Raw genomic sequence first — 69,916 nt, 5'->3', positions numbered from 1 at the left:
CCATGGGTAGGTGCCATGGCAACGGCCATCACAGAGGGGTCCGTGATCTCGGGAACTCATGTCTGATGCTTTTAGAAAGGGTAGGCTGGGGGAGGAGACCCAGAAGGTGAGAAGGTGAGTTGCCCCACATGACCTCTAAGGCTCCTTCTGAGCTAAGACTCTGTGATCCTATGATCCTAAGATTCTAAAATCCTGAGCTGATGTGGTCCTGAGATATTGGGATTGGGATAATTGCCATCATAGTAATAGCGCCAAGCACTGTTACAAAACTTTTCATGCATGGTCTCATTTACTGCTCCACAGTGAGGGAACTGAGGCACAGAGGGGGGAAGTTTGTTCATCCCCGAGAGCCTTGGGACAGGCAGCCCAGCCCAGGTCTGTCCGACTTCAGAGGCCTGCTCGTTTACCTGCTTCACTGCAGCTTTTGTGACTCTAAACCCTGCTTTCACAGGGTCCATAATTCAGCCAATCACCAAGTCCGACATCACTGAGTCCAACATCAAGTCATGACTCAGCATCCTTGATGGGGAAGCAGCAGGTGGGAGGGGTGGATCCTAGCCGGGAGCTGTGAAAACAGGTCTTCTGTCCTCTTCTGGGTCCTGGAAAGCTTCCTGGAGGAGGAGGATGGGTAAGAGAAGGCAGAAGAGGGGGAGGAGGAGAAGAGATGTTTAGGAGGCATGGCCATTCCAGACAGCCAGTGGGCACTTGGAGGGAGATGATCTTGTTTGAGAATAGAGGATTGGAGGGACCCAGAGGGGCAGGACAGAGGAAAGGAGTCTGGTCTGGCAGCATTCCCTTCCTCTGCCAGCCCATGGACTCAGACCCCAAGGGGCAGAGAAGGCTGTGCCCCATGGCCCTCTGAGAAAGCCTCCTGTTTCTCATCCCCTCTCTCAGCTACTTAGCCCTCTTCTCCAGGCTGGAGGCCACTTTCAGCCACTCGCAGGCTGAACCCCTAGGGGAAGGGCCTTTGCTGCTCTCCCCCAGGGCTGATTAACAGCAGAGAGCTGGAGTTAAACACTTGCTTTTCTCCTAGGAGCGCCTGTCCTTGTTCCCCCAAAGGTATGGAGCCTACAGACCTCTTCCCTCCCCACTAAGGAGACAGTGCTGCCTTCGCGGGCATCCGAGGAGGCTGGATAGAGGAGAAAAAATCAACACCCAGTGCTAGCCTCCGGGCAAGTGGGAATACCCTCACTTTGCGGAGGGAGACACACCGGCAGGTGCAGACACTTGCCCAAAGTGCCATCGAGGTAAAAGCCTGCGTGCCGGTTGGTCTGGCTCTCTTCTGGCTTCAAGGTGCTAGGGGTCTGTGCCCAACTGGTGTATTTTGCACCCCCTCCAACTCCCACTCCCTCCCTGGCCCATGGGTTTGCCCACAAAGGAACTGCAGTGTTGACTGGGTCCCTCCCCGGGAGGCAGGGCAGAGAGCACCCCCAGTACAGGCCACTTCCCACTTCTTGTGAAAATTGCAGCTTTTCTGCTGGCTGGCAGTAGTCCTGACTGACCCTGACTGAGGGCCTCCTACGTTTTAGGCACTGGGCTAAGCATTTTAGCAGACGACATGTTTAATCCTCGTAAGAGCCGGATGAGATAGGTCTTGTTACTTTCTCCATTTTACAGATGAGGAAACTAAGCCTCAGGAAGGTGAAGGAATGTATTAAGATCACACAGCTGTAAGCAGTGGAGGTGAGATTTATATCCAGAATCCTCTCTCTTAGGCTCTCTACCACTCCCTTCGGTGATAAAATTGCTGCGTGTGTGACTCTCGTCTCCCCTAATTGGGGTCCAGGAGGATGGAAGGGCAAAGCTTCTCTTGCCTGCCCTCTGGCCTCCTCTCAACTGCCTGAGAAGGAGGAGCCTGGGGCTCTGCCTCTAAGAAATGAGGCCATCTCTCCCAGCCCAGGGTGCGGGGCTGCAGGAGGAATCAGAGAAGTTGTGAATCCAGTTTCCTCTCTGCTCACCCTTGTCATCAGCTGGGGTTTCAGCTCCCTCCAGGGTCAGAAGGAAATGACTCATGGTGTTTGGAAAGTGGATAAGGGTGCGGGCTCACATCCTGCTACTTGCTTGCTGCGGGACCTTGGGCAAATTACTTAACTCCTCTGTGCCTCAGTGCTGAGGAAATCCAAATACCAGGCTCATAGGGCTAATGAGAGAATTGAGTTGGGAAGAGTTTGCAGAGTTTGGAACAGTGCCTGGCACACAGTAAGTGCTATTGCTATTATTATTAGCTGGGGAATCAAGAGAGGACTATTTTAAAAGAGGGGCCATCAAATATGTGGAAGTCTATAAAAAGGACATGGTTGATTTTTAGGGAGGGGTGCCTAGATTTCCTAATTTTTCAAGGCCGAGGATTCCTGAGAGGGGAGGAAAGGGTGGATGGTTTCCAGGTGACATTCCTCCCTTCCCACCCCCCTCCCCAGGAGGATAAAAATTCCTCACAGGTTTCTGTGCCCTTTCATGTAGAACCTGCAGAGCCCTGGCCAGCATTCCTCTGCCCCTCCTGTCAGCTGGGGGCCAGTGGAGGGGGTCATTAGCCCCTTTTACAGCTTTGTAAAGTGTGAGGGCAGACACCTCTACCTGAGGTCCTAGCTGGGACCTGCTTAAAGCAGGTGCCCCACCCTCCAGAGGAGGGGCTTTGAGACTGAGGACAAGGGGAGGAAGCCCGTGAGGTGGGTGCTCAGGGCTGCCTGCAACGTGCGCTGATGCCTGCGGTGGGGGCCAGAGGACCAAGTCTGGTTACTTCCCTGCCACCATTCCTATCCTGAGGTCCCCTGGAGACGGGTTCCCTGTGGACACCAGGGGATGTGCAGTGTTGCCGCAGGGGACAGGAACCCCAGCTCTATCCCTGCCCCCGCAGCTCCCAGGCTACAGACCTAGAGTGACATCTAACCCAACTAGTCTGAGCTGGGGAAACAGGGGAGATGGAGGGGAAAGCTGCAAGGATGGGGAAGTAAGGGCAGGCTTCCTGCAGGAGAGGGTAGGAAAGATCAGGGCTGGAGCTGCAAGGGTGGGCACAGAGGATAATGGAGACCTGCTCTTTTAACCCTCTGCCTCAATGTGTGTGTGTTCTTCTGCATCCATCCACCCATCCATCCATTGACCCACTTTCTATTTAAACAGGACCCACAGAAACCCTTCCCACAGCTGCTGGAACTGTACTACCATAGGACAGGCTAATGACAGGGAGGGAGCTTCCCTTCACTGAAGTTCTGTGAGCAGTTATTGCAAGAAGAAGTCTTGCACAGGATGGGGGCTCTCTTAACTCTCCTCCAAGATGTCCTTCTTGCTTGGAATGCTGTGAGGTCCTCCACCTCAGTTCTGCCCTCTGAGGGCCTGGAGCTCATGGCTTTTCCCCTCAAGCCAGTTGCGTCACCCCTTTTTCCGTTCTCCTTCCCTGCCACCTCCAACTCACCCCTCCTCCTTGCTCAGACTGGCCGCACCACAGCTAAGGTAGACTTTTATGTCCCTGCCCTCCCTTGTCTCCCTACCTCTAGCCTGGCCTCTTTGCAGCAGCTGGGGCTATTTCCAAAGGACCTTGCTGAAAATGTGGACTTCCCTTGCTCAAAAGCCTTCCATGGCTCCCCATTACCTACAGAAAAACAACCGTCTGCCAGTTGGCCCCAGGCTCTCCCACTTTTACACATGGCGTGTGCTCGTCGCACCTTACTCACGAACTCACTCTTAGTCTAGGCTGAGAAACTGCCTCCTTGATGAAGACTCTGGCTGGCGCCCCCACCAAGGCAGTGGTCGAATTGCTGTGATGGTTTCCTGAGGGCAGGGCCACCCCTTTTCATGTTTGTATCCCCAGTGCCCAGTACGGGCTCAACAAAAGTTAACCAACAGTCTGAATGAGTCAGTGAGTGAATGACTCCTTACCCTTCCGCTTTGAGGACCTCCCATCTTCCCATCCCTGCTTGTCAGAACATTTCCCATCCTTCGGGAGCATCTCAGTGCCTCCCCGTCCTTAACGCCGTCCCTGGGGCCCTCACCTGGGAAGTTCCGCTCTTCCCTGAGCCGCCTTCTCATCATCTATGTGCTCACGGAACAGCAGGCTTCTCGAGGGCAGGACCCGAGTCTTCCTTCCTGTTGTTGGATTGGTAATCATGTTGATATAACCTCTAATTTAAAAAACTTTCACCCACACCCTGTTCAAAATTAATTCAGCAGACAGTTCCTGAACTCCTAAGGCTAGCACGTGCCAGGCACTGTTCCAGGCTGGGGAGCCACGTATTCCTGTGAGGGAGGCAGATGTGAACCAAACCACTGAGGTCAGGCCACTGTGTCTTCTGGCCCCACTTCAGAGCTAAGTTACTGAGCCCAGAGAAGGTGATTCTCCTGCTGGGTCACCCAGCCAGAGGGTGGGGCTGGGCTGGCCCCAGGCTGCCCCTTTCCCCCTGTGGCTCAGCAGGAGTCCTTTGACCCAGCCCAGGACAGCCCAGCTCCGATGGGTGCTCCATAGAGGGATGAGTCTACCGCATTGAATTTCTTCTTCTTCTTTTTTTTATTGAATGTAGTTGATTTACAATATTGTGTTAGCTTCAGGTATACAGCAAAGTGATTCAGTTATATATTGATATATATAGAGAGATATAGATATAAATATGTTTTTTCTGATTCTTTTCCATTTTAGGTTATTATAAGATATCGAATACAGTTCCCTCTGCTATACAGTAAATCCTTGTTGTTTGTCTATTTCAGATAAAGTGGTGTGTATCTGTTAATCCCATACTCCTAATTTATCCCTCCCACCTCTTTCCCCTTTGGTAACCACAAGTTTGTTTTCTATGTCTGTGAATCTATTTCTATTTTATATATAGATTCATTTGTATCATTTTAAAAAATATTTATTTATTTGGTTGAGCCGGGTCTTAGTTGCGGCAAGCAGGCTCCTTAGTTGCGGCAGGCAAACTCTTAGTTGCGGCATGCCCGTGGGATCTAGTTCCCTGACCAGGGATCGAACCCTGGCCCCCTGCATTGGGAGTGCGGAGTCTTATCCACTGCACCACCACAGAAGTCCCTGTATCATTTTTTTAGATTCCACATATAAGTGATATCATATGATATTTGTCTTTCTCTGTCTGATTTACTTCAATTAGTGTAATAGTCTCTAGGTCCAGCTGCAAATGGCAATATTTCATTCTTTTAATGGCCAAGTAATATTCCATTGTGTGTGTGTGTGTGTGTGTGTGTGTGTGTGTGTGACATCTTCCTTATCCATTCATCTGTTGATGGACACTTAGGTTGCTTTCATGTCTTGGCTATTGTAAGTAGTGCTTCTATGAATATTGGGATGCATGTATCTTTTTTTTAATAAATTTATTTATTTTATTTATTTTTATTTTTGGCTGCGTTGGGTCTTTGTTGCTACATGCGGGCTTTTCTGTAGTTGCGGCGAGCGGGGGCTACTCTTCGTTGCAGTGCGCGGGCTTCTCATTGGGTGGCTTCTCTTGTTGCAGAACACGGGCTCTAGGTGCACGGGCTTCAATAGTTGTGGCACTCGGGCTCAGTAGTTGTGGCTCACAGGTTCTAGAGCGCAGGCTCAGTAGTTGTGGTGCACGGGCTTAGTTCCTCCGCGGCACGTGGGATCTTCCCAGACCAGGGCTCGAACCCGTGTCCCCTGCACTGGCAGGTGGACTCCCAACCACTGCGCCACCAGGGAAGCCCGTGGGATGCATGTATCTTTTCAAATTAGAGTTTTCGTCTTTTCCAGGTATATGCCCAGGAGTGGGATTGATGGATCATATGGTAACTCTATTTTTAGTTTTTTAAGGAACCTCCATCCTGTTTTCCATAGTGGCTGAACCAATTTACATTCCCACCAACAGTGTAGGAGGGCTCCCTTTTCTCCACACCCTCTCCAGCTGAATTTCTTCTTAATATGATAGCAAATGCAGCTTCTTATTTTATTTGAGGTCTTATTGATTGGAAATCCTGTAGATGCCCCAACTAGGTAATGAGCCATTTCTGTTTCTGACATGGAAAGACATTTCAAGGTTGACTTGTTACTTTCTGGATGAAACCAAGGTCAGGGTCACTCTTGTCCTCCACCCACTTCCTCTGTTGCTTGTCTCCTAAAGGAGAGGGTTAGTCCTCATCTCTTGGGTCTTTTTTCCCACACCATCAGCTCCTGTGATCAGGGGCTGGGTCCTTGGTACTCCTGTGCTCCCTCTCAGAGCAGAGAAGGGCTCCAACCAGACTGGGAAGTGAGTCCCCTGCCCCACCCAGAAGTCTGACCCCAGTCCCTCCTGCTGTGGCCACCACCATCTCTGTGCTGTGGTCTCCAAAGGAGACCTCTGCCCTCTGGACCCCTCGCTCCATCCCTCAGGTCCTGCCTCTCTTGCTGTAGAGCAGGCTCCCAGCCCCCACCAAGCTCACCTGCTTGGCTCCTGTCCCAGGGGACACAGAGATGTTATCCCTGGGGGTATGGACGTCAATGGGGGCATTGTTCCCACCTGGTCCTAGCAGAATCAGGGAGGGACAGGACAGAGACTGGGAATGTCCCAGGTGCCACACAGGCTGGCTTTGTCCTCCTCCTCCTCCCCCTCCCACCCTGCCCCCACCCAGACCACAGACCTTTCCCTGCCCCCTTCAGAGGCCCCTCCATATCCTGAGGCAGTGCAGCTGTTGCAGGGGTGAGGTCAGGGTGGCTTTGGGCAGTTCTACAGGAGCAAGGTGTCCCTCTACCTGATGGTGCTCTTTGGAGCTGGGCCTCTGCTCAGGGAAGCCCAGCCCTGCCTGCCCAACTCGTCTGCCTGTGGCACTCCCGTCTGGGGAGCCATGCTGTCTGGTCCTTGCCCTAGGCCTGCCCCCTCCATGTGCCATCCAGACCCAGCCCAAACTTAGCTGCCCTGTGGAGACTTCCCGGCCCCAATCACACGATAGGCCCCCAGGAGACAGAACAGGTTGTATATAAGAATCAGTTCCTAAGAGCTGACCCCACCGTGGGGACTCCTGGATTCAGGTCCCAGCTCTGCAAGTAGCTGTGTGACCGCGGTGAGTCACTGCACCTGGAGCCTTCACTGGTCCCATCTATAAAATGACAATGTTTCGGCCCATCTTCCCTAAGCTCCCACTGGCCTCATGCAGCTGCCTCCTGGGAAGTGGAGAAGCAACTGCCCCGGGGAGAAAGGAGCCCCCACCCCCAGACTCTTTCGTCTCCTTAACCTCCAGCTGTAGCTTTGTCCCCAAAGCATGAGTGACAGCCACAGAAAGCTAATGGAAACCTGCAGTGCTGCGAGTGAAACTGATCTCCAGATCCAGGTCCAGTTTCTCCTCTTAGCCGGCCCCAGGCCTCCCTCACACCTGCTCTGGTCCCCTTTGTACGTTAGGCCAGGAGCGCTGGCTGTCTTTCATCCGCCTCCCGCTCCATTCATGCCTTAAGCCCAGGGCACCTCCTCCTGCCGCCTGGCTGGGGCTCGAGTGCTGTAGGCTGGCTGGGCGGGCACCCCAGAGCCCGGCCCTCTTCCCCCTTCCTCTCACCTGGAATGATCACAGGGAGGGGCGAGCAGGGTGGGAAGCCAGAGGGCAGGAGGGAGGCACTATGTCCCATCGGATGCAGCAAGGAGAGCTCAACACTGGGGGTTTTGTTTTTTTGCTGAAAAAGGTATAAATTCAGGAGGGTTTTTGGTGGAGGGACAATTTCTCACATGGATTTAGCACATGTTTAAGCCCAGCAGTGACCATGAGCAAGTCCTGCCCTTCTTGTCAGGACTGATCAGAGCCAGTCATTTATTTATTTAGCAAATATTTCTTGATGTTGACTGTACGAGGTACCATTTTAGGTGTTGCGGATACAGGTGTAAACAAAACAAAGCCCCCGTTTTCACAGAGTTCATACTCCTGACTGTGGGTGAGGGAGACAGACACAAACATATAGATAAGATGGTAGTTGGTTAGGAGAACTCTCCTGTTTAGGAGAAAAATTAAAATGGATAAGGGAATAGGGAGTGACCAGGTGACAGTTTAGATTTGGAGCTCAGCAGGCCTCTCTGAGGAGGTGACACCTGAGCAGAGAGCCAAGTGGACAGCTGGGGAAGATATCTCAGGCAGGGCGAACATTAAGTGCAAAAGCCCTGAGGTGGGGAGAGCTTGGCATGTTGAGAGAATAGCAAGGAGCCCACTGAGGCTGGAGCGGAGTGAGGGGAAGGGAGGATGGTAAGAGATGAGGCTGGAATCGGATCACACAGGGCCTTGTGGCAATGACTCTGGATTTTATTCAGAGTGAGATAGGGTAAGGAAAACAGCCAGGGTGCCTCTCCTTTGGGGCCCCGGAAAGGCTCTAGCAACCCCCTCTTCCTTACTGCCTCCCAGGATTAGGGAGAAGTTAAGAGATAAATTTGGGGATCAGACAGACCTAGGTTTACTCATCCATCCATCCACCCACCTAATCATCTATTCATCTGTCCATCCATCCATCCATCCATCCATCCATCCATCCATCCATCCATCCACCCACCTAACCACCCACCCACCCATCCATCCATCTATCCATCCAACCACCCACCCATTTATCCATCTGTCCATCCATCCATCCCACCATTCATCCATTGATTTGACAAATATTTATTGCACACCTACTCTGTACTACCACTTACTTTGGGCAAGTGGCTTATTTATCTGTAAAGTGGGGCCAGTGATAATTCTTTCCTACTTCAGAGACTTGGGAGGACTAAGCAAGACAAAGTGCTTAAATTGCTTAGCACAGTGTTGGGCACGTAGTGAGCACCTCACAGGCACATGGTCGCTATGTGACTAGGCACTGGTATTTACAACCTCCCTCCACCAGCCTTCTCCGACCTGCTCCAGGGTATCTAACCTGTGCCCACCTTACCCTGGGGAGCTCTCCCAGAGAGGACATCCTGCTCTGTTCTCAGAGTTTCCCTGTGCTCCTCTCCCTTCCCAAACTGCCCCACCCCTGCGGCCCACCCTCTGCCCTCTGCCACCTGTCCCATGTGTGGAGTCAGAGCTCAATAGAATGTTCTCTCTGAGCCTCATGTTCTAATGTGCCCTCTTTACTTCTCAGCCGGCCTCTGTCTGCCCCAGCCCGTGGGCCACCCACTCGCCACCCCCTCCAGAAAGTATTGTTCTATCTTGTGTTGGGGTTCAAAAGCCAGAGACAGAAACTTAATTTCCAGGGAACAAAACCTGGAGAAAGCCCAGACCTTGAAGCCCTTTGGAGTCAGAGATGCTGAACAAATCCTGGCTCCAGCACATCCTCGCTGTTGATCCCTGCAAGTCTCTTTATGTCTCTGGGCCTCAGTTTCTTTATCTGTAAAAGGGAACAATAACACTTGCATAAAGCTCCTACATGAAGAACATGCTTCGCAAGTCACTGTTAACAGTGAAGGAGTCAGGATGCACACCCCCCCAACTGAAGCCAGAGCCTGGGGTGTGAATCCTGGAAATTATATTCAAGTGTGCATATACTTTTGTCTGGGGTGAGGGTCCATTGCTTTCATCAGGTTCCCCAAGGGGTCCTGAGCCAAAAAGATGAGAACATGGCCAAAAGCTTTAAGTAGCTGAAGAAATCAAGTCTGGAATGTGTTCATTCATTTTGCAAAAATTCAATTATTCAGACATGTTTTTGGTGCCTATTCTGTGCCAGGCCCTGTGGGGGAGCTGAAGACACACAGGGACTCCCCCACCCTCATCAAGGTGTCCCCCTTTTTAGCAGTGGAAGCAAGCCGAATGGGGGCACTGCACTTTAGAGTTTATAGAGTGCCTCCTTTGGGTCATCTTCAATGATCCTTTCTGCTCCCCTGTGGGAGAGGCTGTTTTACAGGTGATAAAACTGAGACTCAGAGATGCTAAGTGACCTACCCAAAGTCACACAGCTGACATGCATGCCTTCCTCCCGGCATGTCCCCTGGCCACCGGGGATGGACAGCTGCTTCCCTGGCCTGAGGTGCAGGGGCTCCCTCTCCTTTTAGCCCTTAGCACGATATAGGCTACTTCATTCTCCCTCTCCTTTTAGCCCTTAGCACGATATAGGCTACTTCATTCTCCCTCTCCTTTTAGCCCTTAGCACGATATAGGCTACTTCATTCTCCCTCTCCTTTTAGCCCTTAGCACGATATAGGCTACTTCATTCTCCCTCTCCTTTTAGCCCTTAGCACGATATAGGCTACTTCATTCTCCCTCTCCTTTTAGCCCTTAGCACGATATAGGCTACTTCATTCTCCCTCTCCTTTTAGCCCTTAGCACGATATAGGCTACTTCATTCTCCCTCTCCTTTTAGCCCTTAGCACGATATAGGCTACTTCATTCTCCCTCTCCTTTTAGCCTTTAGCACGATATAGGCTACTTCATTCTCCCTCTCCTTTTAGCCCTTAGCACGATATAGGCTACTTCATTCTCCCTCTCCTTTTAGCCCTTAGCACGATATAGGCTACTTCATTCTCCCTCTCCTTTTAGCCCTTAGCACGATATAGGCTACTTCATTCTCCCTCTCCTTTTAGCCTTTAGCACGATATAGGCTACTTCATTCTCCCTCTCCTTTTAGCCTTTAGCACGATATAGGCTACTTCATTCTCGCTCTCCTCCTCTTCCTGACCTCAGATGCTCGATGCAGCCCATCCACGGCCCTCTGCTATAGGAATCGGCAGGGTCCTGGCCTGTCAAGTGTTCCCTTCCAATGACGCTTATCACCACCTGTGTTTTCTTCTTTCCCCCGTTGAAGGATGCAATCTGGACTTGTTGGAAGAGGCAGGCTGGCTTTGGAGTCAAAGATGTTGAAGGAAGAGTGGCTTGTGCATGAGGTAGAACAGGTGGGGTTGTGAGAGATGGAGGGCACCTGCTGAGGGACCTTCCCTCCCTACACAGCTTCCCTGGCCCCCCCCCCCAATATGCAGTCTTTTTTTTTAAATTTTTTTTTTATGATGATGAAAGCTTGATGGTATTCACATTGCTTAATTTGTGTCATGCTTTATTTATTTATTTATTTATTTATTTATTTATTTATGGCTGTGTTGGGTCTTCGTTTCTGTGCGAGGGCTTTCTCTAGTTGCGGCAAGCGGGGGCCTCTCTTCATCGCGGTGCGCGGGCCTCTCACTATCGCGGCCTCTCTCGTTGAGGAGCACAGGCTCCAGACGCGCAGGCTCAGTAATTGTGGCTCATGGGCTTAGTTACTCCGCGGCATGTGGGATCTTCCCAGACCAGGGCTCGAACCCATGTCCCCTGCATTGGCAGGCAGATTCTCAACCACTGCACCACCAGGGAAGCCCATGCAGTCTTTTTGATGCTACTGAGGATAAGCCGGGCCTCAGCCCACGTGAGACTCTTCAGATACACCTCGGGCTCCAGGTGGTCCCCAAGACCTTGTCAGGGGCTGGCCTTGTGCCTAGGTCCCAGCCCAGGGCACCGGGCAGCAGTACAGGAGGCCCAGCGTGTTCCAGTATTTATTTATTTATTTGCAAGGTGCAGCATTTACATACGCGGGCTCTTATTACCCCCCGGGGCCGGGAGGAGGGGGACGCTGCTGCCTGGGCCTTTGATGTTCCAGAGGAGAGATGGCGAGATGGTGAGATGGTGCTGGGAGTCGCTGCTGCCGTGGGGTGTGTGCGCGGGGGGAGCCCTGGTGATGTCACCTCAGGAGACCAAGGGTGGCGGGTGCGGTGGCCAGGCCCAGGCATGACTAGAAGGGGTCGGAAAGTGGGAAAGAGGAGGCTGGACCCTCAGGGCCACAGCCATTGCCTTGGGTTTGGGAGCACATATACCCTCCAAGGGAGGAGAGGAGAAGGGCAGCAGGTGGACGGAGGCAGGGAGGAAGGAGTCGCCAAAGCCCTGTGGGCAGGGCCCAGCCTCTAAAAACTCCACTCAGTACCTCCCATCCCCCATCCCACAGAGAGGCCCGAGGATGGTGACACCCCAAGGAGGTCAACGTCCGGTGGGAACATCGAGATACAGGCCCGAGACTCACTCAGAACCACAAAGACCCACCAAGGTGGGCTCTGTAAGTGGGTCTTCCTGTCTCCCACATATGTCTAGGGAAAGCAAGAGGCTGTGTGCTGAGTGATGCAGAGTGTTTACTCGTAAGTGAATAAATGAATGGAGATGTTGGGACAAATGCAGAGACAGAAAGACAGGAGCGCATCTAGCGTATCAGCCATATTTACTTCTGAGTGTCTCTATGCGCCGGGTCCTGTTCTAGGAATGAGTGAATGAGACATGGGGAGCCCCCATCCCAGGTCTATATGGGAGGAGTGCAGGGATAAGGGAGAGCTAGAGCTGTTCTTTTTAGCTCTGTCACTGGAAACAATTTCTTTCTTTTTTCAAAAAAAATTTATTATTTATTTCTTTGGCTGCATCAGGTCTTAGTTGCGGCACGTGGGATCTTCGTTGTGGCCCGTGGGCTTCTCTGTAGTTGTGGTGCGCGGGCTCCAGAGTGTGTGGGCTCAGTTGTTGTGGCACGCAGGCTCTCTAGTTGCAGCGCACGGGCTTAGTTGCCCTGAGGCATGTGGGATCTTAGTTCCCCGACCAGGGTTGGAATCTGCGTCCCTTGCTTTGGAAGGCAGATTCTCAACCACTGCACCACCAGGGAAGTCCCTGGAAATAATTTCAAACTTAGAAAAAATTTCACAGATAAAAATAGTACAGAGAATTCCCCGGTGGTCCAGTGGTTTAGACTTGGCACTTTCACTGCTGTGGGCCCAGGTTCGATCCCTGGTCAGGGAACTAAGGTCCCACAAGCTATGCGGTGGGGCCAAAAAAGAAAAAAAAAAAAAAAAGTACAAAGAGTACACCCTTATACATTTCACTCAGATTAACCTATTGTTAATATTTAATATTTAATCCCATTTAATCTCTCTTTCTCTCTCTCTCTCTCTCTCTCTCTCTCTATGTATATGTTTTTCCCTGAACAATTTGAGGGTAAGTTACACATATCATGGCCATTTACCCCTAAGTAGTTCAGCATGTATTTCCTAAGAATAGGGATATTCTCTTCCTTAACCACAGTACAGTTACCAATTTTATAATTTTGCATCAATTCAATATTTTATCTAATCTACCATCCATATATCCATGTTCCAATTTTGATTAGACTGAATTCAGTTGAGCTAATAACATCCTTTCCAGGATTTTTTCCCCCTACAGGCCACAGGAACCCAGGAGGTCACTGAGCTACATACAGAGGAGACAAACAGTGACAGAGCTGAGTGACAGCAGGCCAAGAGGGCAAGCTCCTGAGTGGGATGGAGGTGAGCATTGGCAGGAGTGGTGGGGGGTGGTCCCCAGGTCTCAGCTTCTGGGTGGGCTCCTGAGTACCTGAGGAAGCTTCCTCTCGCCGTGGACATCTGGGGACTGTTGACCCAGGAAACAGAAAAACCCTGCATTTCAAGGAGGTTTACCAAGCTGCACAGCCTGCGTCCCATAAATCTCACCTGCCACCCTCCCCAACATGCACTCGGTGGGTGGAGATGAGTGGGTGAAACACTACATCAGTTCTTCCAGATGTTCCAGCCGGCGAGTCCCAGGCTCAGACAGGACCACAGAAGGCCAGTGGGAAGGTGGTGGCCCCGGCTGAGGGAGCCTCTGGGATTTATGGGTCTCCAGGATTTATGGTGGGTGGAGTCTCTACCCAGAGTTTCCCTTGACAGCCTAAATCCTCCTCTCCCTCTGAGGCCTCTTCTAGAAGCAACCCCCGAATCCCTGCTGTATCCCCACGCCTAGAACAGTGCTCGGTACCTAGTAGGTATCAATAAATATTTGTGGAAGGAATGAACTAGTTTTCTTTCTATTCAGGAGACCAAATTAACCCTTGAATTTTATGGCTCTGAGGCTCCACCAAACAAATCATTGGGTGGTTAATCCTGGGGTCTGAGGCTTTGCACATATGCTCCATCCATTGGCTAAGTCCAACTGTCTCCATGCACCCCCTATTGGAAACATAAAAGGAGCTAGAGGGAGAAAGCATGGTGGGGCAGAGAGGAGTCCCAGGAAGACCAGTGACCACCTGGACTTTACCCCTGCTGAAGGCCCAATGGATGTAGCTTGTAGCAAGAAGTCTCATGGTTTGATATCAAGAAGGCCTTCCCAATATATTTTGGTGAATCTTGGATGTTTCCGTTGTTGACCTGTCCAGAGGCAGGGGGATGCCAGAGATGACTTCTTGATCCTCCCAGATGGCCTTTTGGGGCCTCCCAGGCCCAGCCAAGGCTCTGCCCACCAGGCGTGGGTGGCAGGACTGTGGATGGTTGGCTCTAGCCTGCATCCTTGGTGTGCGCCAACCGGCTCAAAGGTGCCCCACGCATTGCCTGGCCTGGGATAGTGTCCAGACTTGGTCCCCAGGGTCCTCCCACCCCTGCTGGACAGCGGCCTCTCCCAGTGACTCAGCCCTGACGTCATGGGGCGAGCGGAAAGGCCGAGGGCGTGGGAGGTGGCGGCTCCCTCCCTCCTGTCCTCACCTCCCTGGGCTCAGTCCGCATAGCCTCCTTCCCTCCCACCATCCCTACCCTCTCTCACCTCCTCGTGAGTTTCTCAAGAGCCCATGTGCCCAGGGCTGTTGCCTTTCCCTGTGGACACATGCCTTGTGTGTCTGGGTATGTGCTGGGCCACTGTGGCTCATGAAATAAAAGAAGCACAGCTTGAGAGCTCCTGGTCTGGATCCCAGGCCCCCTCTCCTACCTATTAGGGGGTGATGGGGCACCTTTCTTAGGTGACTGGGGCATTCTTTTTCACACTGGGGCCTCTCTGTGCCCCCAGGCCTTGGATCTGCTTGTCTACCCCACGCCCTCCAGGGCCTCCCTTAGGTGTATGATCTCAGCTTTTTGAGTTCCTTCAGATGGGAGAGGGTCCCTGGGATTCGTACCTTCCCCCTCTGCAGGCCAGTGCACTCAGGCCTCCAACTCTGTCCTGCCTGCACCGGGCCAACAGGCTCCCTCCTCCACCCCACTTCAAAGCCCAGAGCCAGCAGGGGCCAATTACATGCCCCCCACCCCCCTCGCTTGTTAAGTGTCATTAGCCCCAGTTTACAGATGAGGAAACCGAGACTGGGGAGGTGGAGGACGTCACCCCCTCCATCCCCACCCTGGCCCTTGTGTCAGGACTGGCACAAGGTCTGGGGACCTTGCCAAGACTCCCCTTCCTTGGAGAAGCCGGTGGCCCAGTGCCCATTCTAGCTCCCACTTCCTGCCTTTCCCCCAGCCCTGCTCTCCTTCCCCTGAAGCCAGCTGTGGGTTTGAGCAGACAGCTGTGGAGCCCCTGGGATGGGGTGGGCAGGAAGCCTCTTTGAAATCTCACAAAGGCAAAATGCAAATGAGTCCCCCAATTAGTATAGAGTCAGGGCGGGGGTACTTTAGGTAATAGGACTTAGGGAGCAGAGGGACCCCCCCCCCTCCTGCTCATCAGCTTGCCAGAAGCCCCCGCTATGGGAAGAGGCTGGTGATGCTGTCAGCCTGAGTGGAGCTGGCTGGGTGGGGCTGGGTGGGATGAGGTGGGGTGGGCAGGGGGAGAGTGCTGACACTGGCAGGACTTCAGAGGGCACCGAGCTGATGCTGTCAGCGAGGATGGCGCTGCCCTCAGGGATGAGAGAGAAAGCCTGCATCTCAGCCCTCCTGGGGAAGGCAGAGGCTCCCTCTGCGGTCTGGGAGCACAGCCAGCTCCTGGACCCCATTTGACTCAGCCAACCGGGGCTGAGTGGGCTGTGAGATCTTTGAGACACCCCCAACTAAAGGGGGAAAAGGCCCTCCTTTTTATAGACAGGGAGACTGAGGTCCAGAGAGCGGAGTGATTTGTCCAACTGGGATCACACAGCACAGAGGGAAGAGCAGAGACTGTGGAGAATGCCATTCACGAAATCAGGGCTCCTGAGGGAAAAGCGAAGGCCGGGAGTGGGGAGCGGGTGAGGAGCGTGGAGGCTGTATGGGGGGAGCGTGTTGCTCACGAAGCTGTAAGCTTCTCAAGCGCTGGGATTTATGGTAAATTCCTTCCATGGCTCCTATGGACAGACGGCATGCTGGGCCTATGGCACAAGATAAATACTTACCTACTCACTAGCTGAGTTTTTCAGTGCTGATGACTCCAGGAATGCACAGGGGTTTACATTGCAGCAAGAGAGATGGAGGGCAGACTTCAGGAAGAACTTTGTGCTTTTGTGGATGAGGGCCTCTGAGATAAGTGCCTAACTAACACAGGAGCTGGCATTCGGCCCTGTCTGGTACCCTGGATCCCTCTGTGGGGTGGGGTGGGGGGCTGCCTTTGGTATCTACTCCCTAGGCGCCCCCCTCCACACTGTCCTCACCATGGAATGAAAGGCCTGTGGACTTTGTCTGTCATCATGGAAAGTCCCACGTCCAGCAAAACTAGAGGTGATGTCACCACAGCTTTGGACCAGGTGTGTGGCTGGCCCTGGCTGAGCCTTCGCCCCTGCAGCTGCGAGGGTCTCAGCTGAGGTCTCGTGGGGGGAGCTGTGGGGAGAGGCAGAGTCAGAAAGCAGAAGGAGCCAGAATCGAAGAGCCTGGCTCCCCACTCCTCCCGTCTGTCCCCACCCTGTCTTCCTAACAGGCCTTCCCAGCATAAGATGTGTCTCCTCAGGGTCCTTTTGGCCTGGTGACTCCTTGTCAGTGGCGAGGGCCAGAGAATGTGACTTGGAGAGGAGAGAGAGCAGGGCATCTGGCTCTGTGAGCCTCAGTGGGCATGTCACAGCCCTTTACTGAGCTCAGTCTCCTCTGTTTTCAAATGAAGGGCTTGGACCTGGACAGTGGTTTTGACAGGGGTAAGGGATTCCACCTTGTCCAAACCTGCATAGAAGGACAACTCGGGAGACAGAGATAAACAGACTAGCTGCAGGTAAATCAAGGGTGGTGTCCACAGTGGGCCTGCTTCCAGCCTCTGTGTCCCCTCCCCTGGGGAAAGCCTCTCCCTCCTCGGCCCTCATCAGCAGAAGCTCAAGCTTTCCCTGGGACAGAGCTTATTACTGTCAGTGGGCTACTGCCCACCTCCCTTCCTAGAATATAAGGCCTTTAAGGCAGGGACCAGCTTCTCTGGCACTGATTGGTGTAGATGTGTCAGAGGCTGAGTCTCATGCAGCCTGAGCTGCCACAACTCTCTTAGCTGTCCCCACCACGGGGGAATTCAGAGACTTCCCCCCTGAAGGCCCAGCTTCTTCCACTTGGGCTGGTGCACAGAGCTCTGGCCCTGGTCCCGATGCCAACCTATGTGCCACAGGCCTTCAGTTGAGGCATTTCCCCTCCCTGGGCCTCCCTTTCACCATATCATCTCCAATGTCCCGTCCAGTTAGAACATTGCATCAAAATCTATGCTCAGACACTCATTTGGTCCCACCAACTACCCCATCCTTCTTTCATTCATTTGCATGCTTGTTTGCATAAAGCTGCATGGAGCGTCTCACAGTGTCTATGTTTTTCTGTTGACCTGCTTTTGCTTCAGTCTCTGGTTTCATCTTTCTCCTAAATGACATGAACAAGGGGTGGGTACAATGGACAGAGACCATGTCTTGTCTCTGTGACCGCATCACCTGGCACAGGGCCTGTGACATAGTATGTGCCCTATAAATGCTTGTTGAAGTGAAAGGGCTGAGAAGAGGAGCTGGGTGGGTACCTTGTGGGAAGGGGGAGGCAGGAGGGGACCGTATGGGGAGGGGCTGACTGAGGTGGGGGAGTGATAGGCAGCATCAGGGAAGGACGTGAGGCAATGTCTACATCCCTAGATTCATCAAGAGGCTGAAATGGGGTTGGGGTCGGTGGCAGGGGGAGTGACGACTGCCCAAGGTCGTACAGCTGGTTGGTGGCAGAGCTCGGACTTGAACCCTTGACTCCTAGGCTGATGCTGAGAAGTTTAGAGGTAGGACTTGGAGGGAGGGGGCTGGGTGGGGGGCTCTCCCTTTCCTGTGTTACCTCCTCTCAGACTGGAAGAGGAGCTGAGTTCACAAGGAGCCAGAGACCTGCCTGTGAAAGACTCAGAATTCAGTTGGAAAGGTCAAAGGGCCACATGCTCTGGTCCTGCCATTCCTTTGGGATCCAAAGGGGGTTCTGAAAGGAGTGAAATCCTCTGCCCTAGAGGTCTTGGAGAATCAGGGGAAGCCTGGTGAGAGCAGCCTAGTGTGGTGGCAGGGGACCACTCAGAACGTCTCCAGACCTGTGATCCAGGAGGGAGTCCAGGAAACACGGGGCACACAGGGCCCACCTCCAACAGCTGGCATTCCAGGCTGCCTGCCTCTTCTCAAGGTCATCCAGGGCTGGCACCTGGGGGAGGGCTGGGAGATCGGGTTACTTCAGGCTCCCACCCCCTCTGAGGGGCTTAGAGCATTCACTCCCACTGGTGGCCCAAGGGGGAAAGCTACGGGCAGGCTCTGCAACTAGAGGTGTGGGTCTGGAAAGGTGCTGGGATGCATTCTTCAGGGGAGGAGGCTGGGCCCAGCCAGGTTCTCTGTTCCATACCCCCACCCCCATTTCATTGGCCCTGCTTATGGACCTCTTCTCTAGGCCGCTCAGAAGGGATGGGTGGGGAGCCCCGAGGTCCGAGCCCCTCCCCTCTTGCTCAGGACTCTGTTGCTTTGACTGGACACCACGGCTCTCTGGATGGAGCCCCTCCTGAAGGGAGAACAACCAATCCCTGAGCGTATCAGACTCACAGGGTTTGCATTCTGCTTGCAGGGAGCCCTCCCGAGTGATGGGAGAGACAGTAATCAGTCTGATGGGGGAGGTAAGACACCAATGTACTCAGGATGTAGAGGCAGGGAAAGATAGCAGAGTGTAGATGAAATGAATATTGAAGGGCTGGGGCACAGAGAAAAGGGTAAATAGAACTTGGGTCGGGAATCCCGGCAGACTGCATGGAAAAAAGGAGCCTGGAACAGGAGGATAGGAGAAAGGGATGTTGCCTCAGACAGGCGATCAGCTTAGGAGGGGAGAGCGCCGGGGGATGAGAGCCCTGAGCTGAGAAGGGTGGAGCTGAGGGAGGACCGCTCCATGGAGCTACCCGGAGAAACGCAGAGAGCCTAGGAATGAAGAGGAGGAGGGAGGATGGGGAGCCAGGAAGATGTTCCCTTGGTCCCAGGCAGAGGGGCTGAGGGGGTGGAGGGAGGGCGCTGAGTCCTCACAGGGCAGAGTGAAGGATGGCGGAGGTGCAGGGGCCCAGAGGCAGGCCTGGCCCAGAGCCCTGACCGCACTCCCCCTCCCCTGTGCCCATCCTGGCCCACCCTGGCTCTGCCCAAGGCCAGCCGTATCCTGGCCCTCAGCTCTCCCCAAGCGGAGCCAGCCGCAGCCGGTGCCCAGAGAGCAGGGTGCTGCAGCTGCCGTGAGGGTTCAGCGTGGAGCCTCCGTGGGGGCTGATGGGAGACTGCCAGGCGCCGCTTAATAGGATTTTAATTATACAGCTCCAGCAAGAATTTTTCCCCCCCTGGGCTTGGGCCCTCACAGATACCTCCATCCCCACCTCAGCGTCCTCCTAGCCCCGGCGGCCCGCTTGCCCAGGCCCCCGCCGCCCGCCCCCGCCCACCGTGGGGGACTCTGGCTATTCCCTCAGGGCCCCCCGGAGGGCTGGCATCTGCCCCCAACAAGCATGGGGAGGACACCCGCTCTTGGGGAGGGTCCTGTGGGGGTGGGGGGAGCTCCTCCAAGGCCTGCATCCAGGGCTGAGTGTGGCTAGACTGACTTTAGTGCTGGCGGAGAGGGGGTGCCGGCCACCCTTCCACTCACTATGGACTCAGTGCTCATTTTTCCGCAGTGACTGTGCTCCACTGCAGGCCTCTCCACGGGAGTGTCTCATGCGATGCTTACGACACGATGACTCCGGGAGGCAGGCGGGGCAGATAGAGTGATAATTTCCATATTATGGATGAGGAAACTGAGGCCCCAAGAGTTTAAGTGACTTGCCCAGGGACACAGTGAGTAAGGAGTCCGGACTCCAGACTGGACTCCACATTCTGGCTGTGGCCCTGAGCTGCCATTCCCCTCCCCCGCACACCCCAGCCAGAGGAGCCACACGCTCTGTTTAGAAAGCTCTCCTCCCCTCTCCCCCAATCTCCCACTTACCCTTTAGGCATGAGATGTTACCTCCTTCCAAGAGTTTGTTTTCATGCTCCCACAGCTCCTGTATTTTGCCACCATAACCCATCTGTCTGGCTTGCCATTAATCTAGAAGTTCCTTGACCCATCAAGACAAACCTTCCTGACGCCCACTGGTCAAGCATTCAGAGCCTCCCCAACCAGCTGTGCTCTGTGAAATGACCCCAGACCTCTCCTGCAGTCGGCCCCCTCCCCCCCACCGGCCCCGCCCCACCGCCTCCCAGTCAGGCCAATGTCGACCACCAGTGTGGCAGGGTGACAAATGGACTTTCTTAGTGGCAGCACTTTGTCTGAGTGAGGCTTTATTTTTTCTTTTTGGTCTTTATTATATATATATATATATTTTTTTTTAAAGTCCTCCCTCCATTTTTTTTTTTTTTAAGCAAGCTTATTTATTTATTTATTTATTTATGGCTGTGTTGGGTCTTCGTTTCTGCGCGAGGGCTTTCTCTAGTTGTAGCAAGCGGGGGCCACTCTTCATCGCGGTGCACGGGCCTCTCACTATCGCGGCCTCTCCTGTTGCGGAGCACAAGCTCCAGACGCGCAGGCTCAGTAATTGTGGCTCACGGGGCCAGTTGCTCCGCGGCATGTGGGATCTTCCCAGACCAGGGCTCAAACCCGTGTCCCCTGCATTGGCAGGCAGATTCTCAACCACTGCGCCACCAGGGAAGCCCTATTATATTTTTAATACCTATTTTTTGTTTGTTTGTTTGAGAATAATTTTAGATGTATAGAAAAGTTGCAAAGATAAAACAGAAAGTTCCCATACACCCCGTTCCTCTTGTTGTTAACAACCTATATCACTCGGGTAACTTTGTCCCAGTGAAGAATTAAACACTGGTACATTTCTGTTAACTAAACCCAACACTTTTTTCAGACTTCACCGTTTATTATATTTTTTTAATTTCACGAGTAATAGATGAGTGCATTCTTGCATGAGCTTCAACAGTGTTAGAAAATAAACAGTAAAATAATGATGTCCCTTCACCGCCCCCTCCAAGGGTAATTCTTCTGCCCGCTCTGTGCACAGGCACTTTCTTCCTGCCCCTTCTCAACAGACAGTGGTTCTTGCCTACCCCTCTCCCCTGCTGCAGTGAATGCTCTTCTCTCCAATTCCTGCTGGTCCCTGGAATCTCTGCTCAAGCCATGCTGCTTCTGGGCGACTTTGAGGAGCTCCTAGCCCACAGGCGTGGGCCTTCCTCTCACTGTCCAATCAACTTGACTGGCGAACTGTCGGGGGGATGACAGAGCCCCCCACACCCTGCTGCTCCCTGCACAGCTCCTGGAGATCAGGAAACAGCAGGTAATGAGGCTGTTAAGGAAGAGGCGAAGCAGGCTTCAGGAAGGTCACCTGGATGTAATTGGCGGTGGGCAGTGGCCCCCAATACTGTGGGAGAGCAGGTAGGAAGGTACAGAAGACCCAGTGTTTGACCTCAGGGCACCCCCAGCCTCTGCAGGAGGCACCCACACATCCTGGCCTGGCTCCTGGATGACCGTGGCCCATAGAGCTCAGGCCAGGCCCACCTGACTGCCCAGAGGGTGCTCAAGGCTGAGGGAGGGGGGATTCTGGACAAAGTCTCTGCTCTCCCTCTGCCAGATGTGGCTTCTGTTCTTTTCTGATGGCCAAGATACGCCTTGGCCTCGAGTCACCCCAGCCAGAGGAGGAGGCCGTATCCCAAGCTTTTCAGTCTCATCCAGACTGAAAAGCTTGGGATACAGCAAGGCCTAGAGGTCAACTTGGACCTATTATGTCAGCCTACCTGCCCCCATCAAAGCATCTCCTGCTTCCCTCCCAGCCTCCTGGCAGGCTGCTGCCCCCCACCAGTACCGCAGAGGACTTATCCTATCCCGCCTATGTCGGTTGTCCTCACCCCATACTTTCCCCCAAGGTCCTGGGAACGGATGGGGCTGGGGCTGGAAGGGGGCCAATGCCTGCAGGGGCAACCGATCACCTGAGGAGCTGACCGTCCTGACCTGCAACCGGTCCGTTCACCCATCTCCCCGCCTCAGCTCTGTGCCTGCCTCCGCCAATCTCAGGAAAAAAAAGAAGATTTGGGTGAAGAAAATGGCGGCCATCCTTCCAACGTCTGTTCTTCCCATTGTCGAGCCTTTTCCCGCAGTCTCACGGCCTCCTCCTGGCTTCCTGGTCCTTCAAGTCAGAGAGGATGGGGGCAGGACAAGGGCCCTGGAGACAGGAAGTTTCTTGGGGAGAGGACTGATGGAGGGGAGGTTGCCGGGGGAGGAGAGGGCAGTCAGGATGCGCCTCGGGTATGTGCTCCTGCTTACAGGGTGAGGAGGGGCAGGCCCCCTAGGCCACACTGGGCAGGGTCTGCGGCAGGAGGCTACAGCCCTGGGGGAACTGGGTCTCCGGCCCTGTGGGCCCCAAGCCCGGGAGAAGCTGTGGAGCTGGACAGCCTGGGGGGTGGGGGATTGCAGCATCGTGGCCAGCTGCCGTGGCATGAGATGAAAGGCCAGGAGTGGGGCTATTGGCAGAGGGACAGGCGGGTGGAGGCGTGGGGTGGGGGGAGGGGAGATAACCATCTGCGAAGGCTGCCAGGTGTAGACATGGTGGAGTGTGGAGGACGCAGACGGAGTTTTAGCCCTTGGGATCAGGGCAGAGAGCCTGGAGTTTGAAGGCTTCCCTATGAGGTTATGTTGTCCAGCCTGATGCCTCCCCGCCCTCGGCCCCAAACCAAGCAGGCCCTGCCTGGGGATGCTCCTCCCTGGCCCCAGCCTTTCTTCCAGCTTGCGCCTATCCCGAGCAGTGCTTCCTGAAATCTAACTCCGATCCATCTCTTCGCACGTTTACAGGTACTGCACTCCATGGGGACCGTCGGCTAGCCTCGGCCTCTGGTTCGTCACTAACTAACTGCTGGAGAACATCAAACAGCTCAGGACTGGGTCGATCTTGGTCACCTTTTGCCCTTGATTCTGAATTTCTCTTACTTTAGCTGTATGATTATTTGTCCGGTGTCCCCCTACTCCACCTTGGTAAGAAGGTTCTAGAGATCGTGGAGAAAAGAAGAAAAAACCTGCTTGCTTCCTAAATATCTCTCTTAACCTTTCTTCACCATCCTATACCCTCACCCACGTCTCTGTACAGGATTCCATCTTTTCTCACCCAGAAATTATTTCAACTGTCCCCCCTAAAAGTCCCCCAGACTCCTCCTTTCCCTCCAGTCCATTCCCCAGAGCTTCCATGGTGGTCTTGCTAATGTGAGGATCTAACCCTGTCACGTCTCTGCTCAACACCCTTCAATGCAATATTGCCCTTACAACCATCAAGAGGGGCCCCTTCTCCAGGCCCCTCAAAACATGAATACAGCACTGGTGCTACATTTGTTGAAGCACCCTTGGATGCCTAGGTCATGCAGAATCTGGTACTGAGTGCTGCATGGCATAACCCAGAACTTTAAACATCTGCTCTTGTGGTTAACACTGATCATGCCGGGATGGACTTGCTCTAAGTTTGTGAAACAAAAAGCAACTGTGTCTGTTTGCCGTCCCAGTGTGCCTCTGCCAGTGACATCAATGAACACTGTACAAGTACTTTTGGGTGAAATAAAAAATAAATGGATATACTTGTTAAATCCTTCCTCCCAGCTGGCATACATGTAATAGGTTATTTAAAAAAATTCAAGAATGATGCAATGGATTCTTTTTTTTTTTTTTCAATGGATTCTTATATAATAAAATTTCCTGGTAGTATCAAGGATCCATGTTCCTGCTTCTCCTCAAGTTCCAGAATTACACACAAATTAGCATGGTATTCAAGATAGATGCACATTGCTGGTGAGAAACATTTTACTCTACTAAATCATTCATATAACAATTTGTATAAATGTAAGTCTAGATGCACCGTACATGAAATTTGACAACAAGTCTTTGTATTGGCAATTCGATGGGCATTGAATGCTGGAATTACAAAGCATTATATTTTATAAAAATATCTCCTCAGGGACTTCCCTGGTGGCGCGGTGGTTGAGAGTCCGCCTGCCAATGCAGGGGACATGGGTTCGGGCCCCGCCCGGTCCAGGAGGATCCCACATGCCGCGGAGCAGCTGGGCCTGCGCTCTAGAGCCCACGAGCCACAGCTGCTGAGCCTGAGTGCCACAACTACTGAAGTTGTGGCATGCCTGGTTGTGAAGCCTGCGTGCCTAGAGCCAGCGCTCAGCAATGAGAGAGGCCACCGCAATGAGAAGCCCGCACTCCCTGCAACTAAAAAGAAAGCCCGTGCGCAGCAACAAAGACCCAATGCGGCCAACATATAAATAAATTAATTAATTAAAAAAAAAAAATCTCCTCATACATAGTTATGTTTACAAAATTTTAAATTAAACATTTAGATTTACATCAATAATTCTGATTTACTGTCTTGATGTTCATTAGCTATAATTGGTATTTCGCCTTTTAATTTTAATTGTTATATTAGAATATTTTAGTCAATTAATATTCATCCATGTAAAATCCATGGCTTTATACACATTTAAAACTTTTATTGTTATGAAGGCTTATTGTCAAGGAAGGCAAGGAGAACATATTTTATTTAGCAGTTTGCTGTCTCGATTTGCGGGCCTCCATGTGGACTCTGGTCCTGGGCCCTGCACATTTTGGGGTGGCCAGCTTCATCACTGCCCCCTTCCTGCTGGACTCCTCGGCCTGGCCCACAGAGGCCTCCGCAACTTGGCCTCTGCCTGCTTTTCCAGTCCCATCTGCTGGATGTCTTCCCGCAGCCCTGGTCGGGGGCGTTCCCAGAACCCCCTGTGCCTGCGCCGTGCCTGAGATGACCTCTCCTCCCCGTGCCCACCCATACTTTTAGTCTTAGCCCACACGTGCCCGCCCCTGACCCCAGCAGGCAGATGGGTGCCCTTGCGGACGCCCCAAGGGAAGCATCTGTTAAGGCACTTCTTCCACCGTGAGGTGAGGCTTGTAGGCTGCCTCCCCCATGGATCAGGACCTTCTCACAGGCAGGGAGGGGCGGAGCTCCGGCAGTAGGCAGTGGCCTCGGTGGAAGGGAGATCAGAGCTCAGTTCTGATTCAGTGCTGGGACCATGGAGGCTTTGATACCTCTGAAGTCTATAGGACTTGGACCCTGAAAAAACTAGAAGTTCTAGGGACAACTAGCTGAGACCTTGGTCTTTGCCCAGGTCTCAACTGCCTGAGTAGGACCCAGAGAGTCAAGGCCTGTGAGGAGGTTGGCAGGAAGCCCCATTGCCGTCCCTCGACCCCTGCCAGCTGCCCTGTAGCTATGGGGTGAGCGAGGGAAAGGGGAGGCAGGAAGCTGGGAGGTAGCCAGAATGGGGGGTAGGATGGAGGCTGGAAAGAGGCAGGGCCAGCCAAGGAGGCTGACTGATAGCTTCATCATCGTCTCTGGCTCCCTGGGGGAGGATTGTCTTGTTGGCAGAAGTTGGTGGGTTGGTGGGGGGGGGGGGCAAGTGGAGTATGAGGGGAGCCCTGCCTTCAATCTCCTCAGAGGATGGCTTCAAACGTGTTGGAGCCCCAATATTTATTGAGAACCTACTATGTGCCAGGCACCGTGCTGATGTGCTTCACCTCACTTTCCCTAGAGAACCACAGCCTGTCCATCAGGGAGGCATTAGAGACCATCCAGTCAATCCTCCCATTTGACAGAGGAGGAAACTGAGGCTCGGAGAGGGGGAGTGACTTGTCCCAAGGTGAGTGAGAGGCAGAGCCTGGGCTGAAGATTGGGTTTCCCGACTCCTCGCCCAGGGGGCTCTCTCCCTATCCCTGGGAGCTCCAGGACAAGGATGTTCTCTGCCCAGAGCCGATGGAGCCCATGTCCCATATCCCCAGCATGGTAGCAGGCCCCGTGGGAGGATTTCCTGACGCTGCCATCTTCTGTGCCCCGCCCCACCCCTGCTGGTGCGTAAGGCAGAACAGTAAGGGCTCAGTTCCGCCTCAGTTCCCCTTTCTCCCATGGACTGGAGAGCCTGGCCTCCCTGGGCCTTGCCTCCCCAGGCCCAGCCATCTCTTCTCTGGGTCCCTGAGTCCCTATCTAGCCTTCAGCTCCCCTAAGGCTCAGACCCCTGGGATCCTGATCCCTTTAACCCAACAGCCAGAAGAGGAGTCTGAGATGACCCCCAGGACTAGGAAGTGGGAGGCTGGGTCCCTTGTTCTACCTATTTATTTTTTTCATCATCATGATCCTTGTCATCAGCATCCTCACAACAATAACAGATAACATTTCAGTGCTTGCGCTGTACTAGTGGCTCAGCTTACAAGCAAGTACTATTATGATTTTCCAGCTGGAAAAACTGAGGTCAGAGAGGCTGAGTGAGGCCCAACAGCACCCTATTAGAAAGTGACAAAGGGGCTGACTCCACAGTCCGTGAGAAGGACACAAAGCCGAGCAGTTCCACCCTATCGCCAGTCCCTCTAGCCATGGCCATCGGCTCCTCCTGCTTCTCCTGGAACCCCTGAGAACCCTGCCATGACCCCTCCCCATATGTCCACATCCCAAGACTGCAGGTTGGTCAGCCAGTGAGGCTGTCGGGAGCTGGGTGTACGCAGACCCACCGGAGAAGGAACCGGTTTCCTCCTCTCAGCCTTGGTCCTCTCGCCCATCCCACCACGGCTGTGCTGGCAGGTGGCTCTGGATGTGCCGTGAATGGGCAGGAACTCTGTTGATGACCCCTGTTCATTCGGCCAACAGACATGGACTTGAGCTCCTCTTGTGCACCTGACACTGAGCAGACATATCCAGGCATGGACTCTGCCCCCCTGGAGCTTGCTGTGCAGGGGTGGTGATGGAGAAGAGATCTGTTACCTTCATTCATTCAACAGATGATGATCCCCATGTGCCAGGGTCTGTTCTAGGCTGGGGAGACAGAAATGAACAGAACAGTCCCAAATCCCTGCCCTTAAGGAGCTCACATTCTAGAAAAGGGAGACAGAAAGTAGTTAAAAGAAATAAGCAAGTGATGTAGCCTGTAGAAGGGGATGTGTGCTGTGGAGAAAAATAACGCAGGGAGGGAGTCAGAGAGTAGGAGCGTAGCTGCAATTACGTCACAAAACTAATTGGTGCTGTGACGGTTTGGGGGCTCCAGGAGAGTAGATAAGGTACCTCTGATCCCTCCTTCAGCTATGCTCACTCCCCTGGAGGGAGATGGGAACAGAACTGGAGAATTTGGAGCATCTGAATCTCAGGCCAGTGGAGCCTCCTGAAATGATCTCTGATGCCCACCTGTGTCAGAACTTGCAGTTTCTGTGCTGTGCGTACCCAGAATGCACGGGGACAGGCCTGCACACACGTAGGCACATGTTCAGCTGAACATGGGTGTGCATGTGGGCATGTGCCATCGAACGGATGCCCAATTACTGAACACCTATGCGATTTCAAGTACCCTGTGCCCAAGAGGCAAAGAAAAGAAGGCATGAAACAACAGCCAGCATGAAGGCAGGGGGTGCGCAAGGAAGAATCACGGAGCAAGAGGTTACAGAAAACTTCCAGGAGGCAGCAGAAGCTGAACTGGGCTGGGTTGCCTTCACTAGATTAAGCTCAAATAACTACAGCTTGTCTGTAATGAAATGAAATGGGCTAGCTCAGAAGGTAGTGAGTTTTCCTCACTGGAACCACAAAGGAAGGCTTGACAACAACTTGTAAAGGGGATTCACAGACTGAATTCTTCGAAGAATTCTAGTACTGATGTCTTCTAAGGTGTCCAATGAAGTCGAGGAAGCCACTAAAAAACAAGAGGGAAGATGAAGCACTTGGACTTCATCTTAGAGGGCAATGGGGAGCCATGTAGTGTATCTGGAGCAATGGAGAGACACAGCGAAAGCTGAGTCTTGGGAAGATGAATCAGACAGCGCTATGCTGGACCAGGTTGGAATAAGGAGGGATGTGGAGGGGAGGAGACCAACTACTGTACTAGCCAAATGCACCAACAGATGTGTGTGCATGTGAGCACATGTATATAATGTGTGTGCGGGCAATAATCTCCAATGACTAGACAATCATCTGTTGTGAGAGCGTTGAATGGTCTCTATTCTTGAATCAGGGGCTGACCTCAACAGTATCTCAGCCTCGTTTCCAAAGCTTCAGGCACGTGCAGGGGTCTGTATGGGTGTGTGTGCACGCTTGGGCAACCATGAGTCTGTACCAGCTGAGCACTCTCTCCATTGACGCGGCTGTGTACAGTGAGCAGCAACGTGCACTGCAGCATGGCTTGGGGTTGGGGTGGCTTTGCAGGCCTCTATTTGGGGGTGCAGCTGGGGAGCTGCATGCCCCTGTCAGAGTGTGTGAAAAGGGGAGTTCAGGGATTCTGCTGTCACAGGTATAACACACGGGTGTCTGGGGTGGGGAGGGGTACACGTATGCAGGCAGAAGGACTGGGGAAGTCCAAATGTTGTGTGAGTGAATTTTGTTCATTTGCTTGTGTGCAGGCTCAGGTAGAGGACTAACCAGGTGTGTGGCTCCAGGTGAGAGTCTGATTTCCATCTAGTCTGGGGATACCTGTATTGAGGGTCGCCATGAGCCAGGGGCTTTTCTGCACACCAGCCCACTGAACTGTCCTACCGCCCTGCGGGGTACATATTCTTGTTTCCATGTCAACAGGTGCGGAAGCCCAGGATCTAAGAACCTTGCCCAGGGTTACAATACTATCCAAAGCAGAACCAGGGCCCAGGCTTCCTGTCTCTGAGTCCAGCTCTCTTGGGCACCTCCAGCATCTGAAGAGATGAGTCACCAGAACATCGTTGCGGGAGACAGTGCTCCGTTTAAGCATCTCTTCCCAGGCACCCACCCCAGGCCAATGTCCACCTGCCTAAGTTCTCTGCCCCCATCCCTGCCCTCATCCTGACCTCTCTGGCCCCCCGCAGGCTCATCTGCTTCCCCCAGGCCCTCTCGCCCCAAGATGCACATCCTCGGCCACCACCTCATTGCAGCGCCTGCCCAGAACACCTTGCCTGTGTATTATCCATATGTTTTCACCCCCAGCTGGGTGCTCAGTTATTGTTCTGGCGCAGGAGGGCGAGGGGGTGGCTTGTGGGTGTAGTGACGCCGGGCTGTCTGCTCAGTTCTCCGCTTGTTATTACCTCTCCTCCAGGCTCCCATTAGCCTGCCTGCTCCAGAGGCCTGCTCAGGCTCCCTGCTCCTGGGCACCTTTGTTCCTTAATTATCACTGGGGAGCCCCGCTCACCTGCCCGCCACTTTCTAAGGAGCTGTCTGGCTCCCCTTCCCCACACTGTACCCCCAGGACCTAAGCCGGTGTACCTCCTGGGACGGGGACTGGTGTCTAGCAGCAGCTCCCCTCAGGCTTCAGCAGGCTCCAGGGCCTCAGGCCTGGCCACTCCCCAGCCCCTCTTAGAAGCCCCTTCTTTTTTGTCTGCCGCATCCTCTGAGAACCCTGCCCAGATTGACACTGCCTTGGCTCTCCGGGCTGGAAGGGACTTTACCATGTGATTCAACACCCACCTCCCCATTTACTGCCTGGATTGAGCCATCTACAGAAGGTAGTCAATGAGTATTCAGTGAGAGGATGATTAACTTCTGCAGTCTACTTGAATGCCTCCCTAATGGGTAGCTCACTCCCTTCCAACACAGCAAGTTACACTTGGAGATGGCTGGGACTGTTATAAAACTGCTCACCCACATCTCTCCCGAGGACCCTCTGATTTTCATGGTCTGAAATCTAGAGTCCACCTTCTGTGTCTGTGAGTCTGGGGCTAAGTCCTGTCTTACCTGCTGGGGGTTCACTGGTGCCCGTCTCAGGCAGGAAACCTCCTGAGAAAAAAAAGTGTGGACAAGTGTGAGGCTTTGTCCAGGGGACACTTGATTCTCCTCTTGGGCTCGGGGACTCAGCCATGCCCCAGCCCAGCTCTAGCCCCTGGCTTTCCTCCTGTCTCAGGCCTCTGGCTGCTGTTCTTGAGCAGGAAGGTGAGGGGGAGGAGGCACGGGGGGCTGTGGGGGACCCTCAGGCCAGGGAGCAGACAGCCGAGGACAGCGACCACGGAGGAGGGTGCTTGCTGCACACAGGCCAGGCTGCAGGAGGGAAGGCCTCAGGGAGTCCGAGGGAGGCAGGAATCTCCCCTCCCCAGCCAGGTTGTTGCCCTGCCTCCTGACCCTTGCCCAACTCCCTGTCCAGTGCACTGTGGGTACGAGGGGATCAGGGGCTGAGCTTCGGGTGAAGGAGTGAGCTGACCCGCGCCCTCAAGTCAGGACAGCAACTGCCTAGGCTGTGAGTGTGCGGTGCTTCTTCTCTCCCCGACCCTCACTCACCTCATCTTTTTTTTTTTTTTTTTCTTTTTTAGCTGAGTAATTTTTTAAAAATTTAATTTAATTTATTTATTTTTTTATACAGCAGTTTCTTATTAGTTATCTATTTTATACATATTAGTGTATATATGTCAATCCCAGTCTTCCAGTTCATCCCCCCCTCCCCCCCGCTTTCCCTCCTTGGTGTCCATATGTTTGTTCTCTACATCTGTGTCTCTATTTCTGCTGGTTCAGCTGTACCATTTTTTTAGATTCCACATATATTCATTAATATACAATATTTGTTTTTCTCTTTCTGACTTACTTCACTCTGTATGACAGTCTCTAGGTCCATCCACGTCTCTACAAATGAACCAATTTCATTCCTTTTTATGGCTGAGTAATATTCCATTGTATATATGTACCACATCTTCTTTTTTTTTTTTTTTTTTTTTAACCACATCTTTATCCATTCATCTGTCGATGGGCATTTAGGTTGCTTCCATGACCTGGCTATTGTAAATAGTGCTGCAGTGAACACTGGGGTGCATGTGTCTTTTTGAATTATGGTTTTCTCTGGGTATATGCCCAGTAGTGGGATTGCTGGGTCATATGGTAATTCTATTTTTATTTTTTTTTAAGGAACCTCCATACTGTTCTCCATAGTGGCTGTATCAATTTACATTCCCACCAACAGGGCAAGAGGGTTCCCTTTTCTCCACACCCTCTCCAGCATTTGTTGTTCGTAGATCTTCTGATGATGCCCATTCTAACCGGTGTGAGGTGATACCTCATTGTAGTTTTGATTTGTATTTCTCTAATAATTAGTGATGTTGAGCAGCTTTTCATGTGCTTCTTGGCCAGCTGTATGTCTTCTTGCCTACACTCATCTTGATCCAGTTGGGGAGTTTCCTTTGGATCTCCATCGTTGTGTTCTTTTTTTTTTTTTTTTTTTATAAATTTATTTATTTATTTATTTTTGGCTGTGTTGGGTCTTCGTTTCTGTGCGAGGGCTTTCTCTAGTTGCGGCGAGCGGGGGCCACTCTTCATCGCGGTGCGCGGGCCTCTCACTATCGCGGCCTCTCCCGTTGCGGAGCACAGGCTCCAGACGCGCAGGCTCAGTAGTTGTGGCTCACGGGCCTAGTTGCTCCGCGGCATGTGGGATCTTCCCAGACCAGGGCTCGAACCCGTGTCCCCTGCATTGGCAGGCGGATTCTCAACCACTGCGCCACCAGGGAAGCCCCATCGTTGTGTTCTTTAAGTGGGTTTCGGTCTTCTCTCAGACCGGGGGCTCTTGCGGGCAAGGCCGTGCCTCTCCCCTGAATCTGGGGGCTCCTTGAGGGCAGGGTCATGCCTCTGTCGATTTGGGCCCACAGTGGGGCAGAGATTGGAGCCCAGCCACGGCCTGGTCTTGGCTCTGAGCTTTCTGCGCCCCAGGAGTGCTGTACTGAGGCCAGGAAGGCGCCTGGCGCACGTCGGAGGGCCCTCTGGACAAGCACCAGCTGGGGGTGGACGACTTGGGTCGGAAGCCGCCCTCCAGCCAGACCTGAGACTGTGACCTCAGCCGGGCAACCCCACGCTGCTCTCCGGATCTGACTCAGTCCCTTCCCAATTCTGCTGGGCGTCCATTCCCAGGGCCAACCCCCAGGAGGCCGCCAGATGCCACAGGCCCCACCCAGACAGAGGCCATCCCCCCCTGGTTGGGCAGCCAGGGGCTCCAGCAGGATCTGCGGGGGGAGCAGAGGGCAAAGGTCACTTGCTGGGCCACTTGCTCCACCACCCGCCTCCCTTCCCTCCTCACTCAGTTTGTCCAGACCTGAGATTTCTGTCTGGGCGTCAGTGTGGGCCCTGGTCAGGAGCCCCCCCTCCTCATGGAGCCCCTGACCCAGAGGCACCCCCATACAGGCTGTGGACAAAAGGACCCCCAAAGGGCAAATGCGGCAGTTCTTCTATGATAGTCACTCCCTTGGGGTCTCCCAAAATCTTTCCTAGAACTTTTTTCATTATGAGGCAATACGTGAAAGCAGCGCCTCTGGAATGTTCCCTGGGACCTGTGTCCAGATACGCAGAGGTGTCTGGGGGCTATGGGGCGTCGAGGTCCTAGAGGGGAAGGCTGAGAAATGGCCCTGACTGATCTCAGCACTCACCCGCTCAGCCAAAGGAATCTTTATCAACGCAAATCAGAGCACCTCCTTTCCCCACTTCAAACCCTCCAAGGACCTCTCATCTCGTTCAAAATAATATGGAAATTCCACAAGGCCTACACCACCTGGACCCTTCTCACCTCTTGAGCTTCATCTTCCCCTTTCCCCTCATTCATTCCACTCCAGGCTTACCAGTCTTCTTGCTGTTTCTCACACAGAAACACCTGCCTCAGGTGTACTTCCCACCTGTGCCTCAGAGCCTTTGCATTGGCCATTCCTTCCAACTAGAATGCTCTTCCCTACACCTTTCTTTATTTTTGTCATTCAGAGCTCAAAAGACCTCTTCCTAGGGACTTCCCTGGTGGCGCAGTGGTTAAGAATCCTCCTGCCAATGCAGGGGACACGGGTTCAAGCCCTGCTCCAGGAAGATCCCACATGCCGTGGAGCAACTAAGCTCTTGAGCCACAACTACTGAGCCCGCGTGCCACAACTACTGAAGCCCGTGTGCCTAGAGCCCATGCTCCGCAACAAGAGAAGCCACCGCGATGAGAAGCCCGCGCACCACAATGAAGAGTAGCCCCTGCTTGCTGCAACTAGAGAAAGCCTGCGCGCAGCAACGAAGACCCAACACGGCCAGAGAATAAATAAATAAATAAAAGGAAACTAAAAAAAAAGTATTAAAAAAAAAACAAACCTCTTCCTAGAGGCCTTCCTAGATGATCTAATTTAAGATAGTGCCCTTGTGTCTCCTGGCAGCCCTGTTCCCTCTATCGCCACAACTCGGCTTTATTCTTCCTCACAGCACGATTACTACCTGAAATGAATTTCTCTTTAATATCTTGGTTATTGTCTGTCTCCCCCACTAGAATATAAGCTTTCTGAGGATGGCTGTGTCCTTAAGGCCCAGCACAAGGCCTGGCAGAGTGGGTACTCAGGAGATATCTATTGAATGAAATGAGTGACCTGGGGAGAGAGAGACACACATAGAGATAACCCAAGTGCTGGCGGGGCAGCACAAGCAAGGACCAGGGTAGTGGGCCGTGTAGGAGTGTAGCAGAGGGAGCTGGTCCTTTGGCTCCCAGGCCTCAAAGGGCACATCAAGGGCTGAGGGAGGAGGGGACAAGGTAAGTGGAGCTGCCACTTAGTGCCTTCCTAGAATGACTCCCAGACCCCACTCTGAGGGCCAGTGGGGAGACCAAGGAAAGGGGTACAACAGTCCCTACTCCCTGGGCATCCCCAGTCTGGAGGGGACAGAAAACAGTGCTTGTAAAATCCTCAAGGTCAGGCCTCTGCACTGAGCTCTGAGCCTGGGTCTCCAAAGCTGGGGCTGTTTCTGCTTCACCCAATGCATCAGGCTCAGCATGTTCCAAACCCGACTCCTCATCCTTCCTGCAACTTGCTCTGGCTTCCCCAGTTCTGTCAACAACCTCCCGCTTCTCCCAGGGAAGCAGGCCCAAATACCCAGAGTCACCTCTGACTGATCCCTCTCACTCACCCCTGGCCCTCCAGACTCCTCCTCCTTATGTGGTGACCAGAGACCTGTGGTCCCATGTCCTCTGCACCCTGTAAGCAGCTGGAAAATCAATCTGCCAAGGCAGCTTCACCTACACTGGCCCCAAACACTCCCAGTCTCTGAGACAAACTCCACCAGGGGCTTGGTGGGGGCAGGGAGAGGAAGAAGGACCCTGCCCAATTCTAAGCCCCATCCTCTTTGGGGGAAACTGGGTTTGGCTAGGAAGCACATGGACTCTAGAGTTAGGCAGACTTCAGTTGTCTCACTTTCTCCTTAATTCTATGACCTTGAGGAAGTTACTTAACTTCTCCAACTCTCAGTTTCCCCGTCTATAAAATGGGGATAACAATGTATATCTCACCAGGTTGCTTGGGGATTAAGTAGGAAAACAGAGAGTAAGCACCTAGCAACAATCTGGAAGACAGCTGATGCTTAATAAATGGGAGGCCCACTCCTTCCCTTCTAACCTTCCTCCCCTGCTCAAGAACTCCCCTGCTGTTGCTCCCTGTTTCCTACTATGTCTGATCTAAGTTCCTCTACCTTAAGGGTTGGCTCTTAAGGGTCTCTAGCTTCTGGCATGACCTTCTTAATTCAGCCTTCACTCCCAAGATTTCCCACACTCCTCTTTACTCCTGTGTCCCCGGTGAGTATACCATGATCACCTTTCTGCTGCGTCCTCTGTCTACTGTACTTGTCCCGCAGGACCTCCTTCTCCAGGAAGTCCCCAGAACCACTCCTGCCCTGACCATTCTCTGTCTCCTGCACACGCCTGTTACTCGCTTGGCCTCGTGATAGCTGCACTGTCGGAGTGGTTGGACACTCCACGTCTGTGGATGTCAGCTGCCCATCCAGGCTGGCAACTGTTTCCAGGTGGGCAGAGAACCCTTCCTGGATCCCTCCCCAACCGAGCGCGCTATGGTGCTAAACATATAGTAAGTGCTCAGCAAATGTCTGTCTTTTGATTTGCTACAAAGCAATAAATAAGGCAAATCAGTATAAAGCAAACTGAGGCGCTGGGAGGGATTCTGGGAAAGGTGGAAGTGCTGAGCTTCTCACCAGGGACAGGAACTTGGCTCAGTGCTTTATGTGTTACCTTTTCATTCTCACCACCTTGGGAGATAGTATTAGCCCCATTTTACAGGTGGCAAGACTGAGGTTCAAATTGGTTTGGTGACTTGACCAGGGTCACCTGGCTAGAAATTGACAGGGGCAGGACTTGATCTGTGGCTGAGAAGGGTGTTTTCTGGAGGAGGACATTCCAAAGGGGGAGGGTAGCCTGCTCAAAGGTTCAGAGGGGGAAGGCCCAGGTGAGTCTGGAGAGGGACAGAGTAGGCAGATGGGTTGGAGGGGATGAGGGTACCTGGGGGAAGGCCCTGGTTTGCCTTTGGAAGAGGAGGGTCTGAAACGTCTCTCTGATAGACTAGAGAAAGGTACAGCAAGACCCTCCTGAAAAGCTGGCAGCAGCTCGAGAATTTTCCTTATCAGAAAAAGCCACAGCTAATCTCCTGCATCCCTGCTAGCTAACATACTCAGCCTCCTGTCCCCAGAGCTTAAGGACAGAGGGGCAGAGAAGATGGCATCTCCGTCCCCTCCCCGCAGAGGCAGGGATGTCAGGGAGGCTGAGAGTGATGTCACCGGTGACCTCAGGTTTCTCACCCATCTTCCCAAAAGCAGTTTCTCCAGAGTCACTGGTCCAAGTGACTTGCCCAAAGCTCTCATATCACAGTCCCTGCTGCTGTCACCCCAGCACTTGTCCCAGATGTGGCCTCTGCAGAGCCTTACTTACCCCCAGCTCTCATTGGGGTGCTGGGCTTGAATTCCCTGGTTTCCAGTACTTGGCAAGAGACCCTCACAGTCCCCAGGCCCCCACTGGCCAAGCCCTCCATGCAGGCAGCCAGGTCCAGCTGGAATAACACAGCTTCCCTCCCTCCCTTCCTCCCACAAGCACTGGACTATTTACAGCTCACCAGGGCCTTCACACCCATGAGCTCACTGGTGCCTTCCCCACCCACCCTGGGAACCCAGCAGGGCAGGCGCCATTAGCCCCATTTTGCAGATGGAGAAACTGAGGCTAAATGCCTTGCCCAGTGAGTCCCCTAAAGTCCGGCTCCCTGACTCCTTAGTCTGAAGCTCTTCTCAATTCCTCTAGGAGGGTGGCCCAAACACCCCTAAAGGGGGCAGTTTCAGGCCAGGGTCAGGAGAGTGGAGGGATAGGTTCTGTTGAGTGAGCCATTCACAAGAGCTAGAAGGAGCCTCCAAGGCAGTGGGCCAGGAGGGCAGGAATGGAGGGAAGCTTTCACGGCTTCAGCCATGGCTGGTAAGAGCCTGGCAGGGGCATGTGGGGACAGGACAGCCTGAAGGCTGGGCAAGCTGGCCGGGAGTATGGTTGGAGTGTTGGCTCCCCAGGCTAGAGCAGGGGAAGGGGGTGAGGTCCAGCCTCTGAGCTCCTTCCTGGGCAACCAGACTCGGGTGCTATATGCAGGCTGCAGCAGGAGGGACACCAGGTAGACACCAGAGGGGACTTCCTATCCACAGAGTTCCTCCGCCACGTGGACAGGTTCCAGCCCAAGTCCCCCCCCCCCTCATCATCTCACATGAGGATTATGCCACCTCACTTCGCCTCACCTCCTGCATTTGTTCCACCCCAGTCCTCCCAGCTGTCCAGCCTCCAGGACTCACTCTCCCTCCCAGCCTGCACCAAGTCCCCATAGCCCCTCCCAGAGGCCTTCTCGGATTCTACCTCAGACTCAGAACATCACTCTCCTCCCAGCCCCGGGAGTGAGAATTTGAATCCTCCTTGTCCTTTGTCTTAGAGCCTGTGTATTGGAGGGTTCTGACTCCCCCATGAGACTGAGGGCTTCCGGACAGCAACTGTGTCTCTCCCATCAAACTGTGCAGGCCTCTAGCTCGGCCTCCTTCAGCCTGGGCAGCCTCTGCCCATAGGGGGCGCCCAAACAGTGTTGCTGAGCCGAGGCATCCTTGCTGCTGCTTGAACTGGACCAGGCGTGGATTACCTGCAGTGACACGGATCCGGGGGAGATGTCAAAGGCCCCTCCAAAGCTCCAGCTTACTTTTCAATTAATCTTGTCAAAGGGAGGGGAGAACTTTTAGGTAAGGAGAGAGGCCTCTCATTTGCGGTAGGAGACTGGGTTCTAGACAATGACCTCGAAAGAAGACTCCTTGACCTTCCAGGTTTGGGGATGGTGAATGGCTTGAGGTGCCCACACAGCCACAATGGACCCAGATGTCCCCCTTGGCCCTGCTCTGAAAGTCCCCGGGCTAGTGGGCAGAGGCCCCAACCAAGCAACCCCTATTTCCTTCCCCAAGTCTCTTGGAAAGAGTGGTGAGTCAGTTGTGGCCATGAACTCATCCTAGGCAGTAAAAATAGGAAAACAAACAGGGCCCTCCTCCAGGCGGAGGAGAGGGTAAGGGTGAGGGGGAAATGGGTTTTTCCCCAGCTGAGCAGAAAGGACAGCCATCTTTTGAAGTCCTCAAGAGTGAGGCCGGCGTCCTTACGGCCCCTAGAAACTCAAGCACATCAAAGCCGCCCAAGAAATGTGGTTTGAGGTGCATGCTGTCTCACACACAGTCACAGTCACACACAGTGACACAGCTGAGTCCCTGAGGGACACACAATGACACACAGTTGAAGGCACGTAACCCACCCGGCATAGACGCGCACCATCACAGAGCCAGACTGCAAGGCACACTCGAGACAACATCACAGAGTCCCACATGGTCACATACACCCACGACAGCTGTCTCCTCCCAGAGGTGCACACACCCAACACCCAGAGCTCTGGAGCCAGCCTCCGAGAAGCACACACAACATAGTGCAGGCAATGTCCATTTCTACACAGATAGTCACACAGCCACACTACGGTCACTTGCAGCGCACAACCACACAGCCCCCGCACAAAGCGCAGAGCCACACCCAAGCCACAAAGAGTCCCACACATGCAGTCTCAGTTACATACTAGTCACATGCTCACATCCCCACATTGCCAACTCCGTCACGGAGACCCACTGTGTTCACGGACCCTCTGGGGCTGAGACCTGGTGGGAGCTGGCCCCTGCGGTAGGAATGGGAGTGTCTGATTCACGGCTGCCAGCTTAACCCGCTCCCTCCTCTTGGCTGTACCTCCCTGGCCATGCTCTTTTATGAGCACCCACTGTTTTCATTCTCCAGGCTTTGCTGAGTCTCCATACCCATCGCCACCGAGGGGATGGGCATGTAGCCTTGGAGATGATTGAGTCCAATCAGCATTAAACCTCATCCATTAATTCCACACACCCAGGTGGAATCATTCGGCCCAGGTGCTGTGCTGGGTGCTGGTGAAGAGAAAGGTTATTGTAAATCAGACCAAAATTTCCCACCAGTGTGATGCCCGTTTCCAAATGTGTGCCTGTGTGACCCTCTATGGATCTAGCCCCGGATACCAACTTGCTCCCATGCCTTGGCCTTGGGGAGGCCCCCAGCAAGTCCAGGACTCTTCAATCTCATTCTTCTCAGTGGCCGTTTCCAGGAGGGTGAATGGCTCTCGTGTAATTGACACAACCTCTGAGGGTGGCATGGGGGACAGACTCAGGAAAGACTTCTGTGTCAGCATCCCCTCCCCGCCTCGGGGGGAGTGAGCCTTGACAGGCAGCTGGGGTGAGAAACACCCTGTACTGGGGTCCAGAGAACCAGGCTTTCTTCTAGTTCCAGCATGTCATCTTGGAACAGTCAAGTCCGTCCTTGGGCTCAGCCTCTCCATGTGTAACACAAGGGCAAGGGAGCTGGGCCAAATCAGCTTCTCATGGTGGGCAGTGGGGGAGGGGTTATTTTTATTGATATGCAGATTTCCAGGTCCAGTCCAGACCTTCTTGATCCCAGAATTCCAGACCCACTGGCTCTGGGGACTTCTAAGGTGCCTTCCAGCTCTAAGGACTTTGAAACTTTGAGGAGCAGCAGTGCTGGAGGCCAAGAACTACTCCAGAGGCTGCCAAGGGCCTCTCCTAGCCCGGGGTGCCCAGCATTCAGAAGCCACAGACATCCTCTGGAGGTGGCCACATCTAACTGGTTTAGAGGCTTGGGCCAGTGAAGGGCTCAAGGTTAGGGCAGGTGACAGCCAGATCAGAACTTTGGGACCCTGTTCCTGGCTGAGGCTGGGCTTCCAGTGTGGTCTGCGCTGTCTGGGGACTCTTGGTACCTTTTCCAGGGATAATCATGCCCAGGTTCTCTAGGACCAGGTCCCAACCCCAGGCCTGGGGGCTTGCCTAAGAGGGGGACAGGCAGGGCAAGGTAGGAAAAGCCCTAGTTCAAGTACCTGGAGACTCTGAACGGGGGTTCTGTTTGTTTTGAACCCAGTTTCCTCCGTTGAGTCAATCTGCTTCCGGGTTTCTACTCAGCTCCATTCCTGATGCTTATAGAATAGAATTATATGCTGTCAAATTGCAGGGACATTGGTGGGAACCTGCCCCATTTCTCTAGCCTGTGATGCAGCCCCTCAAGTATACACATCATCAAAAAGCTGCATTATTAGCTTTTCATGTGCTCTGCACTCTGCTAGTCATATACAGGACGTCATTTGATCCTTACAATTTTAATGGTTGGTATTACTAATTCCATTTTACAGTTGAGAAAAACGAGTATCAGAAATTCTAAGCCAGCTCCCCAAGCAGCAGAACTGGGATTCAAACCTACTGCCATCTGCTCCAGAGCCCAGGCTCTCAACCACATCTTAGAGCATCCCGCAGCTTCTGACTGGTGGCCTCCAACCACGGGGACTCTCAAATACTTATTGAGGATGGACTGTACACACACAGGTTGGAGGAGGCAAAACTCAAAGGGAGGTGAGCCTGTCCTCCAGAATGCCTTATTCCAACAGAGGAAATGAGATCTGAAAGAATCGCTCCATACAAGGCAGAAGGAGTCGGTGCCTAAGACAAAGGGGGAGAATGTGCCACCTTCGGAATGCTCTAATTACCTAAAATGTCTTCCTTCTATTGAACCTAAATATTCATTCCTCCAACTTCCATTTGGTTCTCGGTATTCTGGCCTCAAAAATCAGTCTGAAGCCTTTCACACTTTTGCAGACAATTCTTACGTCCCACTGCCTGTTTTCCATGGGGCTGGTTGCCTTAATTCTCTCTAAGTCTTGATTGCCGTCATCTCTGCTTTGGAAAAACCCAGAGAACCTCAATGTCAGAGGGCGGGGGTTCCAATCCCAGCTCTTCCACGTACTGGTTGTGCAATGTTGGGCATGGCTGTGGGCTGCTCTGAGCATTCGTTTCTTCGTCTGTGAAATGGGGATGGCAATACTTGCCCCCCCCTGACCAGGTGAGGAGGATTAGCTGAGATCCTCAGTGGGAAAGTATTCCATGTGCCGCTGAGGGGCAGACCCTCACACGTGTCCCTGTACTTAGGAGGAGCTGAGAGTGGCTCCGGGATTAGCTGGAGAATGAAAGCTGTCCTGAGCACCTTTTGTATGCAGGGCACAGTGCCAGATGCCATGAGGACAAGGAGTTGAGGAAGGCAGGGTCTCTGCCCTGCAGGAGCTTTCTATCCTGGGATTGACACCTCCAGCTATCACCGTGTCCTCTGGGAACAAAAGCTTTATAATCAGGTTGGCTCTGGTATCTTCCAGGTAGATTAAGTGACGGGGACAGGCGCATCCCAGTGGGTGAGCTAAAGGAAACAACAGAAAGAGGAAGGGGAGCTAACATATGAGAAACACCTACTATGGGTCTGAGTAATTTACTGAATCTTCAAAACACTGTGAGGGTGGGCGTATTACTATGTCCATTTCACAGGTGAAGAAACTGAGGCACAGGGAAGTTTTTTTTTTTTTTTTTTTTACAAGTACTCTTATTTTTTTAATTTTTATTTATTTATTTATTTTTGGCTGTGTTGGGTCTTCGTTGCTACGTGCAGGCTTTCTCTAGTTGTGGCGAGTGGGGGCTACTCTTCATTGTGGTGCGCGGGCTTCTCATTGCGGTGGCTTCTCTTGTTGCGGCGCACGGGCTCTAGGCACGCGGGCTTCTGTAGTTGCAGCACGCGGGCTCAGTAGTTGTGGCTCAGGGGCTCTAGAGCGCAGGCTCAGTAGTCGTAGCACACGGGCTTAGTTGCTCCGCGGCATGTGGGATCTTCCCAGACCAGGGCTCGAACCCGTGTCCCCTGTATTGGCAGGCAGATTCTTAACCACTGCGCCGCCAGGGAAGTCCCCACAGGGAAGTTTTATTTGCCCAAGTAAATAAGGTGTGGAGGCAGGATTAGAATTCAGATTTGCCTGGCTCCCAAGCTGCTGTACTTTCCTGGCTGCGCCATAGAAAGGGCCAGGATCTAGGGAGATGCTTCCATTTACAGCCTCTCATCTCTGAGGAGCAGTGGGAGGGTAGGGAGGGACAAGGGGCCTTTTGGCAGGAGCCTATGTCCTGAATGTTGCCCTATGGCCTCCTATATCATCCCTGCCCCTGGGATTTCTCATTAATGTAAACAGAGGTACACCATTTCACTCATCTTCACTTATTCATTCAGTGCCTGCATACCGAGCATTAATTATGTGCCTGGGCCTGTGCTGGATACTGTGTTCCCGGAGGCAAAAGACCCCATCCCCGCCCTCATGCAGCAAACCCACCCGAGAGCATCTGAGAGGTGCAATGCTGCCAGAGGAGTGGTTACAGTATGGGGAAGTCGGGAGGATGTCTCAGAATCTACGAACTGTCAACTGAGAGAAGCAAGACTCGTATATACAGTGTGATTCCATTCATGTCAAGTTCATAAACAGGTGAAAGTAAGCAGATATGGGTGATGAAACTAAGGAAAAGCAGGGAAGTGAATAACAAGAAACCTGGAATACCCAGGTGGAGGAGAGGATTATAATTCAGAAGGGTCACTCATTGGGGTTCCTGGGGAGCTAGCAGAGTCCTATTTCTGGACCTGGGTACCTAGTTTGTAAGTATTCCTTGACTCTGTGTGCATATGTGTATTTTAATTCACTCTTCTTTGTATTTCTAATCACCATTTTAATACACAGAAGTTGCCAAATTCACTATTGGATGGAGTCTAGGCTGACCTCCCACAACGCCCTTCCCAGAGCTGTACCTAGTAAGTGCTTAAAAAGAGTGTACTGAATTGCAGGAGCTGGAAGTGGGGTACGTGGTCCAGCCAGACAGGAGGGGTGTGACCTCAGGTCTAAAGACGAAAGCTTACTAACAAGGAGTTAGTTCTTCAATGAGAACTTCTTGAGGACTGAGAGGATTTAGAGGCTATCTGGATACTTGAGGGTCAGCAGGTCCCCAAAGAAGCCTCAGACTCCAGAATTAGCTTCCCCTTCCCTCAGGACAGCACCAAACCTTGAGCAGTACAAAGAGCACTGAGTCAGAGGCCTGGATTGGAAATCCAGCTCTGTACACATTAGCCAGGTTTTCCCTGGCAAGGCACTTCACGACATGGGCCTCAGTGTCTTCATCTGTAAAATGGGCCTAATAAACGACCTACCTCACAAGTTACTATGAGGCCCCAAGGAAGTTATATATGTGAAAATGCTTTAGGGACTACCATGTGCGTTTATGCTTATAAAGGTCATATTATCCAGGTATTTTTCCTGTCTTCTCCCCTCCTGCCGCCATTTGGCAAAGAGGGCTCAGAATAAAGACTTACTCTGATTTAGACAGTCCCCAACCTCAGCACCCCCAGTCTTCTGGGCTTGTGATCTTCTGGGCCTGAGCTTAGGATGATTCCAGGAGCAAGTTCCCCAAGTTGGAGGAAGCCCAGCTGGGGAGGTGGCATTCCAGGCAGCATGTCAGAGGGTGAGTCAGGGCTAGGGCAGACCTCCTCCTCCTCCCCTGGCTCTAGGTTCTGGGTCCAGGCTGGGTTACTCTCATTTGCATACATCTGCATATATGCAAGTTTCACCCGTGCACCCTGGCAGGGCCCTGGGGAAATACACCTGTGCAGGGGCACGGAGGGAAACCAGAATGGCTGGCTGCCCACTGGAGCACCCAAACCTAGAATGTCGGTCCACGGTCCATCAACCCATCAAATGTCTGAATCTCTGAACTAAACACATGGCTTCTTCCCCAGGCTCCTCTGGTTGCCCAGGCCTGGAAATTCACAGTCATGCTTGCTTCTACTCTCTTCCGGTACAGTCACCAGGCCCAGCAAAGTTTGTCTTAGAGCAACCCTTCTCACACGTCCCCTCCTTTCCATCGCCTCTGCCACCAAGCCTCTGGGTCCACCCTCCTCACTTCACACACAACCTATTTGCAACAGCCTCCTAAATGGGCTCTCTGCCACCTGACTCTTCCCTTCCCAGCCTACTTCATGCCCAAGCTGCTCCTGGGAAGCCCCTCGGCTCCCATCTCGGTCCTCCCCTCTGTCCACAGGCCCATCGTAAGCTCTTGGTTGGTGGCGTTGGAGGCTCTCCACAGTGTGGAATCTCTTCCTTGCCTTCCAACCAAGTGGTGTAGACCCTACACATATCTTTTCTGTGCCTCAGTCTCCTCTTCTGTAAAATGAGGGATAGTAATAGGACTCCCTTGCAGGGTTGTTTGAAGATTTCAATGAGGAAAGGCATGTTAAAGCATAGTGTACAAGCCCACAATAACTCTCAGCCATTATTGACATTATTACTTCTCCCACCACCATTCCACAGAGGGCATTCATCTCCTGGATTCCCCTCTCCCTCCTCGGCCCTTCTTCTTGCCCTTGCTGAATGGTGCTTCTTCAGGTAAGACAACTCCATGGTAGTTAAGAGAACAAGCTGACCTGGGTTACAATTCTAGCTTGGACAAGTTACTCAACCATTTTGTGCCTCAATTTCCTCCTCTGTAAAGTGGGGATAATATGGATACTTACCTCACAGAATCTGTGTGATAAATAAAATGATGCATGTAAGGGCTTAGCATAGTGCCTGGAATAAGAAAACACGTAAGTGTTCACTGTTATTATCATCATTATTGTGTTACCGAAGATAAAGGGCCTCAGATAACCCAAGCTCGCCTTATCCCCCAAAGGCTCCGGAAGGTTCCTTAGATGCATTTTCAGGAACAGTGCCTCCATCTGGATCCCCCTGTGTCTCCCACAGCCAGAAAACCACTACTTGGCCCTCCCCCACCCCTTTCCAGTGGAAAGCAACTGAGGCAGTGGTGCCCTATTGGGTTGGCGGGTAGTTGGGGAGTGGGCTAAGCTTCCTCCTCCCCACTAGTTCTGGGGCACTTTCCAACCAGAACTTGGGCTGGGGAGGGCTTGTCTCCCACAGAGTTTCAGAGCCACCCTTCAGCCAAGGTGGGGCCAGGACAGGTGCTGGTCAGATCACAAGCTGAGAGGAGTCTTCAGGGGAGGGGAGGGGAGAGGAGGGGCAAACTGGTCCCAGAAGATGGAAAGGATAAGTCAGCTCAGTTCAGCTCCCCTTGGAGGCCACGACCAGCGCAGCCCCCACCCCATCCCGCAAGAACAAACCCTTCCCCCTCTCTGCCCACTTCTGTGTCCTCCGGCCTTTTCCAGGCAGCAGTTGATGAGTCTCTAGTGTGTGATCCTTTTCCAACGGGAATTAATGAGGGTGATTGACGACGAGGGTAGATGTGGGCGGAAGTAGCTGCGCGAGCCCCCTCCCCGTCCTTGAACAGATGGGAGTGGGCCGGGCTCCTCCTCTCGGCGTCGCGCCCCTGCTCCCCTTAGCTGTGGCCGGTGGGGCAGGGTTTGGAAGAGCCGGGAAGAGTGGGGGAGGGACTGAGCTGCTTCTCACCCTCCCACCTCGTCCACCCTCGCCCCACACCAGGTCTGATACCCGGAGCCTAATGCGGTGGTACCCAGGCTGCGGAGTTTGGTTTGGGGGTGGTATTTTTGGTACTTGTGATTATTTCTCTCACTTTGGGGGTGCGGGTGCGACTGCCGCGACCGCGTGGCGGTCCCGCTCCACCCCCCAAGGCAATATCCCCCTCATTCTCCCAGGCCGGGCCCAGCCGAGGTAAGGCTGTCCCCCTTCTCCCTGACTCGGCAGCCCAGATGAGACGCGGGGACAGGACCTACCCTTTTCTTATGAAAGAAAAACACTCCGGACCTGAAAAGGATCTAGTCCCGGAGTCAGAAAGTGAAACCAATAACCCCACCGCTTAGACCTTCCGCCAGATCCAGGGGGTCCAGAGGGATGGGACTGAGTAACATGCGTGTGCCTGTGTGGTGGGCGTGATGTGGTGTGTGTTGCGGGTGTGGCGTGGTGGCCCGCGGGGTGAGCGCTGCGGCTGTTGGGTTATGGGAGTGTGTGTCCGTGTGAGCCCCTGCACGCACCCTCTTCGTCGGTGCTCTCTAGAGGCTCGTTCCCCCTCCAGCCACGTCCTACCAGCGGCTTACCTCCGGGGCCGGGTGACGGAGACTGGCGGAACGCCCTAGTTTCTGTACAGGGGTCTGGAAAGGTCTGGAGAAACCGGCCGAGCTGCCTTCTTTCCGGGCGCGCGAATTCGTTGCAGCCGGGTTGGCCTTGGGGCCTCCCGCCAGCTCTCCGCGCTCCCCGCGGGCATCCGGCGCGCCGTCCCGCCGTCTGTCCGCCCGACGAGCCCGGGGCTGGGACATCGCCCAGAACTCCCGCTCTCTCCAGCCGGCCGTTTCCCGCTCCCGCGCGGGGCCGGGGCCAAAGCCAGGAGCGTGGCTCCTTCATCGCTGAGGGCAGCGCCTCTAACGCATCTTCAAAACCTCCCCATTTTTTTTTTTTTTTTTTTGTTAACCGTTTTCTTTTTTGGGGGGTGGGAGGGAGTTATTTGGTCCAAGAGTGGTTCATGGTTTGGTTTTGTTTTTTATGAGTTTAGTGACTTCATATATGTGTGTACTTTAAACGTCTCAGTCAAACCCCAGTTGAAGACGTTTCCCGGAGCAGGTGTGAAATTTGGAAATAAAGCAAAGACGTGGGGAGAGTGGCTGAAGACCGAGCCAGCCGGAGACCCTCGTGTGGAGCCCGCCTGCCCAGCGATGCCCGGATCTCGAGGTGGCGCTGACCCCAAGGCCTCCCCCTCCCCCTTCCTGGGAGCTTCTCCCAGGTGATCTGGAAAATGAGGCGGGGACGACACTCGCAGAGACAGCTCTCGGGAGCGTGGAGGTGAGCGCACCCGGAGCGCGGCGGGGCGGGCAGTGACCTTAGGAGCCAGCATGTCGCCCCGCCCGCGCCAGCGCTCATTCACTGCCCCATCACGAAGAAGAAAAGAGACAATAATTCATCCACATTTCAGGAAGAGTCAAATCCGAGTGTGTGTGTGGCGGGACTCGCGAGCCTCACAGAGGGTGGGTCTTTAACCACCTCGCTCCCCGCCCAGCGGAGGGAGGATTCCTCATCCCCCCCCATCCCCGCCAAACCGAATTATTCGCAAAGTTTCCCCAAACCGAGTTACTACGAAAGCCCCGACAAATCTTACTTAAATTCCACGGAGAACAGACGAAACTAAACTAAAATTTCCTTTGGGGGTCAGTGGGTGGGATGAAGGAGAAAGGGAGCTGATAATCCCGCAATGGCCGCCAAGGGCCTTGGACCGGGGTCGCAATGGAAACTACTCCCCAGGGCAGATCCACACAGGTGCTGCGTGGAGAGCCTGCACCAGGTTGCAGACCCACCCGACGCCCGGCTCCCGTCGCAAACGCCCCCCACTTTGCTCAGAAGCGCGCGGTCCGTCCGGTACCGAGTCCAGGGACTGTGCTGTGAGCCCTGCACCCACCAGGTGTTTGGGGTGTCGGGAAGGGGCACTCGTTCAGATGGAGTTCCCGTTTTCAGGGCAGAGTCCGAATTCGGGGGGACTGCAAGTGAGGCATATGTCCCACCGCCTTGGGTGCTTATTCTGAGCCAAGAATCAATACCGGATCGGGTGGGATTGCGTTTGCCAGGCGGCTGCGAAGAGCCTGCAAACCACCGTGCACCACATGGATCACTCACGAGCCTCGGCTCACTCCCCAGACCTCGGCGGCGCCGTGTCCCCCACTCGGGACCCCGCTGTCGGCTCCCAGTCCCTCACTTCGGTGCTGGGGTTCTCCAAGCTGGCCCCTTTCGCTAAGGGAGATGACCCGCATGAGAAAGAGCTGGGAGAGCCGCCTCTGGCTTTTGTGACAAGCAGTGGCTGAGGTATTGGTAGTTGCAGGAGGGAGTTCGTTCCTATGTTTTGCCTGCCTTCCTTCCTCCCCTCCTCCAACTCCTTCATCCTGGTTTTATTACGTTTTGGGATTTTGGTTTTTGCAATTCATTCTAAAGCAAATGACAATGGCTTGGAGGTCTTAAGCGCAGCTCCCTCATTTTATTGGATAAAATAAGTCTGAGAGACTGTAAATGGCTGACCCAGGCTATCAGAGCCAGCCAGCTCGCGGCTGAGCTGGGATGGGAACCCAGGCCTCAGGCCTCTCAGTCTAGCCCTCCCTTCCTTCTGATCAAACGCAGATTTACAGCCCTTCCTAGCCCCCGTGCCTATCCCTTCCACCTTCCCCCACTGTCCCTCCAGGCTCCAAAGTTGGTGAGATGTGGCACCTGTTGGAGGGGACCCCTCCCTGGGGATTCCGCATCTGAGGAGACCACGAAGTTTCCCAAAGAGGTATCGCAGCCCCACACCCTCCAGCATGTGGGAAGAGGGAGCCCTGAAGAGGGAGGTGGTGATGGAAGCAGAGATTTCCTCATCTGTAAACTGGGGATAATAACAGTACTCCACAGGTTTTTGGTGAAGATACACAAGGCTTGTATGTTGTGAGTGCTTCATAAATTCTAGAAGGCTGCAGGATGTTTCCTACTGGTGCATGGAGGTGAAGATCCTGCATGAGTTCAGCAAAGCCCCCTGAGCTTAGGAGATGCTCTCACTATGGGTTGCCTGGCTTTGGAGGATGCCCAAAGTCACTGCTTTAGGGGCCTCTGGAAAAGCCGACCCTGCCCTTTCTCGCTAGGTCTAGCATGGAAAGGACTCTGTGTACATCGCCCTGGGAGGAAGAGTCCTGCAACCCAAACTTTAAGTTCCACCTCAAAAGCTCCTCTGTTGTGAAAGCTTCCCTGACAGCCCACCCCACCTCAAAGAGCATTCTTCCTTTGGTGCATGCTGAAATGCAGTCCTTGGAACCCATCACGGTACTGTTGTGTGGCTACCTCTCTCCAGAGGAAAATGGTGGTGGCAGGAAGGAAGATTTGGAAGGTGATATCCCTGTAAGTTCTTAGCCCCGGCTCTAAGGAGGTGGTGGTGGCACGGCTAGAGTTGGGTAACAAAGGGGGAAAGGTGACCCCACGTGGAAATAGCATTTCTCAACCATGCAAACCCTGCACACGCTGTTGGATGAGAGGGAAGTGGGTTCCAGCTATCCAGGGAGGGGGCTCCCTCACAGAGTTCCTTCTCCTGAAGCTCCAAGACTTCAGGCGAGAGAACTCAGAGCCAGGTGCCAGAGGAGTGTTTTCTTGGAAAAATTCATCTCTATACATGCCAGCAGGGCATCTGATTTGATGCCGACTTGCTCTTCCTTCCCTCAGGACACTTGACTGCACACCCCTTCAAATCTTTCTGTCTCTCCTGGCTACCCCCACCCCCCAGTGCCTTCTCTTACTCTTCTAAGCTTCCCTCTTTCTCTGATTGTTGTCCTCTCCTACTCCCCAATTGTAAGACTGCTGCCTTCACTCTGCACCCTGATAACGAGAGCACATGTGTGTACAAACATAAATTGTCTGCACATTCAAGTGACAGAGGGTTTGTATATGAGTATGCTGGGGAATCTGTGAGGACTGACAGGTTTCTGGGCGGGGTAGCTGTCTCTCCGCTAACATGGAGCAGCCTAAATGTGTGTGGACTGGTGTCTCATAAGATGCATACAAGTACATAAATGTTTATATGGTTGGGTTTTCTGTATTTTAGAGTGTGCACCGACAGTTTGGGTCTGTTCTGGGTCTGTGTAAGACAACCATAGTGCTTTTATTCAGGGGTGTTGCTATTCATCTTTGGGTGTGTAGGTGTGTACACATCACAGTCTATGCTCTGCATTTGCAGATCCATAAATGAACCTCTGTTCATGGAGGGATGCTAATGTGAACATCGTTGTAGACACCTGTGTGCTGGTAAACGCTAGTGTATCTGTTGTATTTGAATGGAGTCTCCGTGTAGTTGTGTATCTGTGGCCACAGAGACACCCACCCACCAAGATCTTAGAGGAAAGCCCTGCACACAGACTGGAAGATTCGGCCACGGAGCCCGGCTTGCCGTATTTCCTACGCCCTCCGAGGAGCCATCAAACTGGACTTGCCTCCCACTTTCGGATTTTGTCCGGCTTCGTGCGAGGCTTCAGCCTCACGCGGCGCCAGGAAAGGCGGGGCGCCGCACTGGCAGAAGCCCAGACGGCGGACCCCTCCTTCGGCCTCGGGGGCCTGCGGAGCTGCGGTGTCGCAACCAAACCCTGGCCCCTGCCGGAAGCGGAAGCGAGGACGGGGGCGGTGAGGCGCAGTCGCGGCGGTCGCGGCGTGCCAGGCCAAGGGCGCCCCGCGGGGGTGTGCGCGCCGCGCGCGTGCAGGCCGGCTGGGCGCCGGGCGGTACCGCCTCCGACCCGGCGTCTGTTTACCAACAAACTGCCAGCGCTCGGCAGCGACGCATTCCGACGCGCTGAATAAGCTGCGGGGCTGGCTGGCTGGTCTCGACTCCTCTGCAGGTCCGTGGCGGCGGGATCACAACCGCCGCGCAGATCCCCCAGAGTCGGAGAGCGCGACCGCAGCTTCCTTGCGCCCCCGCAGCCGCAGCGCCTCCGCCAAGGCATCGCGGCCCTGTCAACTTCCTTGCGTTTCTGCGGTTATGATCGGACTGCCCCAAACGCCCTGCAACCCCGGCATCCCTCTCGGAGCGGATCCCGAGATGGCTGGGCCTGGGCCGTGCGCACTGCTCTCCTCCCATCTCCTGGTTCTGAATTTCCCTACCCAGGGCTGCCCTGGAGGGGCGGGCCCCGGCTGCAGTCCTCCATGAGGTCACCGCTTGTGGTAGCCAATCCGCGGCGTTTAAGTGGGCGGGGACCCCGTCGGGTACCGGGAACCGAAGCCAAGAGCGAGCCGAGGGGGGGGGGGCCCATGGATTTAGGGGGGGGAAGCCATGGGGGGCACCCCCCGGAACCCCTTTCCCAGGCGCGCGCTCTCCGCTGGATGAGGCGCAGAGAGACACTTTCCTCGGGATAAGTGTGGGGGAGGCTGATTGGGGGGCTCATCCGGCTCCAATGCCCGAGGCTCCGAAAAGAGAGAGTTGGCGGAGGGAGCGGACCCCGTGCGGGGCCATGGCCTAGGCCCTTCGGCCCCGGCCGCAATGACCTCTTTGCCCTGCCCCCTCCCTGGCCCGGACGCCTCCAAAGCCGTCTTCCCGGACATCGCCCCCGTCCCATCGGTAGTGGCTGCCTACCAGCTTGGCCTGTCCCCTGCAACCGCAGCCGCCTCCGATTTGCCCTATTCTGGGCCGTATGGCCACGTCCTGCCCTATTCCTACACTGGGCCGGCGACCCCCGGAGACTCCTACCTGCCCTGCCAGCTACCCACGGCGCCGTCTCAGCAGTCTCATCAAGAGCGGGAGCCAGGTAAGTCCGGCCGCAGCGGCTCTTCCCACCTCCGGGGTCCTGCTCCAGTGAGCCCCTGAACTTCGCCCTCGCCTGGTTGGGAGCAGCTGGCAGGATTCAGACCTTACTCAGATTCCACGGGATCTGGGGTTGGGGGGAGGGCGAAGGGATGGGGCGGGAGACAGGGGGGAGGGGCGGGGGCGAGTTGATCTAGGTCTCCTTTCAAGACCGACCTGGTTTCGATTTGCAGTTGTGTGAAGGCGGGTGGCAGGGCTCCCTACCCCACCTCCTTGGAGCAGCGGGCTTGTGTACCTACTTATAACGGAAAACTGAAACAATCCAGATGTGCGTGTAGGTGCCTAGCCCCTTCCCTAGGATTCTCTCCATCATGCACTCCTTCTCTCCTCCATGTCGCCCCTCTCCACGTTCTTGTCTCAGAAATCAGTGCTCAAGCCACAGCCTGATAAGTAGAAATCAGGTCCCAGCTGGAGGGCAGTAGAAGTGGGGGTTTATTCGGGGCCCCTCCCCCTCTCCCCAGTTGGCACCCGAATGTGCCAGACCGAGACCAAAAGCTGACCTGGTAGAATCTGGGGCTAAATCCTACTACCCATCATTCTAAGAATGTAGCCACAGGTGGGTCAGGCAGTCTCTCATAGATCTCAGCCTTCCAGCCAAAGGAACTGGCCATTCCTGTTATCTCCACCCCTTGCCTTTGGGGTAGCTCAGGCCCCAGTTACATTGCCTGGAGCAACTTTGAGCTCCTAAGAAAGTGCTCACTGGAAGGCCTCAAAGAAGCCAGGGAGCTGGCCTGTCTTCCTGTTCCTGGGCCTTGCACAGGCTGTACCCATGCAACACAGTACATACATCCATCTGTAGTGGCTTGGGTTTAGAGCTCAGTTCCCCTGCACTCCCTGTCCCCACCTAATTACCCCCACAATTGTCCTTGGCATAGTTTCCTCTAAGGATGCACATCCACTGGGTGACTTAGCTGGAGTCAGCCAGGACCAAGATGTCTCCCTCCCTTCCCTTGTTACTCTGCTGAGACACATGAGCTCATAAACATCAGAGCCAGAAGTGACCCTAGAGATTTAGGAGCTTCTTAATGTACAGATGGGCAAACTGAGGTCCAAAGAAAGGGTGTGCCTGGGTCAAGGACACAGCCTGTTTTCCAGGCTTGGCCCTTGCGAATTGGCTTTCACTGCATGAAGCCAGAAAAGAGGATTTTAGGGAACTTCCTCAAAGCCCCCAAAAGTTAACTGCCTTCTGTGCTAGAACTGGGGCTGCCTCTTTCCCGCTTCTGGGTCTGTGGTTGGAAGAGGAGCAGTTGGGGGGGGGGGGTGTTTCTACAAATGATCTAGTTTCTAAAAAACGAATCCCTTGGCCTCTTCTCTTCAGTATATGCTAATGTGGTACATTTGTGTGTGCGTGTGTGTCTGTTTAGTGGGGTGGGAATAAGATAACTTTGTCCTTAAGAGAATTCTTGGAATTGGGGTTGGTATTTTCAATCCTGTCTTCTACACTCTTGCCTTCCCTTTTCTTGGTTTAAGGACAAGAGAGTGGAGGGTTCCTTTTCTTTACAAAGCTTCCCCGGATCCAACGAAAACCACACATGTCCTTAGATTAGATTATAGCATTTACCTACTGAAACTGGGGGATTGGGCTCACTCTAGATTAAATGATTGGGACGTGAGAGAGGGCTTGGGGGTCTTCCTTTTGCCGCCACTCTTGTCCACCCCAGCCTCAGGGAGAGGTTTGGCTCCAAGTGAGCTGTGTGCCACCACCCTGATGAACAGGCAGGTGCCGCTATGGTTCAAGGGAGGCCCTTGGGCTCCTGAATCAAGACCTGGGCAGATCCAGTCGTGACTTCTGCAACTGGTGTGGAGAAAGCAGCTGTCGGGAAAGGAACTGGGAAGGGGTGGGGGGGCGGGTGGTCTGCTGGTAGAGTTAGCGCGCGGAGGGCTTTGAGAGTTTAGCAGCTGGGGCAGGCTCCCTGCTAGCTCTGCCTCACGGTCCGAATTGTTTCACGCAGCCAGAGAGGCGCGAGTGGTCGCCGGGGCGGCGAGCAGCCGGGTCTAAGCAGGGGAGGCCCGACAGGCGCGGGCGGGAGCGGAAACCCAACGGTTTTTCTGGGAATTGGCTGAGGCGGGGGTCGAGGGGGGCGGATCTGAGAAGCCCGCAGCGCCTGAGGCCACGGGTGAGGGATGCGGGGGAGGTGAAGGCACAGGGTCACCGCGGCCGGTCGAGGGCGTGGAACCTGAAGTGTGGGGTGAGCCCGACCGGAGGAAGGGGACGGGGGTGGGGGTGGGGGTGGGGGTGGGGGACGCGGTCGGACCCCCGCTGCGTCTGGGCACCCGGGCGCAGCGCTCTGTCGGCTGAGGTCGGCCGGCAGCCCCGCGAGGAATGCAACGAACCCTAAGCCCGCGGGCATTTCGGCCGCTCCGTCCTCCCCAACACTGCTCTCTACACGAATGGTCCCGATGTCCCCGTAGAGTGGCGTAGTTGGGGCCGCCCGGATCGGAAGAGGGGAACCCCTCGCCCACCCCCATCCCGGGGCCGAGCTCTTCCCGGACCGAGATTCCTCGAGAGGCTGGGCCGGGAGGCAGGAGGTGGCCAGTTCTCCCGCGGCGGCACCGCGAGCGCGATCCAGCAGCGACCCAGAGGGCCTGCGCTGCCGGCGCTGCGCGCTCTCCGAACCCCGGTCACCTTCCGTGCTAGCCAGGAACCCCTCCGTGGGTGCGGCCGGGCGGAGGAGGGGGCTGCCTTGCACCACCGGGCTTCTAGGGCCCCTGAAAGCCGACTACTCTAGCCAGCCAGCCTTGGGGGAGGGAAGAGATGGTCACTTTTCTGGAGGATGTGCCTCAGGAGAGGGAGGCCCTTACAATAGGGGAGGTGATGACAAACCCTGGGGCACTTTCCATACTCTGAAGCTGGGAGGGGTGCTCATCCTGGCGTTCAAGGCCCACTCTGCCGGGCCCCTCTGACCACCCCTCTTCCGGCAGCGGGGAGGCTGCCACGCAGACACTGTCTCGGGTCTCCGAACAATGCTTTTGAGTTTCCCCCCCCGCCCGGAACGCCCTTCCCCCGTGCTCTCCTGGCCTCAGCCCAGCCCTCGACCCAGCCCTTCTTCCCCGCCCCGCCCCAAGCTGGCGCCACCGCACGCGGCTGAACTCTGTCATCCCGCCGCTGGGCGCCGTCCCGACCCTCGCTCCGGCCAGTGGCGCTGTCCCCCTTAGGGTCACAGGACCGTTAAGAGTGGGAGCTCCCTGAGGGCAAGAACTGCGGCTAGTCCCACGTGGCACACAGTGGACGTGTGGGGTTTGAAAGGAGGGTGGAGCGGAAGGTAGAGAAGGGCCGAGCCCCAAGCCCGAGTTTTTGCTAATCCGTGGCCGGAATGCAAACGAGATGCAGATGAGCCGTGAGACGGCGCGTCAGCCCCTCTATGCGTGCACACACCGTCTCGGGCCGCCCCCCAGACTCGGAGAAGCCGCCGCTGTCCCCGGAGCCCTCAGAGCGGCGCCCGCAGGCCTCGACCAAGAAGCTCCGGAAGCCGAGGACCATCTATTCGAGTCTGCAGCTGCAGCACCTGAACCAGCGTTTCCAGCACACGCAGTACCTGGCTCTGCCCGAGAGGGCCCAGCTGGCCGCGCAGCTTGGCCTCACCCAGACACAGGTGGGGCCAGTCCCATCCTTCCTGCATGCTAACCCTCCCCAAGTGTGTTCTCTGGGAACTCACCCTCAGGTGTGAATGACTGATGAGTCCCCAAGCCCGGTTTTCACAGTTCTAGCTGGCCCCCAGTAAATTGGGGGAATGTGTTAAAAGGTGTGTGGGGGGTGCGGGGGAGGTAGGGGGGTGATTCAGGGGGTAGAGGAGGGTACCCAGACTGGGAGAACTGGATTCTAACTCAGATGCAGGCACTCAGGGCCTTCGGGGGCTTAGGGAGGCCTGGAGCAAATGTTCCCAACTTCTGCTCTTCTCCCAGGACGGCTCCTTCCCGCTGGGTCCCTTTCTCTTGGTCACTCCCTTCCACAGGCACACTCCTCCTGACCTTCCATTCTTTCCCCTTTTCTCCCCATAGGTAAAGATCTGGTTTCAGAACAAACGTTCCAAGTACAAGAAGCTCCTGAAGCAGAACTCTGGGGGACAGGAAGGGGACTTCCCTGGGAGGTCCCCCTCCCTGTCTCCCTGTTCCCCACCCCTTCCATCCCTCTGGGATCTACCCAAGGCAGGGGCCCTGCCCACCAGTGGCTATGGCAACAACTTCGGAGCCTGGTATCAGCATCACTCCCCTGATGTCCTGGCTCCACCTCAGATGATGTGAATCTGGGGAAGAGCAGGTCAGGCTCCCAGCCCTCCTATAGCGCCCAGGCAGGACCCAGCCCACCTGCACCCCTTCTGGGCCAGGAGGAAGCCAGATCCAGATGGGTTTTCTCAGGAGGATGAGGAGCTAGAGGAGAAAACGGATGGGGTGGAGTCCTTTCCTCCTTGCCTCATAACCCAAACAGCCTTGGCCATTGCCCCCCACCACCACCAAGGACTGGACACCTTCCCTCCAGCTGGTCAGAGGCTCTGGAGAGAGACTCACTGGCTGGAGTTCAGACTTCCCAGGACCCCTAGTCTTGCCACTCCTTGAAAGGACTGCAGTCCCACCACAGCCTGGGGTTCAACCAGCAACAAACACTGAGTGTTTTTTCTCTTTGTGTGCCTTGGGCCCTGCCCAACCCACTGGTGAGTGAAAGCAGAAGTGAAGTGGACATCCAGAGTCTTCAAGTTGACCACCATCGAGACCCACCCACTGATTTTTCCTGATTTTTACCCCCATAACTGATACACCTACTCACCATCCTATGAGGTAGATGGGATGGAGTAGTTTTGTGCACCTATGGGTAATTTTTACTCTCTTCCTAAAAAAGCCCCTCTTTTCCCCATGTCTACCCACTATGAGTAGATAATGGATCCAATTACCCATCTAGTTCAATGAGTATTTATTAAGAGTCTGATTCCTATCCCTAATACCTAAACAAATCCACGTGCACACACTCTCTGGAACCCAGCAGGGTAACACTTTGGGGAGAATGGGGACAAGTGTAGGTAGAGATGCCCCCAAATAGGTGGGGTGAGCCCAGCAGTTTAGCTCCTCACAGCTGTCTCTGTCGAATAGAACTGCTCATATTTATAACCAATCTGACTAGCAGCCCCCCAAGCTCTTACCATCCCCCATATCATGAGCATCCAGAGATTAAAGTTGGTACAGAAACCTGGGCCTTGGCTGTGAGGTATGTTCATGTCATGACTTCTGGAGCCGAGGGGGTGATTGCTCAGCTTTCTCTTCTCTCCCATCTGACTCTTCCAGCACTGAACTAGAGGCACTGCATCCTCCTCTACCACTAACTGGCTATCGGGTTCTAGCTCTGGAATGTTCTAGTAATATCCATATTTTCAGACACTCCAGTGTGAAACCAGAAGATGCTAATACAGGGAATGATCAAAGTCTGAGTGATCCTCACAGCAAATTCTCTCCTGGCCCAGTTCTGGAGGGAGCCAGGCACTTCACAGCCCCCTTTGCCCACCTTCAGCCCAGGGAGAGCCCCTGCTCACCTTGGGAGAGGCCACACCTACTGACCCAGTCCAGTCCTCCCCTGGGAGAAGTGAGCTCCTTGGGGTGGAAAGGCCTCAACTCACCTAGTGGAAGGGGGAGCAGGAGGGAGAGGAGAAGGAAAACCCCAGAAGGAACTGGACTTCTCCATCCAACGAACATTTGTAGAGCCCCTGCTCTGTGTTAGATCCTGGGGATATCAAGGTGACCTAGGCAGACCCTGTGGGCTAACAGAGGCCAGACAATGACCAGCCACTTGTGTGGTAAGTGCCAGGCTAAGGGAAGTACAGAGGGCAGTGAGGGCATAGTCAACACACACACACACACACACACCCATGCACGCATGCGCGCACCTGGCACTCAAGCAGCAGGAGGATTGAGGAAAGGGGCTGCAAATAATTCAGGGAATCCAGCCCAGCCTGGCCTGAGGCCTTGGGGGAGGGGCCTCCAGTTCCAGACTAGAAGCTCCCAAGTCAAGCTTCCCTCTTACTACCTAAACCTGTTCCCAAGCAAACTGGAAAGCCCACCCAGGCACTTCGCGCCAACCCAGGCTGGCCACAGAGAAGCCCAAATTGGAGTCTTATGTAGGGGAGAGGGGTTATGAGAGTCAGTGGGAGCCCCCCACCTCAAAAGACCTGCAATCAGCCCCTCCTAGGCCCTGTTATGTGTCAGCGGCCACCCCCATTCCCCAAAATATACATGGAGGGGTCTCCTGGGGGTGGCAAATGGCACAGGGTGGGTCAAAGCCAAGCTCTAGGAGCAGTGAGGAATGAGGATGCCAGGAGGAGAACGCCTTCCTCTTCCTCCCCACCGATGCCTTCTCCTGCCCCTCGCCACCCACCCCATCTCCACCGGCTCTCTCGGTAGCCCCAGCCCCAGATTCCTCCTCTGGGTCTTCTCTGAGGCCACAGGTCCTCAAGGTGGCTGTTCCCTCCCACGGCAGGTTGCACACTCTTCTTTCCACAGACCTGAGATAAGATCTACCGCTCCATCTCGGAAAGCCTCCAAAGGCGAGATTAATTGGACAGCCCAACAAGAGTCACATCGTTAAAACAACAGCCCAGATTGTAAACTTAAGTAGCAGAAGGAGTATAATTACTCTTCCAGCCAGCGGCCAGCTGAGCTGACAGTGCCTCCTCTTCCCTACACCCATCCATCCTCCCTTTCCAGTGGAAACAGGAATCCTTGTCCACTTGGGAGCTGGTCCAGTTTCCCTGGGCTCCTGACTGCTGATGGGAATGAACTCCAGTGGAAGAGGTACCCCATTCCCTTCCCACAAACCGCTGGAGCTGCAGAAAGGGAGGCTGTGGTTTCTTCCTGTGAGGACACCTCTCTGGGAAAATTGGGTCAATAAGGCAGGGGGGACACTACTGAATGGTTTAGAACTGGGGTTTTGGCCTCCAAAGAGTCCTGCTCTGCTGTGTGACTTTTGGAAAGTTGCTTAACCTCTCTCTCAGCCTCCTTTTTCTCCCCCCTACGATGGGAACACTAATAGGACCTGCTTCCCAGTGCGGTTGTGATGATGAAATGAGATGGTGCTTGTAACATGCTTGACATGGTACCTGGAACATAGTAAGCACGTAATAAATGGCGTTTATAGCTGCTGTATGATTATCGAAGAGGAGAGGTCACAGCGATGCTGAATTCTTACCGCCATGGCCATCCATTCACCTCCTGCCTCCAGCCCACCTGCCTCCTCAGGGCAAGGAGGAGAAAAGGGGCTGGAGACTAGAGAACTCCACACATCCTGGGTCATCACCTTTGAGAGAAGGACACAGGCAAGGTCCTAAATGCAAAAGCGCCGGGATCTAGAAGCAGCTGAGCCTGGAGCCCACTCTCTCACCTGCACGGGTCTTAGCCACAGGAAAGCTGACTTGGAGCTGTCCTTCCCTCTCCCCACGTGCTATTTTAAGACATGTCCCCCATCTCTCCCCCAACAAAATGAGATTCAATTAATTCAATTAAAGCAATTTTGGGAGCAGCTCCTGAAGGCTTTCAATGCGAGATAATTACAAGTAATTTGCCGCTGCGAAGAGGAAAAGGGCACACTGGGTCTGGGGGGAAGGAGTTAGCCCCCTCCCCACCAAGCACACACAGATCTAGAGGGATTCCACACTGCCATCTGAACTGCCCTCCCATTGGCCAAATTACTTGCAGGTGGGAAGAGGGAGCTTGCGGTGGTGGGAGGGGGCTGGGAAGACCGAGTGACAGACCGCCCCTCCCCCACCCCACATCTGCCCTGCAAGGTGGGGTGCGGAGCTGGCTGTTCCCCCGACAAAATGTCTGCATAGCCCTAGCAGCTGATTACTCAGCTCCAAACCTCACTTGAGTTTGGATGCCTGAACTTGCCTCTGGGACTGTATCCAGAGTCAATGGAATGTTATCCGGGTAGCTGAGGCCAGTGTAGATGAGGCCTTAGAGATCAAGGACTTCCCCAGAACTTATAAAGGATGTGGGCAGAGCAGGGAAAGGCCAGAGAAGACATACACTGACTTCTTGCTTCCAAGGAGGTGATGATACACCCACTCTCTCTCCTCCCCTGATCTGATAATCAGCTTTCTAGTTCTGCCTGGCATCTAACCTCATCTCTTGCATTGTAGTGGTGGCAAATCTCCTCCCAGCTTTCTGTCCTTGGGACCACTGAAACCTCTTCCTTCAGAGAAGCATCTTGCAGGTGTTTCCCACCCCTAATTCACCTGGGATAACTCTTTCCTTGCCAGGGCTCATTTGGCCTGGGAGGAGGTGGAGGTGGGTGTGGTGCCTAGAGGGGACTGGGGTGGAAGGTAGGAGGCTGGGACCAGTGTGTGGGGATGGGCTTCAGGCCTCTGCAAAAACTCCTCTGAACCCTGTTCCCAAAGTACCTGGTTTTTAAGGGTCGAGTGTCCCCCTTCACCTGGGAGCCCCTGTTCCAAGAGATGAGTAATGTTTTAACAATAAGGGTGGAAAAGAAAAATTCACTGACCCTAAAGTATTTCCCTTTCATATCTTCCCTTCTCTCCTATCTGTCTCCTGGCTTCTCCCATCTGTCTCCTGGCTTCTCCCATGCCAAGGAGGAGTGAAGAGGAGGGGCCCTTCAGCTCTAGTCTCCCCTCTCCAGCCCTTTCTCCCACCCCTTCTCTGAGTAGCATTGCTGTTGGACCTGGGACAGCCAGGGAGAAATCCTATCAGCGAGTCCCTGGGCGACTACTGTCTCTCCCCTTCCAAGATGAAAAAAGTTAGAGAGAAAAGTGGCTGCCTCCTCATGCCTCCCCTTCCCCCTTTCCTGGCCAGCCCAGATTGGTTAAAAGGGGGGAATTAAAGTTTCTTCTACCCCAAACCTCAAAGTACAAAGGCCCCAGACAAATGCACAGAGACAGGCAGATTCAAGGACCCAGGCACAGCGACATCATAAGGGCACACACGTTGCCACAGAACGAAGTGCATGCACACACACAACAGCATACATGGAGTGGGCAGAGCTGCGTGCGAGACACACGTGAGCATGTGTACAGGAAGCCTTCCATGGTTGTACATGGACATATACAGAGAAGTACACTCCCAGGTTATGTATTCACAGAGTGAAGCACAACACAGAGGGATGAACCAAGAAGGAAATGCCCAGGGACTTAAACACATGCGAAAATCGACTGAAACATCCCCAGAAATGCACAGACTAGCTTCCCTACGTGTGAGCTTCTCCCGCTCCCTTCTCATTCCCACCCCCTTTTCCTGGCTGTCCATCTCCCATTTTCTGAGAATATTTCCCTGGTAAGCAGTTGGGGAGAGAGACTGAATGGCCAAGAACCTGATAATTCGATTATAACTTTATTTTCTTTGTTCCCTGAAGCCTTGCCTGCTTCCTTTCCTGAGCTCCAGCAAGAGCTCCCGTCCCAGCCCTTCCTGGCACATCCTGTGGCTCCCAGGTGTAGCCATAGATTCCAGCCCTGGCACAGAAACCCAAAGGCTGTCCTCTCGGAGGGCTCCACTGAACCCTCTGCGCCCCTGCCCTGACAGCAACTCAAGGAGGAGGGATCTCAGGGGTCACAGGGTGGTGAGGGAAGCACTGCTTTGGTTACTACTTACTGTGTAACCTTGGGCAAGTTACACACCCCCTCTGAAGCTTAGATAATTTCTCTTCCTAAATCCTGTGTGTGTGTGTGTGTGTGTGTGTGTGTGTATAAGGGGTTGATGTGTATCCACCACCACTTTCCACTCCAGTCTGGGGCATTGTAAAGCACAGCCTGTCTCTCCCTCAGACTGGAGGCTCCCGGGGTACAGGGCTTTGCTTCTCCCCCCAGAAGGGATGCCTTCTGCAGCTCTTTTCAGTCCCCATAGTTTGATGTCTCTAAGGTACTCAGCCCCAGTGGCATCCTGGGGGACGTGTCTGCCAGCCCAGGAAGGGAAAGGAGTTGGCTTCAAGCTTCCTCCAAACACCAAGGTTTCTGATTCAACTCTGCGCAGTGCCAGGCCTTCAGTCTCTCTGGCCCCAAAATGGAGAGATTACTTCATTTGCAGGGGAGGGTTCTACTGTCTGTGGAATATATGTGGAATATATTCCTCTGAGCTTCATCTGAACCATGCCCTTTCAGAGTTCAGTTGAATTTTGGGTCAGATCCTTTGGCCAGCCTGCGGACTTCCACTCTGGCTTGTAGCCCCCATTCTCTCCCCCTCCCCACTTCAAGCTGATGAATAACATACAGGCCAAATCATGAGTCCAGGAGCATGGCATCTAGATTATCCCACTCCAGTCATGAGGCTCCCTGGAGGGCATCATTCCTTCCCCTCTCTGCTCAGGAATCCCCTTGGCCCAGAAGCCTATCCCCGCGATCATCTTTTCTGTCCTGTTTTGCCTGACCCATCAGGACTTGTGCTTCTTCCTCAGACTGGAGGTTGCCAGAGAGCAGGGCATTGGCCTCCCCTCTCCGACTGGGGGGCTCTCCCCTCAGTGGTTCCTTTCTCTGCCTGACCACCCCTTCCCCAAGCCTGGTGCTCCCACTCTCTTTGGGGTGGAGGGCCTCAGTGCGTGGGGCTGGGCAGAGGAATAAGTGTGAATGGGGACATGGGATCCTTGCCCAGGTCCCACCCCTCCCACTTCCCACCATGCCTGCCACAGAACCACCAGACCACTCCTCTCAGGCTGGCCCCAGGAGCTGCTTTTTCTGCCCCTGCAAGCTGGGGCCTGCTGCAAACTCCTCCTCCCAGCCCTGGAGCTACCGGGAATTCTTTGCTCCAACAGATCCTGGGGGAAGCCAGACTGTGGGAGGCTGCTGACATGCCTCTGCTGGGCTCCTGTCACATTCCCCAAGCCCAGGGGGATCAGCTGGATCCACCAATGCAGGCTTCTTCCACCCCTGGTGACGTCCTCAGGTCCTCCTACCTCCTTCTCCAAAGCCTGAATCTGCCCTGGGACCATCCCTGGCTTCAACTCCCTCCCACTCCCAGCCCCTTGGCAGCCCCATCCAAACAATAAGAATTATTCCCCCAGCCCCTTGGAAAGTAAAATGTGTCTCCTCATCCAGAGAAACTTCATGGAGTCTCTGGAATGCAGACACACAGCTGAGAGGCCTTTGGCAAGTCACTTTACCTTTCCGGATCTTTATTTCCTCACTGTGCAGTGGGGATAATGATCAGAATGATATCTCAGAAGGTCATGGAGGGGCTTCCCTGGTGGCACAGTGGTTAAGAATCTGCCTGCCAATGCAAGGGACACAGGTTCGAGCCCTGGTCCGGGAAGATCCCACATGCCGCAGAGCAACTAAGCCCGTGCGCCACTACTACTGAAGCCCACGCGCCTAGAGCCCGTGCTCCGCAACACAGACAAGACACCGCAATGAGAAGCCCGCACACTGCAATGAAGATAGCCCCCGCTTACGGCAACTAGCGAAAGCCCGCGTGCAGCGACGAAGACCCAACACAGACAAAAATAAATAAATTTATTAAATTAAAAAAAAAAAGGAAGAAGGTCATGGAGACAGGGAGAGTGCATTCTTGGTGCATTGTGAAATACACCAGGTATGCCAGGGGATTCACCAGTTATGCCAGGGGATACACCAGGTATGCCAGGGGATATGGTGACCTATTCCTTTGCCCCAGTTCCCCCAACCGCCTAAATCCTCCTCTGTCCCACCAACTTACCACATAAGGGTGAAGAGTATAGTCATCCCCAGGAACACGCACACAAGAAAAAAATGAAAGCCAGAGGCCTTAGTTCAAGTCCAACTCTATGACCATGGGCAAGTTCCTTTTCCCCCCCTTTTTCTTTGTTTTAATTGAGGTAACATTGGTTTATAACATTATATAAGTTGGGGACGCTTCCTAACCTCTCTGTACCTCACCTTCCTCATGTGGGAAATGAAGATAATAATTAATAGCATGTGCTTCTTAGGGTGGTGAGAACTAAATGAGTTAAAACAACAAAAGGCACCATAACACAGTCAGGATTCAGCAAGGATTAGTTGTTAGTATTATCTCTGACTGCCAAGCAAGAAAAACCTTCTCTGTCCCTGAGATGTCTTGTCCAGATTTCCCTGTTCCTCTGTTGGTCTCCACCTGTGAGCAGAACCCTAGTCTGACGGTCTTCCCCAAACACCCCACAGCGAGAGGGGTGGGCTGGACAGAAGCTGCTTTGTGAAGAGGGGAGGAAGTTGTGCAGGGCACTGGCTAAAGGGTGAGGACTTCTGACTGTGCTTCCAGGACAGCCCTCTGAGCAGCCCAGGTGAGAAGGTGCCTGAAGAGGTGAGATCATCCCTTCCCTGCCTGGATCAGAGTTAATGCAGAGGCAAATGAAGTTCCTGACTTCTTCATTCATGAAAGATTACCTCTACTATAACCCCAGAATCCCTCCTGCTAGACAAAAAAAAAAATCAGAGAAAAAACAAAGGATTTCTTTTTACTGATATTTGATTGTATACCTAGAAAACTCAAGACATCTTAGGGGGGAAAAATCTTCCAGAAGTAAGAAAATTTTGGTACAGTGGCTGGATACAAGATAGATATAGGACGCTGTTCACTAGTCTTACGATAAATGAGGGAAAATATTCCTGTTACAATGGAAACACCAATGAACGAACCACTGCAAGTATATAGATGTGGAGAAGCAGCTCTTTAGCTGATTAGTAACTGAGAGATACAGGCGTACCTCGGAGATATTGTGGGTTCAGCTCTAGTCCGCCACAATAAAAATGAATATTGCAATAAAGCGAGTCCCACAAATTTTTTGGTTTCCCTGTGCATAGAAAAGTTAGGTTTACACTGCACTATAGTTGCTCACACTATACTGTAGTCTATTAAGTGTGCAATAGCATTATGTCTAAAAAAAAAATGTACCGTAATTTAAAAATAATGCTTTTGGAAAAATGGTGCTGATAAACTTGCTCAACTCAGGGTTGCCACAAACTTCAATTTGTTAAAAAAAAAAATTGCAATAACTGTGAAGTGCAATAAAACGAAGCACAACAAAACAAGGTGTGCCTGTATTAAACCCTGCCCTCTTCCCTTCTGCTGGTGCTAAGGCCCAGCACATGGGTCTGTCCTGGGTGGCTGTCCTTCCATTACATCTGAAGCATGTGGCAGACTTAGGTTGGAATCAAGAAAGGACTTTCCCAGTAGAGGGAGGAATTCTATATGAGACTTCCCCTCATTAGGAGGAAGGGTCAACTTTGGGCCCATTTAGGGCACCTAGAACTCCCAAGGTCAACTGAGGAGACTCTTAACTGCATACAAGCTGGTTTCATCTAGAACTGACAGTATAGTTTATTGAGCTCCATCACTGGGCCAAGCTTTGTGTTAAGCCCTTTAAATGTGTTATTTAATTTCCTCAGAAATCCTGAAAGATACATATGATTAGCTCCATTTTATAGATGAGGAAAGTGAGCCTCAGAGAGGGCAAATGACTTACCTGAGGATACACAGTGAATAAGCGTCAAAGTCAGGGTTAGAGCTCAGAAGTATCCATACGTGTGCCTGGGTGTTTGCACATGTGTGTCCTACTTTATGACACCCTGGTGTCTCTAAGGGCACAGGGCAGATCTGGGAACAGGAGGGAAAGCTGAGCCTGGCCCCCTCTCTGCTTTCTCTCCATTTCAGTCTTAGAGGCCATGGGGTGGTGAGAGGCCCACAGGCCAGGGATTCAGAAGGCTAGACTGGAGGACTTTAGGGGAAACTATTAACCTCTTGAACCGCAGTTATCTCACCTGGGAAGTGGGATAATAATGGCACTGCCCTTGCCAGGCAGTTGAGACGGTGCCTGTGAAAGCACCTGGCACAGGGCTTGGTGCACAGTAGGTGCTCCATTAGCATCTTCACTGCTCAGATCTTGGGAGGATCTGAGTCTGCACTTGGGAGACTTCCCTTCCTTACCAGCCAGCCTCGTGCTTCCTCTGGCCTCCTGCTTTCCTCAGCTTTCCCCCTTACCCTCCCTTAGCTGAGGGCATGTCACCCCCCCTCCCCCACTGGTGATTCCTGAGCTCAGGGCAGGCCTGACTGGCCCCAGGGGTGGGCATGGGACAATGTCACACGCGTTGCGTGATGTGGCCAGACGCCCTCAGTGCGCAGGGAAGGGCACGCTGCTGCTGCTGCTTCTGCCACTGCCAATTGCCAGGTGCGAGATGAACGGCCCAGAGTCGGGGGATACCCCCTCCCCCGCCCCACCTAATCCTCCAAGGTGTGGAGTCTCTGGTCCCTGCCTACTCAGCAGACATTGCCAGTCCTGCTCCCATTTGCGCCAGGAGACAACCCAGGAATTTGGGCCTTGAGGCCCCGCCCCCTCTCAGTCCCCTCCCCAGCTTTGTCTCCTACCAGGGTGTCTATCCCAGCTGCCCTGGGTCCCTAAGTCACTCATTCTCTCAGACAGCCCACCTCGGGGCTCAACAGGCCAATTCCACACTCTCTCCTCTGCCAGGAGGTCTCCTAAATTCACTGCCCCTCCTTTGCTGTGTGACCTTGGGCAAGTAACACAGTCACTCTGGGGCCACTTCCCGAAGAGATGATGCCTAGTGAGGGTGCAGTCACTGTTAGTTCCTGCAGTTGCTCAGAAGCAGCGATTGGTGATTGGGTGCTGGGTGCTCCTCGCATTGTCTTGGTTAACCCCCAACAGCCGAGAGAGGGGGGCAGTTATCACTCCCCCCTCAGCCCCACACTCCCTCATCTGATGGGAGTGGGAGGGATTGTGTGAGGGGTCCCAAGAGCTCTTTTCACTGACTCATCTGGGCAGTTGATGTCCACTGAGCATCCTGCCCTCCAGTCAGCGCTACACACATGGGGTGGACACACCAAAGCCCCCGCCCTCATGCTTGATGTCCCAGTTCAAACCCTGCCCAGCTCTGCTCCCCCGGGACCTTGGTATAAAAGATTTCCCCAGGCCCCTTGCTTTGCAGCCCAGCAACCCTCCCCAGGGTGAACAAAAATACTCCACGTGGTCCATGCCCAGTGCTATAAGCGGGAGGCGAGACAGTAAAGGTGAGGCACAGGCTCTGCCTCCACAGAGCTAGGACTGGGGGCCTGGAAAGAATCACTCAGCTAGCAGTGACCAGAATGGCTGAGTGACAAAGGAGAAAGACAGGGGCTGGAGGTCCAAGAAGGTTACCCTGAGGAACTGACTTCTGGGGGAGGGGGACTGGGCCCCTGAAAAGAGCTGGAGGCTGGCCTTCCTGACTCCCTGGCTCCAGCCTTCTCTGCCATCCCCCCAACCTGCTCCCTCTGGCCCAGGCCCCACCAGGGCCCCCATAAACACTGTCCTCCCGCCCCCCCTTCCCTGGGGCCAAGGAAACTCATCTCCAAGCACTTTTTGGCTTCTGAGCCTCCCAGCCTCAGGCTGCTGGGTGGCTGGTAAACAGCTTGTTAAGGTGATTAACACTGCAATTAAAGCTGGAAAAACCGAGGCCAGGGTGCTGGCTGAAGGCTCTCCCTTCTCCTCCCCCTCTCTGTTCTCCCCCTGCCCTCCTCTTCCATCCCCTCCGGGCTTGGTTGACGCAACTCAGCCTGACTTGGCGAACCAGAGCCCTCCCTTAGGCTGGGAGGCTGCACACCGAGTGTCCAGTTGGTCTCAGCTGCCCAGAATCCCTTCCCTGCGGAGGTTGGGGGCCCTGCTGGCCTGGGGAGTAAGTGGTAGTGATGGTGTGCTGCTGAGGCGGGTGGTGTGCAGAGGCTGATTTGGGGTGAGGTCTCTAAGATCCACTAGTGCCTGGGACCCCTTAAAGGGAGGGGCCTCAAGGACAGGGGTAGAGACCATCCTTCTCATCCACTTCCGCAAGTGAGAAGGGCAGGGGCCGTCTCCTTCCAGTCGAGGGGCAGGAGTTTCCTTTCTCCAGGCTCTCAGAGTCAGGGTGGCTCCCAGCACATCTGAGGGGCTGGGAAGTGCCAGACCCTGAGCCTTGCATCCGGGGAAGGTTTTAAGGACCCACTGGGTCCGTGCCTCCCCTCCCTTCAGCATCAGCTCTAGCCAACCCGCGAGGGCCCTCGAGGCTCCTGCTCTCAGGCTCCCCCACAAGCCTCCTTCCTCTGCACCCCATGAGTCCTAGGAGAGGAGTTATTCTGCAGGTGGGGTCTCCAGGGAGTATGTTCCCAGACCCCCATCTCTGCCTGTCATGCTGCCATCCTTCTTTCAAGGCATAATTCAAATCCCACCTCCCCCATGAAGCCTTTCTACGTGTCCTTCCCACCCACCACCAACTGGCCCTGCCCTTTCCTCTGACAACCCATCCAGTCTCTCTGACTGCGTCAGGTTTGTCCAGCTGGGGGCCTGTCCGGGGTGGGCCCTGCTTCTGGCCATGGAGCTCGTAGCCCAGGTCTGTGCCTCCCTTCCCCAGGCTTCAGTCATCTGTGGTACCAGCTCCTAGAACAGTGCGTGGAATAGAGCAGGTGCTCAGTAAATATTGGTTGAATCCTTTTTGGAGTGCACCTAGAGATCGGTGGATCGACCAATGTGGTAAGTGCAGCCAGGGGCCTGGGTCTGAATGAGGCACATTGAGGGTGGGATGGGGCAGGAGGCTAGGTGGGCAGTGAGCCCCATCTCCCCTGTCACCATCGTCAACAGCAACTTTGATACACCGAGCAGTACGCACCATGTGCTGGATGCCTTGTGAAGCGTTTTACACATATTATCCATTTAGTCCTTGCAACAACTACCTGCCAGGCAGGTAGCATTATTCCTATGTTACAGATGAGAAAACTGAGGCTTAGAAAGGTTAAGTGACTTGCCCAAGATCACACAGTCAGTAAAGTAGTGGAGGCAGGATTCACTCCAGGTCAGCTTACTCCAGCGTGCACATTCCTGACTACAGCATTAAGCCTTTCCAAGGATCAGCCCTGGGGAAGAAGCCCAGCCCCGCCCGCCTCCACTTCTCCCAGGGAAGGACTCAGGGAGGAGGGCTGGAGGGTTGGGGTGGGCACAGCTGCCCAGCTCTCTGACACTCTGCCCTGGCGTCTTAGTAACCTGAGCTGCAGAAAAGCCCATGAAGAGCACCCATTCTCCAGACAGACCAGGGTTCAAATCCCAGCATTGCCATGTATTAGTTATGTGAACTTGACAGAGATTGGACCTCTCTGAGCCTCAGCTTCCCCATCTGAACATTGAGTACTATACCACCCCCCTCGCTGGCTGTTGTGAGGATAACATGCAAAGTGCCTGGCACAGGGTAGGAGTTTAGCAAATCCAGCCCTTATTAAGGTTTGGAGAACAGTGATCCTCAGGGCAGACTGGGGTTCCCTCGCCCCCCTCTTCTTCCCTGAAGGTTGTCACGAGGCAACGAGTGTAGTCAAGAAGCACCTGGCAGAAGATGGGCTCAGCTGCCCCACCTAGGCACTCTGCCATGTCCCCCACCCAAGTCCCTGTCCTTGTGGCTCTCCTACCCACCAGGGCTGGTGAAGAGGGCCACCTGCCTGGCCTGGAGGTGAGGAGAGGAGGAAGGGGAGGTGAGGGGCGGGGCTGACCCTGAGGGAGGTCACCCGGGCAGTTAATCCAGCCTGACAGAGCAGGGATGAGCAGGGAGGAATTAGGGAGCTTACAACATCCTTTCATCCCGCAGCAGCCCGCCCGCCAGCCTGCCCGCCCAGCCTCCCTCCTTCCTTCCTCTCTCTTTCTGCCCTTTTTTTCCCTCTCCCTCCCTTTGCTGGCAGCCCAGTCCTAATAAAATGCAGTGTCTCCAGCAAGTCTGCCCGGCTGCCGCCTCACTGCTCCTGCCTGCACGCAGCCCTCAACCCAAACTGCTCAGCTCAGCCCCGCCTGGCAGCTGCCACTTAACCCTTGCCAGCCTGGCTGGCGTCCGTGGGCTGGAGGCCCTCCTCCCTTCCCCCACCCTCGGGCGTGGTGGGAGGGGAGGCCTATTTTCTGAGAGGCAGAAGGGTGAGGTGAGGGTTGGAGGGCCCCCATGTTCTGGAGCCCTGCTGTTCCACAAGGCCCTTCTGTCTTCTGCCTTCTCATCCTTATTCTGCTTTGTGCCTCACCGTAGCCACAGAGGCCAAAAGGGTGGGGATTGTTGTTCCCATTTGACAGATGAGGAAACTGAGATTCTGACAGAGAGGTTCCAGGCTAAGCTGGGTCACCTTGGCTGCTGGGTGGTGTTGCTGACTCTCCATCCTAGACTTTTTCCAGTACAGGGAGCTGCCTATGCCTGTGTGTGTGTGTGTGTGTGTGATGCTCGGGTGACTTGAGCGATGCGTGTGTGCACCTGTGTATCCCTTGGAATGTACGATTTGTATATTTGTGTGACGCTACCTTGTCTCAGGTGTGCGTTTGGATCTGTGTACTGGCCTCAGAGGGCAACACGTTTGCCTGAGGTGGGAGTCCGTGTATGTGTGATGGTAGAGAGATGCGTTTCTTGGTACGTGTGTGTGTATAAGCGAGAGAGGTGGCTTCACAAGCGTGTGCGTGCATTCACGCTGTCTCCCATCTGTGCCAAGACGTTTGTTCACACACACCCCACTCCGTTCCTACTGCCACCTCCAGCTCTCTGTCCCCAGAGGCTCTGAGTCTGGCAGTTGGAAGAGGAGGGTGGCGGCACTGCTGGCCCAGGCCGGCAGCCGCGGCAGCAAAAGGGCTCTGAGTCAGGGCCCGAGCACTCCCAGGGAAGGTCAACATGGAAACCCCTTGTCTGTTTCCATGGTCCAGCCTGGATCCCAGTGGCCTGGGGTCCCTGCCAGCTGTGAGAGCAGTGGTGTTCCCCCTGCCTGAGGCCTCACCCTCACCCCCAGCTGGAAGGGATAGACAGGAGGGTGAGGGGCCAGGGCGTGGAGGCAGGGGGTTTACACGCGCGTGCAAGCGTGTCTGCATGTGAGCCCAAGATCAAAGAGCAGCCCTGAGGTGACCCGGCGGCAGTGGCGGATGGCTGCTGGCTCGCAGGGGATGCCAAGCCACCAAGCAGAGTGGAGTCAGGGGGGCCAAGGGCTGGGAGCCTCCACTCCCCAGACCGTGGGGGCAGCCATGGGGTCAGGAGCACTTACTACCCAGGGCCAGGCTCAGCCCAGTCCTTGAGCCCAGAGCGCCAGCAGTAGGTCCCCAGGGCTCTGACTCCCCCAGGAGACCCTGGAGGCTCAGAGGGCCTTCCCCACCAAACACCTTCCCCAACTCCCGGCCCTCCGCCGAGAGCTTCCTGCCTCTAGCCTCCAGTTCAAAGAGCTCAGTGGTTATTTTCTTCTTTTTTATTAATGTTATATATAAAGATGGGTCCAATAAGAAAGCAGAAATGAGAAGGCGGGGGGGGGGTGGGACTTGGCTTCATTCCTCTACCCCTGGGGTGGGACTCTTCGAGATCCACCACGTCTCTCCTCTCGCCTGTGCCTCCCACAAACCCAAATCCAGCCAGAGCCCACATCTGTTTCTCTCAGCTCACGACGCACAGGCAGGTACATCCAGGAGGAAAGGGCCACATAAATAGGAAACCACAGTAGGGAGGAGGCTGCTTCTCTCTGTTGCTTTAAAAAAAATACATACTATATATATAGCTACAGT

At 54.1% G+C, this 69,916-nt stretch overlaps 2 protein-coding genes across 2 annotated transcripts in view; one reads left to right on the top strand and one right to left on the bottom strand.

The window, feature by feature from the left end:
- The first annotated feature begins 49,849 nt into the window (after positions 1-49,849).
- On the top strand, positions 49,850-55,853 carry DLX4 (distal-less homeobox 4). Its single transcript, XM_036835508.1, has 3 exons — positions 49,850-50,419; positions 53,872-54,068; positions 54,475-55,853. Exons 1-3 carry the CDS (start codon positions 50,155-50,157, stop codon positions 54,715-54,717), a joined length of 705 nt encoding a protein of 234 aa, XP_036691403.1. The 5' UTR covers positions 49,850-50,154; the 3' UTR covers positions 54,718-55,853.
- Positions 55,854-69,591: 13,738 nt separating this feature from the next.
- Positions 69,592-69,916, bottom strand: part of DLX3 (distal-less homeobox 3) — a 5,223-nt gene continuing 4,898 nt past the window's right edge. The window contains exon 3 of the mRNA XM_036838344.1: positions 69,592-69,916. This exon is cut by the window's right edge and continues 1,514 nt beyond it. The gene's annotated coding sequence lies outside the window, so the exon portion shown is untranslated.

This window comes from Balaenoptera musculus, chromosome 20 (assembly GCF_009873245.2).
Source record: "Balaenoptera musculus isolate JJ_BM4_2016_0621 chromosome 20, mBalMus1.pri.v3, whole genome shotgun sequence".
Taxonomy (NCBI): Eukaryota; Metazoa; Chordata; class Mammalia; order Artiodactyla; family Balaenopteridae; genus Balaenoptera; species Balaenoptera musculus.
The sequence above is the reverse complement of the archived record's forward strand: the minus strand, read 5'-3'. Positions and strand labels throughout refer to the sequence as shown.

Coding starts and splice junctions, on each gene's coding strand:
- DLX4 (XM_036835508.1), top strand. CDS start 50,155: ATGACCTCTTTGCCCTGCCCCCTCCCTGGCCCGGACGCCTCCAAAGCC. Junction 50,420..53,871: donor TCATCAAGAGCGGGAGCCAG/GTAAGTCCGGCC, acceptor GCCGCCCCCCAG/ACTCGGAGAAGCCGCCGCTG. Junction 54,069..54,474: donor TTGGCCTCACCCAGACACAG/GTGGGGCCAGTC, acceptor TTCTCCCCATAG/GTAAAGATCTGGTTTCAGAA.